The following is a 56,840-nucleotide window of genomic DNA, read 5'->3' as shown; positions in this document are numbered from 1 at the left end:
CATCATCATTAGCTCTTATAAAGCATGACATTACAGGCCTAATCTGTAAGGATCCTATTAAGAGTCACTGACAAAAATGAGTCCCGCTGGGCTGAAGCCATGAATGTGACAAAGCACTTTAAGTTAATTAGTGCTCAGTTTGTTGCAAATAAACTGCGACTAAGAAATATATGTGTCCTGCTTAGCTATTTAGACAGTTTTGGTTTGTTTGGGAGTTATGAATAAAATACAATTATTTTTTAAAAATGTAACACAAAAGCAGATGCTGAGCAGATTGTCCATTATATTTTACGTTATTATTTAAGTCGCACAGTAGAATTATGCATTTAACAAACCCTATGAAATTTCATAGTTAATTTACAAAAAATCTATATAAGGATTTGTCGTAAATACTAGTTTCCAAGGTAAAACATGCACATGAACACCCTCTGATGTTGTGTTTACCTCTGTTAAGTACGGAAATAATTTTGATACTCAAATTCCAGAGATTGGCAGGCCTCAAACTTTAAAAATGGCAGATAGGAGAAGGATTTCTGCTGTGGCAATTATGCTTTTATTTGATTTTATCTGCAACAGTTTCATTGCATTGTCTTGTCATTAAAGTAGTACACATTTACATATATGAATAATCATTTGATGCATATTGTATGTTTTCTTGTTTAAATAATATATTCCCATTCATGCAAGTATGATAGCGTTCTCTATTCTTTCCGACAACAAAGCACATGAACACAACAAGCTCGTTAACACAGACGTGGGAATTGTAACATTTTCAAAAATAACTTTGCACCTTGTCTAATTTACTTAAATAAAACAAGTTAATACAACCCCATTTTTATTTTTTTGTCTCAACCTAATTTTATTATGTTCAATGCACTTAAATTTTAAAAAATTACATTAACTTCGTGTTGGGACCACATTTTTGTTGATATTAACTGGGCTGTTGATCTGTATTTCCCAACATTGCATGCAAGACGTAATAGTGTTTATCTTATTGATTTCGAAGGGTTTGTGTTATATGTTTTAAATTGTTTGGTTACCATCATGCAGAAGGGTGTCGCTTGTAATTAAGTTGTGCATGTGAGGTACTTCTCTCAAAAAGCACTAACTGTGTTAATGCCTGTCTGGATATCAGTCTCTTCTCACATGTTCATCCTGTGATATTTTTATGACCAAAATATGTAAATTAAGTTGATGCAATAAAAGATATTTGTTTAACCTCCTAAGACCTGGATGTCCACGTATGTAACTGTCTAACTGGAATCTGTTGTACACAATTACACTGCTTCATGTTCAACGAAAAATATTTGGTTATTTTATTTATTGGTTCTTTCTAACCCCAAAATAGCCGGAAGAAGTCTGAAAAAAAGACAAACCAAAGTCCAATTTTAGGAGGTTAAATGAACTCATTCTATTCTTGTTGTGCAAACTCATTTCGTGGAAAAGTTAAATTTACTTAATTAAATTAAGTTGATTGAAAAAAAAATTTTGAGTGTAGGCAGCATTACTTTTGTGTTCACTAAAAATAAAAAAGTAAAATATGTTTGGAAAGAAATTAGAGTAAATAAATTATGAATTTTCATTTTGGAGTGTACTGTCTCTTTAAGATGATTGTAGCAATTTAAAGATATATATCGCTTTTTTTACAGACAGGCCGAATCGAAGGAACAGTAAGGAACGGTTAAAGTTCATCCTTTATAACATATTTGCTTTTATATTGCATACCGTCCGTAAACTTGTTACCAAGGCAAGATTGACGCGTTTACATTACATCCCAAAGGGCGCTATTATCAGCTCCACAGTGGAAAATGAAACCATATTCATACCGTCTCATTCGACCGTCAAATTCTCAACAAAAACAGTTTGGCAGCGGTGGAAAAGCATCATGTCCAAAGCTATCTCATGGCAATTTGTACGTATTTTACGAGGTGGGTAATTCATATTAATTCTGACATTTTTGTACCATTTGCCTTTGCCCCTGTGACATTGGGGTTAGGGGCAGGGTTTCTTTATAGATTTTTTATAATAATCGTACATTTTGCATGATTAACTTTGTACAAATTCATACGAATTAGCCAACTCGTAAAATATGTACAAATTGTTGTGAGATCAGGCTGTCATGTCTTGTAGAAAGTGAACTAAAACTTCACTTTGGCTCACCTTGCTTGCCCCTCAGTCTGCCTAATATAAGAGCACTGATTAGATTTTTAACTTATAGGAATGTAGCAAGTAAAACACCCCTAAAATCCTCCTGAGATATATGAGAAATGCTCTTTCATTCCGAAAAAAAAAATGTTTTTTAATGCTCACTCCTGCCACTTGCACTAATATTTAATCTGCTGGTATGCCAATATTTTCCCTCACTCATCTCACTCACTTTCAAACACCATCATTCACTGTTTTAATTTCAAGTATGAATATGTGATTTATTTTCCAATGGCATGGACATCAATCTACTTTGCAGTGTGATAACAGAGGTGATGTCCCCTATATCGATCCCGAGCTTAATGGTGTTTGTTCTTTATAGCTGATCTCAGGAAATAAGGGAAATACAGTTTTGAATGAGCGCTCTCATTGTATCCACTACAGGGATGAATCTACTGGAAGAATAAACCCCCCGCCCCCCAACATACCCCTTATTTTTATATGATGGATCAGCATAGGAACATTTAAAGATGTGACGTTGGTTCATGATTTATTGTTTTTATTTATATAGCGCTTTTTTGCAATGTTGCTTTGTTTTAAAGCAGCTTAGCATAAAAAAATAAAACATACATAGCCGGACCTTTTGACTAAAGAGTATTCAACGTATCGGTCTGGTACGTTATAAACAAAACTTTGTTTTCAGGCTGACTTGCAAAAATCTCACGTTGAAGTTGCGTCAGTCAGTCAGCCAATCAAATCACACCTAGCAGATCAAAATGATACTTTTCTAGTTTGTGTGCAAAATGCAGCAACTGTGGTAAGTTAAAAATTTCCCATGTTTGCTACTTTATGTCTACATTTTATGTCTTTGAAAAATACTTTATTTCGGCGGGAATATCTGCTCCACTGAACATTGTATCTATCACTGTAATGCTATACCATCATGCATTTGATAAATGGATGATGTAGTTTTGTGCCATCGGCCAACAAGCTCCCAAACTTTCCTAATTATTTTTCTCAATGTTTGTTGCGTCCGCTTTATTGCCTGAAATCCTGCTTGTTGAGCAGATAAAATGTGCGAGGCCATCATTCTGTCACTGTTCCCCATGCCAGTGTTTCAGCCTCGAGGCTTTGTCAGATCAATAAGAGAAATCAAATAGTGATTCTCACACTCGTGGCGCAGACAAGCTTGTAAGGAATAGAAATGTTACAGATGTCCCAGTACATCAGCATCACATATGAAACCTGTGTGGTGTGCCTTAAAGGTGATGGGATGGGATTTTTCAATGTTAAAATACTTTATTCTGTGCACTAAAGATAAGATAAAATAAAAGTAGTGCACAGAGATACATGTACAAGGAGGAATAGTAGGCTACCATTCTTAAAAGTGAATAATGTTTTTATAAATAAATCTTTAGCAATGTTAGAAAATGTTCAAGTTAAAGGAGATGTATCATAAAAATCTGACTTTTGTTTAAGTGCTATAATTGGGTCTCCAGTGCTTTTATCAACCTAGAAAATGTGAAAAATATCAACCCAGTAACTTAGTTTTGGTAAACTATTCTGTGCAAGAAAAAAATAGGCTATTAAATCTGTCTCCCCTGGTGATGTCAGAAGGGGATAATACCATCCCTTAATCTGCACTATCCAACCATGTCACTGCCATTTAGTGCAGAGATCAGCTCATTTGCATGTTAAAGGACACACCCAAAAACAGCACACTTTTGCTTACACCAAAGTGGCAATTTTAACATGTTATAATAAATGATCTATATGGTATTTTGAGCTAAAACTTCACATACGTATTCTGGGGACACCAAAGATCTATGTGACATCTTTTAAAAGTCTTGTGAAATGTCCCCTTTAAGGGTTGCTAACAGTGGAAAGTCTATGATTAACTCTTAAACTGGCGCAGCCCTTTTTGAGTGGGTGGGTGGTGAAAAGGTGATGTACACCTTCAAATTAATATAACTCTGGCATCTTTTTGGTCAAGAAACCCAATTTTGGTCTTGTTTTAAAGAAGACACTTTAACGTTTTTTACCCAAGTGTCTGGAGGTGAAAATATTTTTTTTTATAGCAGTTTACATTTATTTGTAATGCAAAATAGTATTATTTTTAATACATAAAATTATCAAAAAACTGAGGTTTGTGTTGGTTTGCTGTGAGGTTTGCTGCATACTCTTGTCACAAATGAATAAATTACAGTTATTGCATTATTATTATTATGCATTATTATTCCAACAACATATAGTTTGTCGTGATAGATTAACATTGCATGAAAAATATTAAAGTAAATGTAGGTGTCCCGCTCACGGGACAGCGCCAGTTAATTAATTATTGTCTGTTGAGATTACTTAAACGAATTTAAGTAAATTAAAAGTAAATCTATCATTTCAATTTTTTGAGTGTATGTAGGTTTATGATTGCAGTTTTGAAGCCTGTTTAAAATTACACGTATTTCCGTATACACCCAACTGATCCTCAGTAGTGTCAACAAACAACAATTAAGTTAATTGTACATGAAAAATTTACTTAATGATGACAAAAATTTAAATTGGTGCTTCACTTCTGCAAGATGGTCCCAGAACAACAATCACCCATAATACACTGCAACATCATCAGCCAATAAGATGCCAGTCTGTATTGGTTTTATCAATCAAACAGATATTGCCTGAACAAAGAAGTTTTAAGTTAAGCTGACAAGACACATTTCTTGTTAAATTAAATCAATTAAATTGAGTTACATTGTTGATTTGATTTAAGTAATGTTAACATGAAGGGATTAAGTAGAAATGGTAAAAGTTAAAGGGGCGGTTTCCCGGACATGGATTAGTTTAAGCCAGGACTACCTGAGTTTAATTGGGAAATATAACAAGTGTTAACAATCATGACTTACTAAAAACATTACTTATGTGCATTTTGAGGCAAAACAAAGGGCACTGATGTATTTTAAGATATGTCAGTGCAAGTTGTTTTGAGTTTGGACAGCTCTTACATTTGTTTTAGTCTAGGACTAGTCTAATCCCTGTACGGGAAACCACCCCAAAGTTTTTTTAGTGTAAAACTGTAGCTTCCCAATAATTTTCATAAAATATATTTAATGGCCTTAAAGGCGGAGTGCACGATTTTTGAAAATACTTTGCAGAAGGGAGTCTGGCTGACTACCAAAACACACCTTTAGCCAATCACCATTAAGATCTACTAAACATGCACCTCACTTGCGTGGGTTGCGTATGTGTGGGGCGGGTCTATTAAGAGAAGCTCCAGTTTTTTATGGGGGTAGGGGTGTGTGTTTAAGTGATTTCAAATGTCAACATTGGCTTTTAGAGATCATGGACTCTGCCTTTAATCCAGTAGTTCTTAAACTTTTTGGTTTGCGCTCCTTGTGTAGGATGCATCTCTTCACAGCCCCTCCCAAAATAAAACTCATGACATAAAACATTTACATACTTAGAATTTTAATTAAACAAAACATATTAAAAACAACACAATGTAGTGTTGTTAGGTGGTAGCTTTATTTTTCTTGAGGTTTCATTACACAAAATTTGAGGAATTAATGTATTTTAAAATGTCATAAAACTGGGGTCTTTCTGTCAACACCCAGTTTGTGAAACACTGCCTTAATAAATAAAAAAAACAATTGGTGCACAAACCCTGGGATAACTTGTTGGTAATGCTGATCAATTTTAGGCTCGTGCATTGAGGTCCGAGGCTATTGGGCCCATGGTTGATGAGCTGACTTGGGCTATCGCAATATAGTGGAAAAGTTGTTTGGTGTTTGGCACAATAATTAAAGGATTTACAGAATAAAAGAAATGCTCAGTGTAAATATTTAAACAGAAGATCAGCTTGTACACAGATACATCTGCCCGAATACATGCAAGGAGCCGTACTAATGTATATCCGCCTTTAGCTAAACCAAACATAACTTGCTGTGTTTAGACAAAGCGTGCTGTCAGCATCTGCTAAATAACTTTCTAGCGTGTCGCCTCTCTACTGAAGCCCGCAAATTAATTTCCGATCGATTTGGAGAGGTCTAGAAGAGGAAGAGGTGAGATGATGTCCATCTCCGGTGAAAGGGGAGTGCGGTGAAGTAGCAGGCGGCACATCTGAATGGATACCAGAGGCTGTGAAGTTTGGAGGAGGGAAACCATGACAATGATAAATCATAGCAATCTTTGCCTTTCACAGAAGATGAGTAGAAAAGCGAAAAGGGCTTTGTACAGTAGATTCTACATACATAGAGCTCAATGGTTGCCCAGGACTGTTAGACAGCTTCTACATTAAAACACGATGTATATAATCATATATTCTAACACATTTAAGACTATGAAAGTTATGATCCGCAAAAATGTTTACAAGTATGGTTGAGTTCACAAAGAATCTCTCCAGCCGCAGGGAATTATCAGCATTAGATTTGGATCACGCTTCGCTCTGCCCTACAGTACGTGAACATTCAAACATCGTTACGCCAGCCGTGTGGCCTGCTGTGGAAATTCACTTTGGCTTTAATTTCAGGATTATTGATTTGTGCTGGCTTTAATGCTGTATGATATCCATAATCAGAACAACAGTCTGACAGAAGAGATTAATAAGACAGGAAAAGGAAGGAAGAAAGGAAGGGCGACTAGGGAGAGACGGGAACTTGAGTCCATCTCTCATAACCTCACTGTAATTATGCGTTTCTGTGATCTTGATGGATTCTTCAGCCATTAGCCATCAATTTGCACGCTGCGTGATATCTGTTTGTTTAAGAACACGTTTAAGTACGCCGCAGTTCAAATTAATCAGATGACTGCTTTTAATTATGATTGAAATCATATAATTATTCATAAGTCACCATTAACATGAAGGAATTAGTAAAAATTACAGTGAAGATCCTGGCAATCTAGAATTAGTAGCTGTAACAGAGGCGTTCGCTACGATATTCAGATCGGTGGCGGCCGGTGATTTCTCTTCCAAGATGGGGGGGGGGTCAAAATATATATTCCGAGTGTCGTGTGTTGCTCGTCATGTCAAAATAAGTGTTCGTTGCGTCATGTTAACCATGGGCATCATGTGTCATGTCAAAATACATGTCTGCTGCACACACGTCGAAATGGTTTATGATAAAAGAGACGCTCACGTTCACAAAATACTTGCAGGACACTAATTTAACACTGATCACACATAAGATGAAGTGAGTACCTAGCAAACGTTAGCATCTCTTTTATCATAAACCTTTTCGAAGCGTCTGCAGCATGACACTTTTTTTAACATGACGCTTGATGAACATAAGTTTACATAACACGCCAAACACATATTATGACATGACGAGCCACCAGTTTTGGGGAAAGTTACTTTTAAAAGTAATGCATTACAATGCTAAGTTACTCCCAAAAAAGGAACTAATTGCGTTACTTAGTTACTTTTCATGGAAAGTAATGCTTACATTACTTTTTAGTTACTTTTACGTTACTTTTTCTTGGCTGAGGCTTGATCTCTTCCAGGCTTTGAAGGTGTTTTTTTTACTGAAAAGTTCTGCATTAAGAAATTGCATATTTCATCACAAAATGTCGAGCTCTGGCCGGCCATCTCAGTTTCTGACTCAAACTGTTCCCAAACAGGCGTGTACGCAAAGAGTGCATAATGTGGCTACGTTTAGTTTAATTCAGTACATAATTTTTTTATAAAATTAATTTAAAAAAATTAAAAAGTAACTAAAATATTAATGTGTACATTATAAAGTAATCCGTTACTTTACTCATTACTTTAGAAAAGTAATATTATTACGTAATGCACGTTACTTGTAATGCGTTACCGCCAACACTGCGAGCCACACACATGATGGGCTAAATATGTAATGAGGTTCACATCATGCGCCCTCGAAAAATAAGTTACCGTCCGCCACATATTCAGATTATTAGTGGATTTTTTTTATGGCAGATATTTAAACATTTACATTTAGTGATCCTCAATATTAAACATTTGCAGATTTTTTTTTAGTTTAGTTTCACGTGCGCACGCAAAAGTTTCACGTGAGCACGCGATAGTTTCACAAGAACACGCAAAACTAAATTGTATTTAATTTTTGTTCCATGTCCCCTATAGGGGCTCCGTAATAAAATTTGCCAATGGGGTAAGAATTTTTTTCTTGAATCAAATGTTTAATCAAAAAGTCCTGTTTAATAAGTCCTTTTTTTGTCTAAAACTAGACTTATTTTCTTAGGTCATTTTTCTCATCAAGTAAATGCATCTTATATTAATAATTTTTAGGTATTTGTACTGCAAACAAGACAAAAACACTAAATAAGAAAGTAATTTTTTTGCAATGTCCTGTGTCTATAATCTGCAAAGAAGCATTAAAGAAAGTTTATTAATTGTACATGGCATTTGATACCATAAGTTATATTATGGTCGCTTTATGTTTGTGTTGATTCAAAGACCAAAGTCTGGCTACACGACAACAGGTGAAATTGTACGATTCACCTTTAAATTCAAGGACGGTAAGATTCAGTTCCTGTACTCTTCCTATAAGAGAAGCTGTTAAAATGAAAGAGTAAACTTGTTGTTTTTTCACAGCTCTCTGCTCACATTTAACTGTAGGGGTGATGAAGTTTGCACACTGTGTAGTCAGTATGCAGCGAGTATAGGCAGCAGGAAGCCATGTGTCACTTTGCTCGGTGCTTGCATCCAGGTAGGCTTATCGATGCCGAAGATGAATAGAGACACAGGGCCGGGGTGCTTTATCTTGGTCAGGCGGGCACGGTTATCTTTACAGGTTTAAAGATGCAGCATTCTCATCTAAAAACATTTTCTAGCTTAGGTTGCAAGAGCATTACTTATTTACTTTTAAAAACGACAGTCTTCTAAAAACAGGGATGACGGCCTGCCTTTTCTGTTTTAGCAAGCATGAGTCATTTAATGACTATGCAGAAGGATTATGGTTTAATTTAGTACACTACCAACACCCAAAATTGCTTATCCACAATAGATATATTGAATTATTTTGCAATAGCTCTTGGGTAATTATTTAGAGTTAATGGGAAAAACTGTATTTATTAATGCATTATTGGGTCATTCTTTATGCAAAGCATTATTACTGGATATTAACTTTACTCAGGTCAGTCCATCCTGGCAATTATAAAACAGATACACAATTATAGCTCTTATGTACAAATGCATGGGGTAAGAATGAAATATCATCATCATTCACTTACCTTATGTTGTTGCAAATGTTTAGCATTTTTGTCCACTGTGAAGTGCAAGAAAATTATGCTGCTGTTTTGTCTCATATGCTGTCAGAGATAAAAGTTCAGATGCAAAACCCTCTAAGTGCGTTTGTTTTCTTGTAAATTAGCAATTTTTCATCAGGCTCTTATGTTTAGTTTCACTTTTTTTACTTTAATGGCAATTAAAAGCCTTATTTTAACAAATGTCACTTTAACAAATTTGACTGTTTTGTTTTATTTAACAAATTTGATCATTTTGTTCATGCAAAAATCTGCACTTCTAAATAAAAGTCTCCAGTCACTGTTCACTTTCTAAATAAAGGTAAAGGCTCACAAATGCGTACAATATCCTAAAGTAAACCTCATTTAACCAGGTCAAAACTCATGACATACACTCACCTAAAGGATTATTAGGCACATCTGTTCAATTTCTCATTAATGCAATTATCTAATCAACCAATCACATGGCAGTTGCTTCAATGCATTTATGGGTGTGGTCCTGGTCAAGACAATATCCTGAACTTCAAACTGAATATCAGAATGGGAAAGAGAGGTGATTTAAGCAATTTTGAGCGTGGCATGTTTGTTGGTACCAGACGGGCCGGTCTGAGTATTTCACAATCTGCTCACTCACTGGGATTTTCACAAGCAACCATTTCTAGGGTTTACAAAGAATGGTGTGAAAAGGGAAAAACCCTTGTTGATGCTAGAGGTCAGAGGAGAATGAGCCGACTGATTCAAGCTGATAGAAGAGCAACTTTGACTGAAATAACCACTCGTTACAACGAGGTATGCAGCAAAGCATTTGTGAAGCCACAACACGCACAATCTTGAGGTGGATGGGCTACAACAGCAGAAGACCCCACCGGGTACCACTCATCTCCACTACAAATAGGAAAAGAGGCTACAATTTGCACAAGCTCACCAAAATTGGACAGTTGAAGACTGGAAAAATGTTGTCCGGTCCGATGAGTCTCGATTTCTGTTGAGACATTCAGATGGTAGAGTCAGAATTTGGCGTAAACAGAATGAGAACATGGATCCATTATGCCTTGTTACCACTGTGCAGGCTGCTGGTGGTGGTGTAATGGTGTGGAGGATGTTTGTTTGGCACACTTTAGGCCCCTTAGTGGCAATTGGCTATTGTTTCTGACCTGAGCATTGTTTCTGACCATGTCAATCACTTTATGACCACCATGTACTCATCCTCTGATGGCTACTTCCAGCAGGATAATGCACCATGTCACAAAGCTTGAATCATTACAAATTGGTTTCTTGAACATGACAATGAGTTCACTGTACTAAAATGGCCCCCACAGTCACCAGATTTCAACCCAATAGAGCATCTTTGTGATGTGGTGGAACGGGAGCTTCGTGCGCTGGATGTGCAAATCTCCATCAACTGCAAGATGCTATCCTATCAATATGGGCCAACATTTCTAAAGAATGCTTTCTGCACCTTGTTGAAGCAATTCCATGTAGAATTAAGGCAGTTCTGAAGGCGAAAGGGGGCCAAACACAGTATTAGTATGGTGTTCCTAATAATCCTTTAGGTGAGTGTATGTGTGCTGTTGTTCATCCAATAAAGGACTCTGCTGATAAAGTGTCATGTAAAGTATTTAATGAATGTATAATATATGCAGATAGCATTTGATCAATCGAATTTTTGCTGCTTTTTGCAGCATCAGAGCTCTTTAAGTAAAAAGCTGTCATGGTACCCTTTATGTACATTTGAGGTGCTAATTTGCTTTGGGGGGGTGCCTTTTTTATTGATAGTAAGTAATGAAGAGGCGACAGGAAAGTACAGGGTGAAGAGTGGGGTATGGGATCGGCAAAGGACTTCAAGCCGGGATTCGAAATTGGGTCGCCATTTGCACCATGTGTTGTAGCACTGTCCACTACACCATCGGCTCCGACGACATTTGAGGTACTATTTTCTGAGAGCGTACCATGAAAGTGCTATCAGTGACATTGATATTTGACACATCTTTTGTGTTTTACAGAAGAAAAAAGATTGAACCAGCATAAGAGGTTTTTCAGGTGAACTGTCTCTTTAAGCCTTGCTACTTTTTGCAACTTTACCGTGTTGTCGTAATAATGAAACCTATATGCAGTTATGGTAATTGGAATATGTTTGGGTTGGCGGACAGATGCAGATTTATGAATCTAAATAAACTCAGCAGGAGTGAACCAACGCAGGTGGAAGCTGTTTGTCAATAAAATATCTGAGGTTTGGTAAGGATGGAGGGTTTTAATGCGGTCCAATACAAAGGTTTAGTGGGAGAGGTCAGCAGGACAAAACACAACACAGTGTGTGGAGGAGATGAAAACTATAATCTGTCATATTGATTCATTTTAATATGGACATAACCTCATCGGCCTTAAACTCATCACATATTGTGTCGCAGGTAATTGAGTCATCAGTGTCCCAATGTTTAGTAGATCAAGGCCCTCGCTGGTGTCCGAATTTGTGTTTGTAATATACGGATTCACGTCACAGGGAACTGGGGAGTGGAACGAGATACAGCTTCAGAGGTCAGTTTATCAATCTGAAACCAAATCATACCAGGATATTATGCAAGGCAATAACAATAAATTATATACTTACATAACTTTCCTGCACGGCTTTTTGGTCATTTAAAGCTATTTCTATTTTCTATTTTAGGTTCTCTTCAGGGGATCATCACATCTGAGGTGATGTGTGTAATTTCTGTGCCACTAATGTCACGAAGCGGAATTGCAAAAATAATCACTGTCTTCAGTCACTGTCCTGACCCAAACCTATACTCTTAAAAATAAAGGATCCTATAACGTCGTTTGTGAAGCTGTACACACACAAACCAGCGTTGGGTCAAAAAGGGGCGAACCCAACCCGTAGGTTAAAAATAACCAAAAAAAAAAATGTTTATGCACTCTAAATCCTTAGTTTTTTAACCTATAGTTGGGTCAAATATAGACTGTTGTGTTATAATCCCATTATGGGTTGTTGTTACCCAACTAAAGTTGAAACAACCCAGCATTTGGGTCAAAATTAGCATAAACACCATACGGCAAATAAATACATTTCTCTGACTAAAACTGTTTTAAATATATGCTAAATACATTTTGTAGAAAGTAGAGCTTAATTAAATATTTTTTTGAATTTGAAAATATATTTAGTTTTAACCTCCATATATATCAACATATATTTCAAAATGTAAGCAATTACTACAGAGCCCCTAAGGTGACATTGGAGTAAAAAAAATCTAGTTTAGTTAGAAACTATCGCGTGCGCACACAAAACTAAACTTTATTTTTATTTTTTTATATTAAATTACAACCCATGTGGCAAGAAATTGATTTTTGGCCAAAATATATTTTAAATATGCTAAATTCAAGTTTATTAAATTTTATAAAGTATATTTTTGAAATTCAAAATATTTTTATTTAAGCCTTTTTCAAATTATTATGTTGACAGGTTTGTAACATAAACAAAAAACTATTTTCTTCCAATGGGACATAAATATTTCCTTGGTTTGAAATATGGAGGGCTAAATGCTTTATATATTTATTTTTAAAATTAATCATCAAAATATACAAAAATGGCCAAAAATATATTTTTGTAAACATATTTCAAAATAAATTTCAGCAAATGTATTTTCTGGCCATTTTTTGTATATTTTAAAATATATTTTCTGCCATATGGGACAACCCAACACTTTTCAGAGTGTTCCTATTTGCATACTAAGCTAGTATCAAGTTTTAAATATTAATACACTTTAACAGCAAGTTTTAAATTGAGTAGACGCTCCCCTCTTTTTTTTTTTTTTATTTAAATAAATCTGCCCTTGATACAATTTGCCATTGATATGCCATCTTGGCTATATCTTCATGCATAGGCACATTCAATTATGCAAACCAGCGGAGGGAGACAAAGTGTGACGTTTCCAAAGTTTAAACCGAGCCTATACAAAACCTGTTCCCACAGGACCCTACAGTGAACAGTTTCACACTTGAGAGATGGTTAAAGGGGAAATCTTTCCACCCCTGCCACTTCCATTAACTTTAGCTGGGTGAAGTGTAAAGACATGTGGGTTATGAGCTGAGACCTTCAGAGGCCTGTGAGAAAGAACATGTCATTTAATGTAGTAGTGACACATTCAACCTGACGGAGCGTGATTTTGAGGGGAGACCACCTCATGTTCCCATCACAATTGGGTATTTGAATGTTTCTGTGATCGTGTTGACATTTGTCCTTAGGCAACCAATCGTGTTGTACTTTGCATGAAAGCACCATAAACATTTTCTTCAGTTACACTCTTAAAAACTAAGGTGGTTCTCGATGAAAAACCAAGTTTGGCTAAACGGTTCCATAAAGAACCTTTAACATCTGATGAACCTTTCTGTTTCAGAAATAAATGTTTCAAAGGTTCTTGTTGAAATGATGAACTTTTTATTGAAAATATATAACAAGTAAAATCTTCCCAGACAGATCTTATCCTAGTCCCAGAATAAAATGCATGTTTGAGCTGCCTTCATTTATAAACCTAATGCACTGATGTAATGCTGTAATTATGCAGCTGGTTGCCAATAACTTAGAAGATAAAGACTGAAAATGTTTCATGTTCATTTAACTTTAAACAAACTGTTGCCAGTAAATAACATAAATGTAAAATCTACAGTAAGTTACTGGCAGCTATTTGCTAGTATTACCCAGTAATACTGTAATTTCTACAGACATTTTTTACAGTGCAGTGCATTGTTTTGTCTCAAAATGTACACCAATATTGTTTTTTGTAAAAACTACTTTAACATCCTGATATAACTAAGGCCAAGTCCTGGATTAATTTAAACCCTGCCACTAAATAACTATTAAATAAATGTTTAATCTTTGTTTGCTAGCAGGTGCTGTTCAAACTTGAATATTGAATGCATGACCACTAGGTGGAGACACATTTATAATAACTGTAGTTTAGGTTTAAACAGGAAAGCAGTCTTTGTTTAAGGAAATAGCTCTATGAAGTTTTGCATCGTAAGAAACAAACCTAGAACTTTAAAGTAGAGTGTGGTAAAGATAAACTAAATGAAGAGCAACACAAAAAATGTCTGGACTTGAGATGTAAACCCTGTATGATACGGGCCTCTGATACTTTAATCTAAATCAGCTTTCACTATACACTCAAAAAATTGGCCCAGGCTGTCACTGTGGCTTTAAAAGGTCCTACTATGTTCAATGTAGATACACATTATTAAAATTGATTTTGCATGCACTCTTTGGTACCAATTTGTACCCTTTGGGGCAGTGGCGAGGGCAGAAATTTTAAACTGAGGGTACCTCAATGTTTACTCTTAATTTACATAATTTTACAATATTGTGGATTATGTTTTTTGAGTCATGGATCGAATCATTTTCGGATCAGAAATAAGGAAAATAAAATAAGAACTTATAAGCATGTGAATAAAGAAAAGAACAAAGTTACAAATAAAGTACTGTATAGTATTTAGGAACAGAATACAATAAAATAAATAATAACACTGCTTTCTTTATTTTATACATTAAATATAATTAATATTTTTAAAGCTACAGAAGTGATTTTCCTTTTGTCTTCTGTTGTTTTATTTACATAATGACACAAACATAAACAGATTTTTTTTAGGGTACTGCCACTTTAAGACCGAATAAGCACGGATCCATATACTGACACACAACTGAACTGTTTGCTTTTACTTTAAGACATAATTTACTTTTTAATGAGAATACTTGTCAAGACTGAGTGAGGTATGTTGAGATAATTTTGTGTGTATGTTTCCTGTCAAGCGCAGAGAGATTTAGTGTTTGTGTGCTTTTTGAAACGTGCGTCTCCGTGCGTGCACATACAGTATGAGCGTGTGTCCATTTGAGTATGTCTGTGCGCACAGAAATCAGATCACTTTAACATCTTCTTGCGCTGAAATTGTTTAAAGGGAACATTTCACAAGCCTATTTTAAGATCTAAAATAAATCGTTGTTGTCACCAGAGTACGCATGGGAAGTTCTAGTTCAAAATACCATATAAATAATTTATTATAACATGTTAACATCGTCACTTATAGGTGTGAGCATTAAAGTGTGTGCCGTTTTTTTGTGTGTGTCCTTTAAAATGCAAATGAGCTGATCTCTGCACTAAATGACAGTGCCGTGGTTGGATAGTGCAGATTAAGCGGTGGTATTATTATAATAAGATCCCCTTCTGACATCACAAGGGGAGTAAAATTTCAATTACCTACTTTTTCACGTTTGCAGAGAATGGTTGATAGAAGCACTGGGAACCCAATTATAGCACTTAATCATGGAAAAAGTCTGATTTTCATGATACGCCCCCTTTTAAAATGGCTTGAAAGTTAACATTTGCAAGGTTTAGGAACTCATGCACATGTATACACTGTTATTTATTTCTGAATGATGGTATTTGAGCAATTATTATTAAAGAGATCATTAAAATGTATGCTTGATTTCTTCTGCTTTTCCACAAAAAAATTTGTGTCTCTTCTGACTGGGTGGGCCAGCTGTTAATCTGAGTGGGCCAATGCCCTTATGTAGCCTCACCACTGCTTTGAAGTACTAATATGAACTCTTTAGGTGCATTGTTGTACTTTTTAAAGCGTACCGCCCCAGTGACAAGCAGGGGCCATTTTTTCTGACAGTGCATAAGTTTGGTCACTCTTGAATAACCTGAGGTTAAGTGTCTGGCTCTTGGAGATGATGATAGCTCTTGAATAGTTACTTCTCCACATCTGCATACTGTACATTACACACGTCACCTTATAATAAAGTATAGGATAATTTCAGCTTTAGTTTTATTTTACCTAAAGAAATCTACTGTATAGCAGCCCCTACATTAAATCAATCTTCTGATGATGTATGTAAACACACACTCTTACTGTAGCTGTAATGACCCTTAAAAGTACTGTGGATGTTAAAGGCTTGTGATTTAGTTTATGGCACAAACTGAAAAAATGGGAGGGGTATGCAATTACCAATAGGTGTCATTATAAAATAAATACTTTTATTACACGCACCTGTGTAGTTTTCTGCTCCGTCATGCCCCTTACGGAAACAATGAAAATGGCAGATTTGCTCAGCTATATTAACAATGTTAAGTCAATAGTGTAGTCTTTGCACATACAGTAGTTTCCCACAAGCCTTTGCACCGTGTGGGTTTGTATAGAGCTTTAAGAGAAAGCTTCCTGGCTCTTCTTTGTGGCATGGGCAGAAAAAAGCAAAAAGCAGCTCTGTCCCGATCCACCCTATAATCAGCAATTTTAACAGCTCTCATTTTCTGCTGTATATATAACTGTAATTGTCAGGCAATACTCCCATGGCAATGCATATGTTCTGATGTTTGCTATAAATTTTAATGTGGAACTGTAAGAAGCCAGTGAAGTTTACTCACAAACACATTACACAAAACCTGTGTGTGAATGAATCAACTCACTTGAATGTGTTTTCAAAGATCTGAAGGTGCAAGTATTTATTTATATATTTATTTCTTTTTGATTAATCAGAATAAATGAATGTAATTTTATTTTAAATATTAAAAATAGTTCAAAATTACAGAGCCCCTAAGGTGACATTGGAGTAAAAAAAATAAAGTTTAGTTTCATGTGCTCACGCGAAACCTTCATGTGCAGATTTTTTTTAAGTTTAATTTTACGTGCTCACGTGAAACTATCGCATGCTCATATAAAAGTTTTGCGCGCACGCGAAACTACCACGTTTAGTTTCGAAACCATCATGTGCAGATTTTTTTTAGTTCAATTTTGCGTGCTCAAGTGAAACTTTTGTGCGTGCATGATAGTTTCACATGTGCACGCGAAACTAAACGTAGTAGTTTCACGTGAGCACGCGAAACTAAACGTAGTAGTTTCACGTGCGCACGTGATAGTTTCATGTGCACGCATGAAAGTTTTACATGAACATGCAATAGTTTCACGTGCGCACGCAAAACTAAACTTTTTTTAATTTTTGCTCCATGTCCCCTTAGGGGCTCTGTAATTAACAGCTATGGACTATTTGAATATTTTTTTTCTGACAGCATATGAATGAGAATTATCCAAAATAAAAATAGTTGTTTCTGTTCATAAAGATTGTGGTGTTGATTTTTACCTCTGAGCAATCACATTGGATTTTTATGTCATGGTGTTTTTTTGTTTTAAATTGTTCACATTACTAAAACATTCACTTCATTTGAATCCCAGATTATCAATATGATCTCAGGCCTTTGGATCCCACTGTGTCTCAATTTTCCATGATTAAAATTTGTTTTGCTTGGTTGTGTCAGCATGAACCAATAAAAATCCATATACAGTATAATCCATATGTTCCTATACTTCTCCTGACACTTATGATAACTGAGTGATGTTAAATGATGTGGTCTTTAAGAGTGCATTGTATTTTTGACCTTAGCTTCTTGTTTTATTGCTTTCCACTGCCGTATAGCGTGTCCCAGTGAACATCATAAAGCAGTACAAAAGATGACGATAGAGCTGTCATACAATCTCATGTAAGTATTGATCAAATAAAACACACAATGCAATAGACCCACGCTCTGACTCATGAGGGTGCAATGCTTTAGTGGGACAGACATCATGTTAAATGTGTATTATGACCTTCAGCTGGCGCCTGCAGAATTGAACAATCATTTTCTAGTTTAGTATCAGGACAGCAGTATATACATTTTCTTTATGTAGTGGGTCATATATAACGAAATGCTTATGAGACGGCATTGTATTTCTTGAGCTCGCCATCTTCAGCAAGATGAAGAGAATATGGGACGGCAACTAAAATAACAATGTTGGGAGTCGGAGAGAAATTGTTTGCCTCTCAATTGTCTGATGCATGCAGGTTAAAGCATAGAAAGAGTCCAGCTGCTCCCAAAAGAAAACCTTACAACTAAGAGTGGTTTCAGGTGCATATACGCTCTAAAATAGGTAGGTTGTGGTTCGGTAAATGTGGACAAACCCAACTAGCTAAAAATTTTCCTAAATATCTGTATCATACCAACCAGCCTGATCTCACCGGAATTTGTTTGTATGTTACAAGTTGGCTAATTTATATGAATTCGTAGTGGCTCATACAAAAGCGTAGGATTAAAAATTTGACGACGTCAAATGGGCAAAAGCAAATTGTACAAAATCAAACAAATTAATATCAACTTACCTCCTCATAAAAATACTTACAAATTGCGTTGCAACAACCAAAGTTATTTTTGTAAACTTTAATTCTTTCTGTTAAAATGAAAACAACTTTCACAACTAGTACATTATTTTTTTTTGTTCCACAAAAAATTAAACACAGTCAACAACCTTTCACAAACACACATTTATTGATAATAAAGTCTAGTCAATGTGCAATGGATCATGTGACACATCAAGCAGAGAAACTGAGTATAGACAGCTTAATGAAACCTGATGAGCATTATATATATTCACATTTACTGTAAGGTCAGCTGTTTGACTTATTAATGTAACATTTATCACAAAACAAAAGTTTTATATCACACAGCACTTTCAGGAAATAATATACACTCACCTAAAGGATTATTAGGAACACCTGTTCAATTTCTCATTAATGCAATGTGGTGGGGGATGTTTTCTTGGCACACTTTAGGCCCCTTAGTGCCAATTGGGCATCGTTTAAATGCCACAGCCTACCTGAGCATTGTTTCTGAGCATGTCCATCCACCATTTACTCATCCTCTGATGGCTACTTCCAGCAGGATAATGCACCATGTCACAAAGCTTGAATCATTTCAAATTGGTTTCTTGAACATGACAATGAGTTCACTGTACTAAAATGGCCCCCACAGTCACCAGATCTCAACCCAATAGAGCATCTTTGGGATGTGGTGGAACGGGAGCTTCGTGCCCTGGATGTGCATCCCACAAATCTCCATCAACTGCAAGATGCTATCCTATCAATATGTGCCAACATTTCTAAAGAATGCTTTCAGCACCTTGATGAATCAATGCCACGTAGAATTAAGGTAGGGGGTCAAACACAGTATTAGTATGGTGTTCCTAATAATCCTTTAGGTGAGCGTATACTAGTCAACATTTGAATTAGATCAAAAAAGTTCACCAAAGTTGTCCAATAGGTGGTTTTTGATCCACTTCAAATGTTGATTAGTGTAGTTGGGTGCCCAGGTTATGTTGAAAGACCGGAGAAGAGCTTTAATGTCATGTCTGCTCCTTAAAAGTCTCCCGAGACAGTTCACAAGTAGCACCAAACATTTACTTGAAATTATGTAACTCATTTATGCAACATAAATACTAAGAACATACTGTAACATGATGTCATAAATCATAAATAAAAGCACCTGTAAAATGACAGATCCACAAGAGTACACAAGAGTAACATGGTAAGAGTAACTGCACACAAAATAAGTTAACTTGAAAATGGCAAACAACTGTATATTATAAAGAAAAAATAAGAGTATGGACATAGCAAGAGATGTGTTGTGCTACACACAGAAATAAAATGTAATACAAATGATCTACACTCTTAAAAATAAATTTGCTCACAGTGATGCCATAGAAAAACCATTCATTCAAAAGGTCCTAAAATAACAATTCTTTCACTACAAAGAACCTTTCGTCAAACAAAAACCATTCAGGTGCCAAAATGGTTCTTCTATGACATCATTAAGCACCTTTATTTTAAGGAGGGTGCTCAGAAGATTCACCTAAAATTCACAAGTCTTTAAGACCATTATAGCCAAAATGGTTTATGAAATCAAGCATTACAGTATAAATATGTGTATAGATGACAAACTTTGAAATAAACAGTAGGAATATCAGTTTATAACATGCACAATACCTGCTGTTATTTATATAAGTTATGAAGGCTACTATTAATAATAATTTCTCTTATACAGTACAAGTGAGATGTTATTTCCTTACCTTAATGTTTTTTTTTTTACTTTAAAAATATATAAGATCACCGCTTTACACTAAAAAAGTAAGATTTGTCTTTACAACTGTTTGCATCTTTGTAACAACTGCATCCTCAATGTTAAGTGTTTTTCTAGATCTAAAGTATGCACTAGACTAAAACCCAATTTATACTTTTGCGTCGATTGTACATCTCTCCAAAAATGTAACAATCCGTCAGTTCTACCCAGGCCTCCAATCAGAACAAAATCTGCATTTTCTCATACACATTTCCGCTTGCAATGGTATAAACAATGATGGAGCAAGTTGAGGAGCGATATTTAGCAACAAAAATCGCTGTCTATTTACCTCCATCATCGCTGATGCTTCTCCAACAACGTACACAACAAGCTAAGTCTTTTACGGCTGTTGCCTTGATACGGTAACATACCTGTGGACATTGCCTACTAGTGATCTGCATGTGTAATTGCACGTCAACGCGTACAATGACGCAGAAATGAAAACTAAGAAGTATAAATCGCATTTAAGGCAACATATTTCATCACAAATCAAATCATCATCTATCTTAAAGCACTCAACCATTTAGCAAGCGTTTAATAAAACTCTCACCTAGAAAATTAAGATATTAAATAAATTAATCCTCAGCATATACAACGTCCTTTGTTCTCCTTTAAGATTTAGGAAAGTCATTGGCAAGTGATTATAAAGAAAAGGGAGGTATGGATACCTAAACATTGAACAAACAAACATACAAACAGAAGTGTGTTGATATATGTTAGTGACTGGCCCATTTATACCAGAATACTGACGGTCAAATAAAGTGCATAACCCCCCAAAAATGAACTAAATTAAATAAAAAAGTTACAATAAGCATATCGAAAATACTTATCGTCTCTAAAGGCCCTAAATTCACACTTCAACAACAAGTTTTTATTTTTGGTGTAGCGTGAATCAGCCATAACTCTTAACCAATGGATACTAATAACAGTATATTGTTTCAGTTGTTTTCCAAACATTGTAGGTTCAATACCGTAGATACAACAGTTTAGCTATGAAGATCTTTTCCACTCAGTGGTGCTATTGGTAGACTGTCCTAAGATCAGTGAAGATGATCTCTTTATCACCCAGTTTATTTTCCAATGAGTCGCTTACTGGGAGCCCTGGAAGATCATTTTCTCCTCTCACCTCTCTCAGATGAAGTTATTGGTGATCTGACGCTGATGCTCAAATAAATCCTCAATTTCAGCGCTGTAGGCATCACCTGTAAATGCAAAGTGAATTAAACACTCAATCCAGTTGAAATGTTCACTGTAAAAAAAATCAGTAGAAATTTCAATGTTATTGCAGCTGGGTTGCCGGTAATTTACAGTAGATTTAAATTTATGTTATTTACTGGCAAGAGTTTGTTCAAAGTATTTTTTTTTATATTTACAAGTCTTTATCTTTACAGAATAAAACGATACAATAACAGCCTCATGCAAAGCATTCTGGGAACCAGAAATCATCATCAACCTTTTTCTGTTTTTTTGCTTCAGATTTTGTTTTCCAGAATGTTTTGCTTGATGCTGTTTTTTTAGTTAAACTCTGTAAAGACAAAGACTTGTAAATGTTAAATGTTCATTTAACTTTGAACAAAATGTTGCCAGCAAATAACATACATTTAAATCTACGGTAAGTTACCGGCAACCCAGCCGCAATTTCTACGGATTTCTTTTACAGTGTTGTTTTTGAACCACTTTCAAAACCATAAAAAGTGCTCTACATAAAATCCTACCCAGTCTCACAAAATTATGTACCTAAAGTCATGTAATTTTTTATTATTTTTCGTGATACGATCATGAAAAAACGCAGAAATTCTGGACAGTATCACAAATTTCTGTTTATGTGTCATTGTCATGTATTTACAGAGCTCCTAAGGGGACATGGAGAAAAAATTAAATAAAGTTTAGTTTCGCGTGCACACGTGAAACTTTCACGCGCGCACGTGAAACTATCGCCTGGGCACGTGAAACTATCGCCTGCGCACGTGAAAAAGAAAGTTTCACGTGCGTACACGAAACTAAACTTTAAAAAAAAATCTGCACATGAAGGTTTCGCGTGAGCACATGAAATTAATTTTTTTTACTCCAATGTCACCTTAGGGGCTCGGTACTTATTTGTTATACTCAACTGCTTTTTCCTATTTTCAAACCATTTTCGCTTCGGTTAGATTTGGTGTTTGCGTTAGGATGTCACATTAAAGGTGCAGTGTGTAATTTTTAGAAGGATCTCTTGACAGAAATGCAAAATAATATATAAAACTATATTATCAGTGGTGTATAAAGACCTTTCATAATGAAGCGTTATGTGTTTATTACCTTAGAATGATAAGTTTTTATCTAACATACACAAGGGGTCCCCTTACATGGAAGCCGCCATTTTGTCCAACCATGTTCATACATAAGCCCTTAAAGAGTAACTAAACCCTAATCCAACTTTTTTTAGTTACTGGTCTGTAAGAATGATGGTATATTAGTGCTTTTCATTGATTTTAGTAAGTTTTTTGACATTTGGATATAAAGTGTTTCAATACTACAATATATGGTGTAAAAACGTCTGAGTGCTGCCCTCTTCAGGTTGAACGGTGGCTACTGCAGTTGAATTTTCCTATTGGATGTTGGGTCCAAAAAATGACTCGTGACGTAAGCAGTTTCAAGCTTACCATGCCCTTGTTACGATCTCATCACACACTTGGTACGAGCTTAGGTCGTCCCCTATCTCTGTTGGGATCTGCCCACTTTTCTCGCATTTTTCAAATATTGCCAGTGGGTGGAGTCAGGCTCTGACCAGGGGTTTAGTTACGCTTTAATGGACAAACTTTTTTACTAAGTTGTCTCCAACGATGACATGTTTGTCCGGTGGCGGCTACCGTAGCTTATGTGTTTCAAAAGCGATAGATGAGCAGTGGACTTAGCTGTTGGTTGCAGTTCGCAACCTCACCACTAGATGTCACTAAAATGTACACACTGCACCTTTAAGTATTGGCTTATACTATTTTTTCAAATGTTTTAAATATTTTCTAAATTTTTAACCATTGTTGCCTGGCATTAGGGTTAGAGTTGGGTTTGGGTAAGGATGTAATTTTATGTAAATCTAACCCTAAACCGAAGCGACGATTGTAGCAGTTGACAAAACAGTTGAGTAACCAATACGTGACAATGACACAAACAGAAATTTGTGACATTAACACAAAAAAGAATCAAAAAATTACGTTACTATAGGTATGTAATTTCGTGTGACTGGAATGAAATATCAAACTTTAAAAGTCATTGCAAACTGAAAATAGCAACAAGGCTTAAATCATGCATCATACAGAGCTATTCAAACGCAAGCGGAAATTAAAAAGTGTCCAAACCTGATCAAGATTTAATAGTTAAAGTCAAATTATAAAAACATGTATGTCCATGTCACCCGGTCATTGTTAAGTGGGTCATACCTGCATGGCAGCCATACATAAAAACTCTGTGCCCATCATATCGGCATCGACAGCGCATGACGTTGTTCATAAAGTCCGATTCGGCCATGTCCAGGGATGGATTGACCTCGATCTGGCAAAACAAACAAAAGATGTATGAAGAGCTCAGGTGCAAAAGCCACAGCCACCTCCATTGAAAGTTAGATAATGATATAAACCAAATGTTCTTGGCACGTATTATACGTTCATCAAATACTTTTGCTTAAAACTCGCTTAATCCCAGCCTCAGGTCTTTCAGAAATACAGATTTAGTCCTCTAAGTGCACAGAAGACACATAGGATGAATGACGATATGTATGTCGGATTTCAGGATTCATTACTTTACACAGTTAACGGAGGTTCACAGAATATATTAGGATAATGACAGAAATGTTGAGCCACCTTCAGACAGTGAAGAGTGACTGAAGACTTTTTTTAAAAGGGCAGATTTTTGCATGCACATAAACGGTTAAATTTGTTAAATGACTTAAGTGAACGTTGTAAAAAAACATTTTAATTACTGACTAATAACATTTTTATTAGCATTAAAGTAACATGACTAAACTTAAACACTTAAGATAAAAAATAAATCAAAAAATTAGACGCACTTAGAGGGTTTTGCGTCTAAACTCTTCATATAGTGGTCTAAAAATGAGATATTATTTACATTTTAGGGCAAAACAGCTTACAACATCCTAAATTTGTTAATTTTTATTAACTTCTTCTTGTACTGATGTAATATTTGCTTTAATCCTGGAACTTGGATAAACTGTGTCATTTTTACTATGCCAAAATAAAACAAAACTGTTATTTTATCAGAGCATTGTAAAACTTTAACAGTTTCACACAAGAATGTGGAGTCTATAAGGAAATGTTATACAATCGGTTTGCTCATCAAACCAAACTAGATCCTCCTAACAAGCTTTTCATTTTCCAGTTATACAATAGCAATATACTCATTTACTAGTAGAAGAAGTTGCTGTTTAGCCGTGCATGGGCTCAAAAGAGTCTTAAACTATTCTACATAAATGTACAAAAATCATTGAAGCAGATGTGATCGTGCCTGTTAGGCTTAAGAAGTTTTAAAGCGCTGACGGAAACACAGAAACGCTGAGTCGACGGTTCAGTTGTTTTATTTTTGCCACAAAACAATGGAAACATTTTTCTCAGTAGCTGCTCTTAAATTATTTTCTGAGCACATTTAAATGTGAAAATGTTAGTTTCTTATCTTTTGTTGCTTTATGTTTTTAATGAGAATGTACTCTGGACTACTTCTGGGTCTGTTCGACCATATGCCTGAGCGAAAAGTGCCTGTACAGCAGGCGGGTGTAAATTCCTCTGAATCTAATTGACCGTGTTTAATGGTGGTACATAGCACGCTTTGCTCTTCCAGCGGGGAATGCTTACACTTTAAAAAATAAAGATGCTTAAAAGGGATGCCATAAGAATCATTTTGGTTCCACAAAGAACCTTTCAGTTACTATGGCATCATAAAGCATTAAGCCACCAGCGCAAACCATCATTTTGGCATTAAATAACGACTGTCGGAATTTACTAAAGATACGCAGTGAATCATTAGCGCTGAAAATTTGTGATCCAGTTATTTTTGCGACTGACCCTAATTGCATATGCATTTCTAGGAGTTTCACTTTCAGATGGCAAATTTATGGAAGGAGATTTTTTAAACGCTAAAAAAAGCATAAAATGGCAGCAATTGTAGTTGATAGAAGAGGTCATAACAGTTTATTTGGAATGCCAGAGGAACATATTATTCAAAAATGTTGTTTGCCAAGCCATGATTTTTTTTTGCTAGATGAAGTAAAAAGGAGTCACTAGGAGAAATCCCACAATACCAGATTAAACTGCTTGTAAACCTTCATTATTTTGTAATCCAGTTCTTTACTATTGTTTGGATTTTACACCCCAAATTTCAGCTGAGATGTCCGTGGTGCTGAACTCAAGCGCATCAGGTGTTAGTAGATCACCCCGCACCTCATCAGCTCTGCTTATTTGTGACCCTGAACTAATTTGCGCTGCTCTTAATAGATTGTGTTGGAAATTAGCTGTTGTGCTTTTGTTATTTAATTTGTGCCTTTTTAATAAATAACCCGCAGATATTACCACTCCCATCAGCCGCTTTTTTTGGAATTGCACTCTCGCGCTAATTTGCCTCGTTTAGTAAATCTGGCCCTAAGAGTGTAATATCAAGTTATTTCTGGTCATTAAAGACAAGTAGCGTAAAGAAAAGACTACAGATTATGAATTAAAGATGGATCATTTACACAAACTCTTTCCTTTATTCCAAAAACTACACTACACAACTCGACTACAGATGGATTGGGATCAGATAGCTGGCACGTTGGCATTGCTTTATATGGAGACTAGGAGACCATAGAGCATCACTACAGCTCTCTTGCATGCCATTTATCCACAGCCTGATGCCGGTTTGTAATTTGCATCTGCCAAACATTCCTAAAATACATGCAAATCTGTCACAGAGAGTTTGAGCAAATAAATCTTCAGAACGGTCAAGGCGAATGGTGAAGGTACACTGTAATTAAAACAAAGCTTTGCATCAACCTATATTTTAAAACTGGGATGTATAAAAGACCTCTTGATTGGCCTATAAGCAGTTTTGAAATGGTTGGCTCTGCATGCAACATTCAACAGGGAATAGGGCCCTGAAATTGTGGTGCCCACAGTGATTTGGGTGATTAAGATGTTTTGAAGTTAATGACAGAGCAAAACGGGCATAAACAGCATCCTGAAATCTACTCTAAAAGAGTATCCCACCATTATTTGATGTTATTTGTGGAATTGTGAGAAAAAGTAACATCTAGTTCAGATCACACACCTGCATGATGTAGTCTCCAGGATTCACATCCGTGATGTCGATCCACTGACAGTCGATATCGTGGCGGTAGGTGTCCCAGCAACCCACCGTAATCCCTTGATCTCCATAATTGTAACATGAATATCGTTTGTGAAGTCCTGATGTAAAAACAAAAACAGCTTTGTGCGTTTGATCTATTTAACCAAATCATGGACATTTAAGTTTTTTTTACGTCGTTGTTGTTTTACCTTCGGGGCAGAAGGTGTCCTCCAAACAGAAACTGGCTTTGTGTCCTTCAGCCACACGACTTCCATTAAGCGTTAAGAGGTCGTAGTGAGTGAAGACTTCAATGCTATGATAATGCCTGAATAAACAAGATTATAATCAATTTATGCTTATGAATCCCATTTTATTTAGTATTGTCATGTAAATCCTGTAAAGATAAATAAACCACTGGTTTAAATTAATCTCGAAAATCTGACTCTGTTTGTAAAATCCAGGAGCATCTAAGTTTGATTTCAATCCCTGACATGACCTTACTCAGTCAATATATCAAGATTAGGAGAGAGCGGGGCACAACCTAACGCTTTTTGGGTTTGGCTCAATCATGATTTTTTTTTTTTTTTAGTTTGATTAATTATATTTTTACACAAGCAACACACACATCTCTGCTACAAATGACCATTTGAAGTTTCTATTACTTACCATTCTTGAACAATTACACCAAACATGACAGAAGTGCAAACGTTACAACTTACCCCATAGGTGGGGTTCATTGTAAAAGGCAGGGGGTTAGTTGTAACACTTGCTAAAACTAAAAATTACGTTTGCAGGCAAATATTTCAATACTATTTTGTCTATATACTTGAAGTGGATATTGTTTATAGACAGGTATCCATACTGTATCCATTCATCCAGCCATTTCTAACAATAATTAAATTATAAATGGATACAAATGTCTAAATATGTGAGAAAAGCAGCACAATTATGACAAAAAATTTTTTTTATATGTGACCAGTCTGTAAAAACCATACTTAAGTCTCAAAATATAATGAAAATTAAAGTCTGATTTTAGCCATTAAATTCATTATGATTTTAATCTTTGACATCACCTTATTCAATCAATATTAAAGATATGAACAAAAATACATTTTGACAAACCATTTTTGATAAGACAGGCACGTTTAATTTGTTGGCCAGCAATCATTTGTGTGTAGCCTATTTAAAACAACAGCAAGAATTATGCTATCGTTAGCCGTTTTCTAGCGCCGCTGGGTGAAAATATTTTCAAGCCTACCAAAAGAGCTGCAGACATATTTCAAAACGATGCTATGTTTTAGTCAACAAGACACTGATTAAGATGAAATAACATTGGTTTTGGTATCTTACACACCCAACTCAGAAACCAAAAAACAAACAAACATATGATTAAAAAATGTACTTACATGCCACCAAAACACTCTTTCATGAATAACTTTATGGAAAAACATCATACCTTTCTATAAATTTGTGGGAGACCGTCTTTTGGCAGCGTGAAAACAATTTGAGAAAAACAAATCGCTCAACCCCGTGCAACAATGTAAACGGTCCGTGTTACAACTAAACCTGCATGGTTTTTGCCCCGTGCACCCCTATATTTTACATTATGTAGGATGATTTTAAGTAGAAAACAGTAAATCATAAAACATGGTTTTAAAGGCCCACTGAAGTGCCTTGGAATGTGCAGCATTATTTGATGTTGTGTTGTCATTTTAACTAAAACAGGAAGTCAGAACAGAATTATCGAGAAGACCCTCCCCCTTTTTTTAAATAACCAATAGGGTTTCATTGATGGCACAATCCACTAAAGACATACTGCATATAAAGAGCATTTAATTGGACAGGAAAATTGATGAGAAGTTAAAGTGTATGTCATAAAAATTTGAGACTTTTTAGCGCACATGCGCACATGCCGAATTGTAGGTTTTGAATGCTTTTATCTTCTGTATGAGATTTTTTTTGTCCGTGTTTTGGACCATACCAGTTTATATATATTCTTAAGGCTAACTTATTTAGTAGTGTACTAAAAGGAAAAAAGTTTAGTTTTAATTTCATGGGGGCTTTAACTGTGATGTCACAAATAACCATATCTGACCCAACCATGTGTTTAAACGACCCAGCACAGGTTAATTTAAACCCAGTGGTTGGGTTTATGTAGGACTGGGAGTGCAAAAATATAAATAAATAAATACATGTACAAATAAATATATAAAACAAACATAAATAAATAAATAAATACAAAAATAAATATGCAGAGAAATATAAAAAAACCAACATGAATGAGTATTGCAACTTTTATTTCTTTATTTTTGTATTAAAATATTTTTAAAACATTTATTTATTTCTATATTTAATTATATTATTTTATTAATTTCCACATTTATGTATTTATTTATGTATTAATGTTAACATTTAATTATTTTTTTTACATTTATTTATTGATACATTTATTTATTTCCACGTTTATTTATTTCCACGTTTATTTATCCATACATTAATTTATTTCCACATGTATTTATTTAAACATTTATTTTTTCCACACATATTTATTTGTACATATCCGTGTCTAAATTTTTCACTGCACATTTATTTTTGTATTTATTTATGTTTGTTTTATATGTTTATTTGTACATGTATTTATTTATTTATTTATAATTAGTTTATATAGTCCTCCATATGGGTTGTCTATATTTTACCCAACCATGGGATAAATCAATCCATTAAAGAGTTTACAGGAAAGCATCACTTTAGCCTTTTTATACTGTATAGATTTCGATTGGAAACAACATTATTGAACTGACAATTTTAATGCTTTACAGCAATAGCCTACAACATCCTATTAACCTCACAGAACACCAAATGTTAAACATCCTGACTGACTTAAAAGCAGGTTGTGGATTTGATTTCCATACTGATAAAAACTTTATAATGCACCATAAGTGTGAATAACAATATTATAGCAACCACCCGAAACACCACAGAGTTTTGCACCTTTCACATGTTTAAGATCTCATCTATATTTCCATCTGGCTGGTGAATATGAGAACAAAAGGTGACTGTGGACCGCTGCCTAATGACCTCACTGCTCCTACATGAAGGTGTCGGCCGCCACAGTGACGCCCATTACAGGAAATTGTTGTTATGCGTTTACAGGTCTGTTTACTCAGTTCGGCTGAATGGACGGCTTTCAAACGCCATGCTCGCTTGTGTTGTTTTAGTAGATTAATGAAAGGGGTTTGCCCCACGACCCACAACAGCTCCCCTTGTTCCCACAGAATGGCTTTGCGATCATTATAAAAAACACGCAGAGGGAGTGGAGGCAGCTAATGAATTTATACAGAGACCTTGTTATGTGGTGAGATGACAAAACTGTGCTATGTTGAGCAAAGCCTCACCTGTGGCACTGGTGCCAGGTCCAGGATTCGCGTGACGCACGGGGACGGAAGTCGGCTCTGCCCAAGTTCATGATTCGTGAAGAGAAGCGCAGAAGTCGCCGGTGACCGTACGGCCAGTTCATGCGGCTGGCAGAAGAGGAAAGGCAGTTCTCCTCGTGGGCACAGGTGAGCAGGTGCAGAGGTCTGTCCTCCAGGTAAGCGCTCTCCTGCACAAGCTGGGCATCCAAAACCAAATCAGGTGCCGCTAAACAAAGATATTGATTTATTAGTGTGGATCTATTTGGTTTGGTTAAAATAATTATGAAGATTTAAATAGCTTACTTTCAGAACAGGTGACGCCGGCTGCTTTAGCCCCGCCTCCACGCGGGCAGTGAATGTGACTATTACGACGACACTGCTGGATGGAAAGTTCGGTTCCTACGCAGTGAGTCCCACTCAACACCACTTCCTCCGCTGCAGGATCACCTGGCCAATAATAGGTGTCCTATACATTGAAGAACACATTTTATTTCTCTATGTATTTAGTTACTAAATATGTTTAAACTTTTATACATAATGGTGCAGTTTTTTCATTGATGATTTTATGTAATGTTACCCCGACTGTAAACCCATGTATGGCTTAATAGATTAACACTGGGATTGACTATATGAAAGCAAAATTCAAAATAGTGCAAATGTATAGTTTTAATAAACTTTGAAACAAATGTTTCACTCGTAGGCCGCCATTTGGTTTCATTCTATTAATGCTACAGCGTGATAAGCATGATAAACAAGTCTTTAATCAGTAAAAATGTAAAATGATGAGAAGATGAGAGTTATACATGCACACAGACAGTAGGTGGCGTTATGTGGTCTTGACACCTGCATGCCATTAAAAATACAAGACCATCAACATCTTCTGTTCAGTACGGAGATACCATAGTATTTACTATAGTGAACTGTAGCAATATTCCACGACAATCATTAAATGCCATCGACCAACAGTCAGTCCCTCCAGAAAAACGCCATTATGCGATCACATGATTCAATGTATAATCAGTCAAAGTCTGCATATTTATTTTTGCAAAATATGCAGGCCTTGCATGATTTCATAATCCCCACATTTTCGTAGCAAGTCGTCATATATATCTTAGCAGAAAGTAAAAAAATTTTGCATTTACTTCACACATGTGCAACCATGTCCCCTGTTGTCATGGGAATGTTAGGAAGTGACATAATTATGCGAAATGAACATAAATGAAAAGCTGCAACAGCTTTTGCTAGTTCACGCAATTTCATTGCATAAAATTGCATAAATATCCCGCATCACATTTATAAAGAAAATGTGCTGCAAGATCAAGGATTTTTGCCCGCAACAATCACAACAAAAACTCTGCGTTATTCTGGAAGGACTGCACAGTATGCACGAAACATAATGGCGGCCTCCACAACTTAAAATGAGTATAACATGTTGGGATTTTAGTAATAAAAATATTGAATGTGTTTCTATCAATAGATTTTAGTAGTAGAAGGCAAATAAAAAGTTTTTATAGTCGAGGTATCCTTTAAAGCTGCAAAACTTTTGCCTCTATATCGCCGTCTCTGTTTGAAACATAAAAGTACAGGTTACTCGTGTACTGTATTTATCTTCAGTGTTGGGGGTAACGCATTACAAGTAACGCGCATTATGTAATAGTATTACTTTTCTGAAGAAACGAGTAACACATTACTTTATAATTGTACACATATTGTTTTATGTAATGTGAGTTACTTTTCAGTTTAATTAATTCAATTTAAAAATAAAATAATGTACTTAATTAAACTGAACACATGGTAGGCCAGAGCTTGACATTTTTGCGATTATAAAAAAACACCTGCAAGGCCTGAAAGAGATCCAAGTAAGAAAAAGTTACGCAAAAGTAACTGAAAATTAAGGTAAGCATTACTTTCCATGACAAGTAACTAAGTAACACAATTAGTTACTTTTTTGGAGAGTAACTTAATATTGCAATGCATTACTTTAACTTTCCCCAACACTGTTTATCTTTATGTGTAGTTTACATTGTAAATTGTTATTATAAGCTTATTTGGGTAAGAGAAAGAGACAGTTTTGATCATAATTTTTTTATGCACTTGATCAGTAACTGATATTTGTTTATTTTTAACCAAAAAGTAAAAAAAAACATTGTCAGGTTCAGACCAGACACTTCCTTGCATTACAGTCACTGATCTATATAAATGACTGGATTGCGCATGACGTCACAACTGTGAAGCCACCGCGCCGCCATGTTGGTATACCCAAACATTCCATTAAATCAATGGACGCGATCAGATTTTAATGATAAAACATCACTTTACTAGTCTTCGTTTTTATATCTGAAGTTATCCTGTACATTATTACAACAGAAACGTCCTAAGCATGTACATAGTTATTTACTGAAAGTTGTACATTTTAGTTTTTAATCAGTTATTATACATTAATCTTCATTACAGTATTAGATCAGCAGACAGACCGCAGCATATTTAGTATTAATGACAAACGTGCTCATTCTGAAATCTAAATAAATAATCATACTTTGCACTGCATGCAATAATTTGCTGGTTTTATGTTATCTAAACTTACAAGTTACCTAAACTTATTTAGAGAAATAACGCTGACCGTGTAGCTGAATGTCAAAAAAACTTTATTTATACCCGTGTCATTAACAAAATGCAGCACACACACTCACCTTAACGGTTTTTTATAAATCCATTTTCCTGCCCGATTAAAACATAAACATTGCAAATAACACCAGAATTAACAGTTAATTTACGTACACATATCCTAAAAGTAATCTTGCGTGACTGATACGCTGTAAAGCGGGGGAATTTAAAACATGATTTTGAAGTCAATGACGCTCTCTGCCGGTTGGGTATACCAAGATGGCGGCTCGAACTCTGCGCTGGCTTCACCTCACACTGTTACGTTAAGCGTTCTATGCGCAATCCAGTTATTTATATAGATCAGTGATTACAGTAATGAAAATCGAAAGGCTAAAGGGCATCACACACCGGACGTGCAGCTCAGCGCCGTGTCAAGTCGCGTCTAGGACAACTCGGAGGTGTTGTACACCAGAAGTGCACATTAAATAGCGTGAGCTTAGTCAGATAGTGTTTACTTCAAAATGCAAAATATACGTTAGCAGCCAATGTTAATCGTTAATGATTTGAGACAAATATGATGTTATTTAATGTTAAACTATGTGAGTGGCGCTCTGTGGCACGACACGGATTTGAACGAATTCCTGAGTCGTAGCTGGGCGCCGCGGACAGGCGCCACCTGTCGGCGCCGGTGTGTGTATACTCATAGAAAACAATGTGTTTGATTTTTTTTAGAACGGCGTACCGTTCAACAATTTTAGAAACAGAAATATTTGATCATCTTTAGTGTAGTCACCCTAGGACTAGAGTTTGCAGTAATGTACTCTTGTCATTTTATCAAGCAGCTTCTTGAGGTCTCACCCCAGGTTTATTAAAAAGATCTATTCCAGACTCATACTGACTCTTGTTTCTCCATTATTTAGTCCAAGTCGATTTAAAATAATTTGTTGTCACATTTATATTTTTGTTTACAAAAGTCTAAAAACACATAGTTTACTGCTAACCTGTCCCACCCCATCACCTTTACAAAACAACTTCTGTATAAAACTACAGTAATGTTCCCCAGAAATATCCCACCCTTAAAACATGCACAGCAAGCTCTCAAATACACACCGACCGAGGCAACCAAAGCAAATAAAAACAAGAAACATTCAGGTGATATTACTGGAAAACACAACATGGCGTCTCACCTGATGGGCACGTGCGGCGAAGCCGTAGCCCAGCTGTCTGCACACCACCATGGCTTCATTTATTCCCCAGTTCTCACTGCAAACCGTTCCCCATCGCTTTCTGCCCCCGACCTCCACGAGCACCTCCACACGACCCTCGCCCGTGTCCCTGCCTCCTGCCAGCCGCACCTGAAACGCAAACACAAAAGAGAAAAACATATATGAGCATGACTGATATGAGCCATGGCAAAATAACTTAGCGTTATAAATGGGGCAGAATCTTTTCTGGATCATTCTGAATGTATTTATTTTTGCACAAGGGTGAAAAACTCTTGACTCTATTATTTATGGGTCACATGCATAAACTACTGCTAGTTGCTTACTGTGGTTTCCAATCCTGTCTTAGGAACATTGCATTTGACCGAAGCGTCCCGGTTATGTTTAAACGTCCAGGGAGGGACTTCCTGGAAGAAACAGTCCAGAATTGAACGTTCTGTGCCTGTGCACTTCACAGAGTTTATATGGATCGGCCCCGTTCCTGTAAAACAAACAAACAGTAAATGTCACTGGAGCTTTGCAAGTTCAAAGTTACAAATATAAAACAAAACAAAAAACAAACCCGTTTGGGTACTTTCCCTCATAGAGACCCTTTGCTAAACCTTGTCTTAAAAAAATGATGACAAATCCCACCCTAGCAACTGTTGCCAACCACCATATTATCATTTGGTTCAAAATTTGTTTTAGGACAATCTTGTATGCTTGAAAACACAAATTACCAAAGTACAGTACGTATGTGTATTTTATTTATTTTCCAAACACATGCAGTGGATCAAACTCAAATCTCAGCAAGATTTGAATTATTTCAGTGCACATTTTTACTCCTTATGAAACATAAAAGATCAAAGAGAGAGCTGGCGACTGGCCGTTTAGTGCTTTCTACAAAAACAAATAGTATACATACTGTAGTATAAAGGACTTGCACACCTGTGAGGGCCATGCGTGAGTCAAATGCAAATCAAAGGTCTACGTTTGCTCCTTAACATTGTCTTTACGTTGTATGGAGATGTATGGAAAGCACTTTCAAACAGCTGACACACTTCATTTCCTTCCTTGAAAACATTACTCGCCTCACTTGTGACCCTGCATGTAAAATCCAGCCTAACGTCTCAGTTTAAGATTATAAGCATCAACGTTTAATTTCAACCACTGATTTCACAATGATTTCAATCTTTGACATGATCTTACTCAGTCAGTTTTAAAGATATCAAGTTTATATTTAATGTAGAAAATGGCTGTTTCTCAAGATGAGTTCTTCAGCGATCTTGCGTTCTTGTGTCCTCGCTCTACATCATCATTAACCGTCGAGGTTCAATTTCAATTCTCAAGAACGCAATTACAGAGGACGCATAAAAATACCGGATGTGTTCTTGATATCGAGGATGCATCGAGTGCAGACTTGGGCCCTGTCCCAAATGGCACACTCCGGACTTGTGGTCCTCCTCAGATTCCACACTTTGATGACATCACGTAGTCCAGACTTTAGAGACCCTTGATTCGAGTCCACGTGGGTGCACCGGAGTTGTATTTTGGGACAGAGGTCCTGTCCCAAATGGCACACTCCGGACTTGTGGTCCTCCTCAGAGTCCACACTTTGATGACATCACGTAGTCTAGACTTTAGGGACCCTTAATGCGAGTCCACGTAAGTGCAACAAAGTCGTATTTTGGGACCGACTCGAGCGTCACACCGGAAATAGGTAGAGAAGTTGCCCGTCAGTGTGAGCTCCTCCCTTCCGTTGTCTGATTGGTCTGATTGCTCTTTCGCAAAGACTTCTGGGTTGGTAAAGTGCATCAAGGGGGCAAAGGAGGCGCTGATGAGCACACTTCAAAGCGTAAAAATGACAGATGGGACACCCTATGGACTCGTGGACTAAGTGAGCACGCGCAATTTAAGGCCACGAGACCGAAAGTCTACATGAAGTGCGCCATTTGGGACAGGGCCAGACTCGAGCATCACACCGGAAATAGGTAGAGAAGTTGCCCGTCAGTGTGAACTCCTCCCTTCCGTCGCCTGATTGGTCTGATTGCCCTTTCGCAAGGACTTCTGGGTTGGCAAAGAAGACCGCATCAAGGGGGCAAAGGAGGCGCTGATGAGCACACTTCAAAGCGTAAAAATGACAGATGGGACACCCTACGGACTCGTAGACTAAGCGAGAACGCGCAATTTAAGGCCACAAGACCGAAAGTCCACATGAAGTGCGCCATTTGGGACAGGGCCATACACGCTGAAAACGCTTTACGCCCCAGAAGTCATTGTGGCAAAACAATGGCGGAGGTCAGGTGACCAACAGGAACATTGCACACATCTCAAATCCCACATGTGCGTTCTGTGTTCTCGCGACCTTCTGCGTTCGTTCTTCCAAGGTCCCCTGGCAAGACCGATCTCCATGAGAATGCAAGTCTGTTCTTTGCATTTCTGGAATTTAGAAACAGCCAAGTGAAAGTGAACGAGACGCTGTGTCACCGTAGTGACGCTTAGGGAGACGCAGCGCGAGTTCCCTCATAAGGGAACAGTTAAAATGACTTTAGCCACTTTGAGCTCAGTTCTGCGAAGCCAGTCACAAAAGATTGGCTGATGTCCAAACAGTGAATGTATATTTTTCTTCAAAGAGAAAATTACATATAATCAAAGACGTAACCAAATATCCAAGATAGGCGTTTACCAGAAGTAAAAATGCAAGTCATCTACCACAAACCTGAATATTGTGGGTGACACATCCAGATCAAAAGTGGCTATAGCCCTACATTTAATAGATACAGTACAGAATAAAAAGACCAAAATACAGGCTGTACCAATAATCTTAGAAATATTGATATTAACCATACATCTAAACAGTTATAAAGACCAAAGGATTATCACATGTCAAAAAAAGGCCAGAAGAGTGAGTGGAAAATTAAAGCAAAGATTAAGTAGTCCAGAAGTGACCGATGGAAAGGGAGTGACTGTACAAAAGCGTTTCACTAGACTGTGGTTTATGGAAAATGGACATTTTCTTTTCCCTAAAATTAAACGACATATATATTTGGCAATAATGGTGTTTTTCTTTCATGCGATGGCTATAATCCCTATTTTAAGAGCAGATTAAATGACTATACAAGAAATATTTCGGTCAGCATCTGTTTAAAGTCAGTGGAAGAAACGCATGTTCTGCATAAACAATATAATATACATTTCTCTATATATATTGTGCGTTGATGGATGTCTGCTTAAAGTGTGTGTGTGTGTGTGTGTGTGTGTGTGTGTGTGTGTGTGTGTGTGTGTGTGTGTGTGTGTGTGTGTGTGTGTGTGTAAAGTACATGTGAGAAAAATGATCCTTAAAAAAATCTTTGTCTATTCGTCTTCAAAGAGATAGATTTAGTAATAGATACTGTAGATTTACTTTCATCTAACTAGGTCAGGGTTAGATTATGCTTCAGCAGATTTTGTTGATTAACGCTACATTGTCTATCAAAAAGGAGTGACTTGAGCTAGTTTTATGATCAGTTTGGATAAAACTCATTTTAAGATTTTGTTACGGAAAATTTAAAGCATTGAAAGCTACAGGCCATTCTTTAGAAAATCAACCACAGTCAAGTACGTGTAGCAAAATGCGTTCTTCTGCAAAATGCTCATTTCTGTCTCTTTTTTACTCTGTGTATGTTTTTGTGGCCTCGGCTTTGCTTGGGAAATGACACACGACTATAAAGTCCCTAAAGACTTCTGCTCAATGTAAGGGCTTTGATCTCGGTTCTCCCGCCTCTGTTGGATCAGAAACTTAGCTAATAACTTGCTAATAAACTGAATGGTATTTACAGCAGAATGCAGTTAATCTATCTGACAACTGAAGATTTATTGATTAACAACCACCAAACCAATATATGAGGAACAAAGTCACGTCATGTCTTCACATTTTTCCAGAGAAGCAAAGATTGGCATATTTCAAGTGACACAACCACAAGAATACTTTCACTATCATAAAGTCAAATCTAGTTTCATGGCTTGTAGAAAAATTTCTCACCATTTGCAAAATGTTTCCATTTTTAACTTTGCTTCTGGTACAGTTCAGTCCATTTACTTTAATAACAGTCTGTTGCAACAGTGCTGAAGGTTTTTAGGGCAGCCCTTACTGTACCTTCTGTTCTTTACATCAAAATCTTCGCAAATCATCATTAACCACAAATTACCACTGCGCTCTTTCACTCCTTTGTATGTTGGCACCTGATAAAACATAAATTTTGAGTTACACCTTATTTCACATCCTTAGTTGACTAAAGTCATTTTGGTTATTTACTGGCTGCTTTCTACATAAAATGATCCTACGTAATGTAAAGAACATTTTGTAAAATTCAACCTTGATATCTTTAATATTGACTGAGTAAGGTCATGTCAAAGAAACTTTGATGCAAACTTTGATGTTCCTGATCTCATGACTTGAATACAGCCTGGAGCTCTTAAATTGTTTAAAAAAAACAATTCACTTAAAAATAAAGAGTAACATGCCATGTCTGTTTTTCAGGAAGTCTCGAGTAAATTGCTACTGTCATTTTTGTCTTTGGCAGTGAAATATCCTGTCAGACTGGAGCTCTGATGGGCAGCGAGTCTCGTCTCTCAGCCAAACTAAACTCACATCCACATCAGATCTGAACTCAACTGAGAATAACAAAAGGTTCAGGGAAAGTTTCTCATCATTGTCAATGCTATGCAATGCATGTTTTGCACCTGACAATTATGTTATTGCATAATAAACACATCGCCTTGTGCTTCACATAGTCAGCCGGTATGTTCAGGTGCAGACACTCATAATCCTTAAATAAGCAAAGCTTACAATCTTCCTCTGAAACTTTAACTGTGTCAAACTCAGCGCAAATATAATCCCTTAGTCATGATTCACCTTCTTCCCAAAACACTAGATTATCTCAAAGCTGACTACAGGAAAAATTATGTCATTATGTCATTTCAGTCTGTTCCTCAGAATGTTCAACTTTCTTTTACCTTGGCCCATGTACGCTCCAGTGAGAGCCTCTTTGGCTGTGCCGAAGCCCAGCTCTCTGCACACAACGCTGGCTGAGATACGGTCCCATAGGTGGTCAACCACAGTTCCCCACTTCCCTTCTCGCAGAACCTCAACTCGACCTTCTCCCAGACGTGGCCCTGCCTTTAGACGCACTGGCAGCTATATGAGGAGACAAAAACACAACGGGTCACAGCAAGGTATTGCTAAATTAAATATTGTTGAGTAGGTATGTACAGTAATAGATTTGTTTAGATGGCCAGTGTCAGTTTTTTGTTTTTATTACGGGGGTTTACCTCCACCGGGTGAGGGGCCTGAGGTCTCCCAGAAGACATGCGGGCGAATTGAGGTCCTGGTACGCAGCGGGCCACAGCATGCCGACCGTTCTTACATGGACCCGAGCTTCTGGGGATTGAGAGCTGAGCGTGGCAATCTGCTAAACTCTGTTCTGTGCCCAGACAATGCAATTTTTCAACCCAGAATCCCTTCTTTTTAGCCATTTGACTTAATCTGGAAGATAAAGAGAGTCAGCAGGTGTCAGTGTACAAAGGTCAAGAGTTTTGGGTGATCAAGGTTAGGCGATGTGACATCTTATAAGTCATGAACCAGACTGCACTCACCTAAAGGATTATTAGGAACACCATACTAATACTGTGTTTGACCCCCTACCTTAATTCTACGTGGCATTGATTCATCAAGGTGCTGAAAGCATTCTTTAGAAATGTTGGCCCATATTGATAGGATAGCATCTTGCAGTTGATGGAGATTTGTGGGATGCACATCCAGGGCATGAAGCTCCCGTTTCACCACATCCCAAAGATGCTCTATTGGGTTGAGATCTGGTGACTGTGGGGGCCATTTTAGTACAGTGAACTCATTGTCATGTTCAAAAAACCAATTTAAAATGATTCGAGCTTTGTGACATGGTGCATTATGCTGCTGAAAGTAGCCATCAGAGGATGGGTACATGGTGGTCATAAAGGAATGGACATGGTCAGAAACAATGCTCAGGTAGGCCGTGGCATTTAAACAATGCCCAATTGGCACTAATATCCCCTACACCATTACACCACCACCATCAGGCTGCACAGTGGTAACAAGGCATTGTGCAAATGTAGCCTCTTTTTCCTATTTGTAGTGGAGATGAGTGGTACCCGGTGGGGTCTTCTGCTGTTGTAGCCCATCCGCCTTAAGGTTGTGCGTGTTGTGGCTTCACAAATGCTTTGCTGCATACCTCGGTTGTAACGAGTGGTTATTTACACTCACAGACTGCCGCATACTGGATGTTTTTCCCTTTTCACATCATTCTTTGTAAACCCTAGAAATTGTTGTGTGTGAAAATCCCAGTAACTGAGCAGATTGTGAAATAAACAGATTTCGTATTGTGATGGGTTGCCACTTTATACCCTAAAGCAGGGGTCTCAAACGTTTTTGTGAGAAAGGGATACCACAATGATGGATAAAACAATCTGGAGGGCTACTTTTTAAAAATAGTCTTTCACTTGTTGACATGCTTTATCATTGTTTAAAATGTTAACATACATAACAGAAGCCAAGCTAATATTAAAATAAATGTATATTAAAATTGAGGCTATTAGGAGAATGTGGGTTGGCGGGCACCTCACAGTGTTTGTGCGAGCACCATGTTGGAGACCACAGCACTAAAGCACATCTGTATTATTGTTGTTATTACATAAAAAAGTGAACGTGATTTTACCTGGTTGATGAATCCTTGACTTTCTTATCCCATATTTTTCTGCAAAAAAAAAAAGGATTTAAGAAAAGGTAAAAATGGTGTTATTCACGGCAGCATGACAAACATACAGAAAATAAGTTACAGACCACTTGAGGTTTGGTCATAAGCAGCAGCTACAATAAATCCTCAAAAACTCAAGGCCTTGAGCAGTTCATTAGGAAATTAGGAAAATGTAAAAGACTAAATCTGTGTGTATATACTGTAAAAACATCAACACATTATGTTTAAACCTTATTTATACTCCAAACTAAAGCTTCATCTGTCTCTATAATACGACAATAATAATAGATGGCACACAGACGTAGACGACTAAACACTCACTCGTATGTTTTAACTTAATCTACCACTAAATGAGCTTTCAAAAATGTTGATCCTATAAACAGATATTTCCACTGGCAGAAGAACGAGAACAGCAAGACTTCCCAAAAACAAACTGAGAGAGAGAGAGAGAGAGAGAGAGATCCATCTGTCTGTGTGAACATCTACTGTTAATGCACTTGTAAACACAGCGAGACATTATATCATTACCATCACTGTCATCAACACCATTATCATCTAAGTAAATGTGTCTCGTTTTGTGATGTTAAAATACTTTTTTCCTACCACAGCTCAATATACAGAAACAACTATAAGTACAACATATTTTCCTGGAAAGTGTAAACACTGTGGTCCTGTGGTGCTTTCAACATTGTTCTGTTTCTTTAAACTTCCCATCAAGACCGATATTTCACCACTAACTCAACCAATGCTGGAAGTTTGTGACAGATAGACAAACTGAACAAAACTTAAAGATCAATCCATCATATTCCCTATACTGTGTGTCATGTAGATTGCTGGAGACAATCCGATCCTATTCTTTCCTAGATGGACCAAAGGTATACAGTACAGGACAGTAAGATTTGTGACCCTGCCTGTGAAAACCCAACTAATGTCTTTTTTGTAATTTACTGTTCCTAGATGATGTAAAGAACATTCAGTGAAAATATTATCTTGATATTTTTCATATTGACTGAGTAAGATCATTTTAAAGATTGAAATCAAACTTTGATGCTCGTAATCTCATAAAACTTTATCCTGTATTTCACAGACAAGGTCACATTTCAGTGTTTAATTGTAGTTCTAAACGTAGTTTCGAGAGGAGCCTAAACATTCAGGTCTGTCAATCATCATTATGGGCGTATATAAGGCAGCCTTCCGGCCTCCGGGTCCAGCTTCAGTTTTTCCGGCATCCCTCCTCCTCCCCATCTCCTCCTTCACTGCTCTCTTTCTTCCTCTGTGCATTTCTGTTGCAAGGGGGGGTTGAACTTGGGGCTCGAGCCCCGGCCTCAGGTTTGCTCTCTCTGAAAGTTCAGAGCTCAGCTGTAGAGCTCCCTTCGAAGACAGCAAGCCAAGTTTGTTTACCATTAATCATTAAGATCTGAATGCGCAGGCAAACTATTGAAAAGTGGTACAAAAATTACACACTTCACTTTTTAAATGAGGACTTAAAGGGACAGTATGTAGGATTGTGGCCAAAACTGGTATTGCAATCACACAACTGGTGGCCAATACACAAAATGACAACATAAACATCAGTTGAGGGCTGCAACTCCACTTTTTAAATGACAATATCCTGGCCGGACCACTGTTGTTAGTGATATAAGTATTTAAATTGAAAATGATTTCTTAAAGGGAAACCAGGCAAGTCTGCGTAATATTTCTCTACGAGCTCCCCCTAGTGTCTGAAAGTAAATGCTTTCAAACACACTGTTGTAAAAACGAAGTGTTGTCCCTCACCCCTCGGAACCAAGTTTATCAGCTTATTTTCAATCCAGTTAGGTTTCTCTTCCGTCAAAGGTTTTCGATGCTTCTCTGCCATTTGCAACAATCGCTAGCCGTGTTTAGCTCGCCTGCCTCTGTGTTGTTTGCTGTAAAGTGATACTGCTTCTCGCGATATCTGAGACTTTGCGAGACTGAAGGACACCGGGTCGGATACAGCGAAGTTGCAAGTGGGGTATTCTTCCTACAGACGGTAGGGGCGGGCGAGAGAGACTTTATTCGTTCGGTAAGGAGTCATTTAACCATATACCGACTTACGAAGATGATTTATTAACATAAAAATGCTGCCTTGTGTCCCTTTAATGTCTAGTGACATATCAGGGATATTTTATCATTAATTGATATAAATTTCTTACATACTGTTCCTTTAATATCATATCATAATATGTATATTTCTCTTACAAAATCACTTTGATTACTCTTAAAAGGCCTTTATTTATCCCCCGGAGCCGTGTGGATTTACTTTTGTGAATGGATGGATGAACATTTTTTGGACTTGAAGGAGCTGGACCCTATATTCATTTATAATAAAGATTGGAAAAGCTAGGACATTTTCAAAAATATCTGATCGCTATGTGTTCGTATGAAAAAGGCAGCCCAGTCCCAAGAAATTTCGTGCTATATTGATGTAAATTTTAATTGAATTTTTTCGTAATATTGTCACACATTTTTGTGTTTTTTCGTGATCGTATCACGAATTTCTATCACGTATTGGTTGCTCAACTGTTTTGTACTATTTTCTTACCATTGGCGCTTCGGTTTGGAGTTAGATTTACTTAAAATGAAATCCTTACCCAAACCCAACTCTAATCCTAACACCAGATGACAATGGTTTAAAATCAGAAAATGTAAAAAATAAATCAGAATTTTTTTTATAAACCAATACTTAAAATGACATCATAATGCAAACACCAAATCTAACCCTAAACCAAAGCGACACTAGTGTGAAAATATGGAAAAAGCAGTTGAGTAACCAATACGTGACAATGACACGTAAACAGAAATTCGTGATACGGTCACGGAAAAACGTGGAAATTCGTGACAATATCACAAAAAAAGAATCAAAAATTTACATTACTATATCACAAAATTTCGTGAGACTGGGTTGGAAAAAGTAACATATGTATCTCAGGTCGCTTCCGGTCGAGTAAATCATGGGGTCATTTAAATTTTTGGCTAAACTAACCATTTAAATACAGTTGTTTAATTCTGATCCATCCAAATGAAATTAAAGTGAAAATATCAACCAATAAAAAATAAATTAAAGTTAAATTCTGTGTGGGATTTTCAATTTAATGAACTCATAAAATAATCTGGATCCTTCTACCACATGTCACTCTGTAGTAACTTTGTAGTAACTCACTATATAAAATATGTCACTAAGATTTATTCTCATGTTGTTACAAACCTGTATAAACTTCTGTTCTGATGACCACAAAAGAAACCAAACCGATCAGAGGCCCCATTGACTTCCATAGTAAAAAAAAGAATACTATGGAAGTGAATAGGGCTCATGATCAGTTTGGTTTCAAACATATTTTCCTTTTGTGGTCATCAGCACAAAGAAATGTATACAGGTTTGTAACAACATGTATACATTCATTTAACGTACATCCTTGTTATATATTCTGGGATATTTATGTGCCTTTAGGACAGGACAGAAAAGTACAGGGTGGAGAGAGGAGAACAAAACTGAACTGAACTCAGGTCACCGAATGTGCACATGAGCCACATGTTGTAGCTCTGCCTTTCATCAGCACCAGGGTTGACTTAGTGTAAACTGAATATTAAAAGATTTGTGGTTTAGTCTGAAGAGGTGACGAGAGGAGATAACGTCAGTTTAACATACATCTCTTCAGACAACAACAGTCTGTTGTTTCTTTCATTTGTTCTGACAGACGTTGGCACTGAAAGACCTGCTCATGTAATTAGTCTGAGAGTTCCACCCTCACTTTACTGCTGAACCAAGATAACTTAATGATAGATAGAGAGAGAGAACAATCATGCTACTGTTTTAAGCATTAGTCTACACACACAGTTTTACTTTCTCACTAGCTGTCAGGAAACATGCTGGTTAAGCATTTAAGAAACAACACCTGCTATATTGTGAACAGTGTTGTGGGTAACGCATTACAAGTAACTTGCATTATGTAATAAGATTACTTTCTGAAGTTACGTGTAAAGTAAAACATTACACATTGTACACATTAATATTTGAGTTACATTTTTTTAAAGTAATGCAAGTTACTTTTCAGTGTACTCAGACAAGTAACAAAAAGTAACTTAAAAGTAACGTAAGTATTACTTTCCATGAAACGCAATTAGTTACTTTTTTGGGGAGTAACTTAATATTGTAATGCAATCATTTTAAAAGTAACTTACTCCAACACTGATTGTGAAAATTTCAAAATCCATGGTAGCCCTTTGTGCAGGCACTCTTTGATTTTTGGTAGCCCGAAATGAATGCAGGTAGCCCAAATAAAAAATACATTATTTTTAATGTAGAATATTGATCATTCCTGGATTTCCATGCAATCTAATTGTACCTGCTCATCTCCACACTGTACCTACTCTTTATTTAATAGTTCAATGGGTCACAAAACTCACACTTTGGATCATTATTTTGGATAATGAATTATTAGATAATAATTTGGATAATGTTTCCAATCAGAAAATAGGAGCTACTGCCGCTTTAAGAGTGAACCACATAGGCCTATAGCCACAATAATCACAAATTAGATTTTTTTCTTAACTGATTATGTTCCCTTTAGAGCATAAATAATAGTTTATACAGGAATACATGTCGAGATTGTTTTGTGTTTATGTGTCTGGTAAAAACATGAGAATGAATTTTGTATGCAAGCATCTGAATGTTGCTTTAGGGTGTTTTCACACCTAGTTCGTTTGAGCCCTCCAAACGCTCTCAGATCAGTTCAGGGTGTATATGTGAACAAACCAAGTGATCTCAGACCCCCCTAAAAGGACCCAAAAGCGAACCGAACTCAGACCACATCCAGAGGTGGTCTGAGTACGGTTCGCTTTTGGGTTCTTTTGTGGTTCGATTTCTTTTTGATATGTGAAATCAATGAGGTCCCGGTCCGCTTTACATGTCGTTTTGACATTGTATCAAAATCAGCTGCTGCACAGAAAGCTGGCATCTAAGTTCTTATGAAGTTGTGATGTGAACAAGAAAGGGTCTGAGATCACTTCAGTTCTGAAGAGGACCAAAAAAAGAACTGGGTCCTCTTTTGAGTCCACTATATTGTGAACACCAAAAGGACTGAGGTCACATCCGGCTAGTTCCTTTTCTGGTTCACTTTAAGTGAACTGGGTTTGGTTCTTTTAAAATGAACTATAATCAAAAACACCCTTAATTTCAGTCCACACTTGTAATGTTTGGTCTATATTTTGTCATAGCAATCCTTGACAATGATATTTGAGTTACCATGAGCTACAGAGCATAGCATCTTCATCAGCTTACTCCTCCTGTCTCCACTGTGCTCTTGACTGGGATTTATGACATATGTCAGCAATTTTGCAATTCTATTCACTGTATATGCAATCTATATCATGTTTAAGCTCGCTGTGGGACATTTCACTCGTTATGTGATGATAGTAATGACTGACAAGATGACGAAGGAAATTATGTGCATCAAATCCAGAGCATTAACGACAAATCAATACTGCAGCTCTCAGTACAGTCTGAGCCATCGCAAATGGAAAGTGAAACTAAAAAGCGAGCGTGCATTCAAATGCAATTTCATTATCTAATGCCAAATTATATAAAACATAATAACCCAACCAAATTTGTAAGCGAATAAAAGCATAAAAATCTATTTTCGATAGACCGACGGGCAGGGCAGAGATACATTTTGGTAGGCCGACTGGAAGGCAGCAATTTTGCGAGCTCTGCATTCTTGGGTCAAATATGGACAAACCCAACAGCATTTGGCTTGAAACTAAGACAATTTGTCATGATTCTGTCAGCTTTGTATGTCTTTTGCCTTGTTTCATGTGACAGGATCATGGCAGCCCTTATTGTTGTCTTGTTTTGAGAGTCACATGGCCTGTGTTTTGTGTTTGTGTACATTGTGCACCTTATTTCCTTGGTAATTATCAGTTTTGTCTGTCCTCGTTCCCTAGTTTAGTTTTCCTCTATTTAATGCCATTGTGTCTGATGTCTTGTCCTGATGTCCTGGATCATTGTGTGTCATGTGCCACACCATCAGGAGTTCTGTCTTGTTTTGCCCTGTCATGTTGTTATTTGTATTCTTGACTTGTTTACCTCCTCCAGGGAGTTTTTGTTACTTAATAAAAGTCTGTTTGGTTAAGACCTGTCTGCAATTGGGTTCTGCCCTCCCCATTCCTGACAGTTGTTGAGTTTGTCCATATTTGACTTTTTTGAGTATTATAACACGCATCTAATCCAAATAATGACACAAATCTTCACTCTTCTCCAAAGGTCTTTTTTAGGACCCCTGGGACTCCTAGTACAGGTACTAATTAGACTGGATTTACATACTCTTTTACGATGGTTACATTTTTTTGCATACTACACTCTAAAAATGGCTGGGTTGTTTTTGACCCAGGGTAAGTATTGGACGGAACACATTCTGGGTTAAAAATGACCCAATGTTGGGTTGTTGTTATGCAACCATGGGGTATAATAACCCAGCAGCTGGGTTAAAATAATCCAGCATTGGGTCAATTTTAACCCCGCAGTGTGTTCTGTGTAGTATTTACCCATTATGGGTAAAAAAATAACCCATCCATTTTTAAAGTGTACTATTTTATTTTGGGAACATTATGCTCTTCATTTTAATATTTCATTTATATGTAATTATTATTAGCCTAGTTTAACTCATTCACCGCCAGCCTTTTTGAGAAAAGTTGCCCACCTGCATTTTTGTGATTTTAACAAAAGTTTCACAAAATTCCTTGAAGGAAAAATTATCTTCTAAATATAAACATACAAATTATATCAAATTAAAGAACACACCCTTTGCTTTCAAACAAACAATAAACAAACAAACAAACAAACAAAATGGGGAAAAAACGTTTCATTATATATTTACTTTTTCTACTTAATTTAACCACTGAAATATGGATATTTCTCTTCAAAAATACAACATTTTGAGCAAAAAGCTTAAAAAAATGCGTTTTTGTAAACAAATTTATGTTAGATATCAGACTCAGAATGACTATCAAACATAAAGGCAGTTAAAATAAATCTTGAAATCTTTTTAACTTCCGTTTTTGATAAATTCGGTTTTGGCGCCATGCAGTGGATAAAAGCGGTATTACACTTTCACTTTGAAATTCGTCCAGAAAGGCATATTATTAGTTAAATATTAACTCATAATTGACGAGATAACTCGTCAATGGCGGGGAATGAGTTAATGCCTAATTTTATTTTTCAAAAACAATTATTATGAAATTTAAACAATACTTGGAGGACTCCGGTAATTCCACCATGGACCCCCGATGGTCCCCAAAGGTGCAATGAGCCAAAAATAGTCCCCTAAGTAACTTTCAATCGCAGGGGACTATTTCCGAGCAGTGCGTAATATCATTGCGCCTCCTGCAGTCATGATTTTTATGCCAGAATGAGAATATAGTTCCTAGCCACATCGGCCTAGAAAATCACGACTTTTAATTTTCTGTCAGTCTTAGTACACCGTGTAACTACAGAAGGGTCAAGTTTTAAATAGGAAAAATATCGAAACTCTTTGGTTAGTTTTTTTAGCTTCATGCTAATGGTGTAATCAGATTCAATGGATTATACTAAGCTATGCTAAAAGTGCAAGCGCCAGATCTGGAGATCAGCGGAATGGATTCCAAAACGGTAAAAATCAAATTAATTAACTCTAGGAGAGCTGGAAAATGAGCATATTTAAAAAAAAAAGTGGAGTGTCTCTTTAATATTGACTGAGTAAGATCATGTCAAAGATGGGAATTGATGATTGAAATCAAACTTTGATGCACATAATCTCATCATTAGATTATGAGACTTTAGCATGGATTTCACAGGCATTGAATCTGATTAGACAATTTAGCATCGTGCTCAAAAATAACCAGAGTATACATATTTTTTCTATTTAAAACTGGACTGTACTGCTAAAATACACCCTGTTTTACTCAGTTTTTTTCTGTACAATATATTTGATATAATCGTCCAGATCAATGAACAAGACCAACTTTGTTGGACCCTAAACTTTAGCAGATTCACTGATTATAATGCTTCATTTCTATTATTTTATACGTTTTTTTAAAACCAGCAATCCTAAATGCAATTAAAAGCTTTTTAAATTAGCAAGTGTCTACCAAAGCATCATAAATTGACTTTAAACTAGACCCGAATAAGTTTTCTTAGAAGATAAAATATTGCGCTCGATTTAGAAGTTAGTCGAAGGATAATTGAGTCTGAACTGTGGCTTAAAGTCCTTAAATTTTCATGATGACAGAAGGAGAGTGCGTCTCGCTGACACAGCAGCCAAAGGGCACGGCTATAATTGTAATCCGTCTTCCCTTACTCGCCAGAAACGTGGAAATCTTTGGAGCTGCCCAACGTTTAATTACAGCATCTTCAGTGGAGAATCCAGAGGCAGCGCGTAAGGGCGGGACGACTCGCGATCTCCGAGACGCTGAGTGGGTGCGTGAGGAACTCTTCAGTACATCTGCCAAGTCTGGAGTCTGTACCAAATGCACGTACTACATGGTGAGGTCAGGTGCTCGGCCCGCTCAGCCAAATGCAGATTCCCTGGAAAGCCCCTGGACGCTCTGTACGGTACGCTTTAAAGCAACACCAAAGAGGTTTTTTTTACCTTAAAATAACGTTTCCAAAAAAGTTTCAGTGGTTCATCCACTCAAAACAGGGTGAATGGCACTTTCACATTCGCTTTGCAGCCCTAAAGAAGTTTCCAACGGTCCAACCCAGTCTCACCCCATGGCGTCAATATTTGACGACACTTGACCATGCGTCAATATGTTGACGCGGAGGGTATACCTTTCGCGTCATTTTTTGACGAACTGGGGACTTCAATACTATTAAGTCCGTTGCATTCTCTTTCCTATTTTCTTACCATTTTCTACCATTTTCGCGTCGGTTTAGGGTTAGATTTACATAATGACATCCCTACCCAAACCTTACACTAAACCCAATGACAGGCGACAACTGTTTAATTTCGCGTACCTAATAGTATTGAAGTCCCCAGTTCGCCAAAAAATGACGCGAAAGGCACACCCTCCTCGTCAACACACCGACGCACGGTCAAGTGTCGCCAAACACTGACGCCATGGGTGTGAGACCGTGTTAAACGGTCGGGTAGTGGTCCTGTAGTTCGAGTGAAAACTACAAAAACTTGCTTTACGGCAGACCTACAATCCAATCAGAGCCAGCTATGCTGCAGTATTTACGACAGTGGTAATGAACAATTACGCTTCTAACCTGTAGGGGGACCAAAGAGCAATAAGTCTTTAGTGTTGCTTTAATTTATGATTAAACAGCATCTTGGACTGCCCAACATGTCTTTGAGTCATGCATAAATGAAAGTTTGCATAGGGGCTCCTGTGACTTGAAGATAAGTAGCATATGAGCTCAGATAACTTAAACCTGTTGGCAGTCTTTTCTGCAATCTTTGTGGCTCCCAAAGCAAACTCTGCATCTAAAGGGCAATAGGATGACATTGACCGGACAGCATTTCACACCCAAAAATGAAAATGTTGACATTATTTACACAACCTCATGTCGTTTGAACCCCCCATTGTCTTTCTTTGTTCTTCAGAAGCCAAATTCAGATTGCAATATCCACAAGAAAGTACGGGACACTTAAAATATATTATGTCGAGTGCAGTTATTTATTTAACACTAAATTATCATTTTGATGCTTGAAGGGTTTTCTTTGTTTTTTCTTGTTTTCAGTAAAAATATCAAAAAATTCTTAAATTAAGATGCTTTTTCTTGATGAGCAAAATGACCCAAGAAAATAAGTCTAGTTTTTAGACCAAAAATATCAAATGTAAGAGATTTTGTGCATAAAACAAGCAGAAAAAAATCTGCCAATGGGGTAGGCAAATTTTTCTTGATTTTTTTCTTGAATTTAGTGTTTAAGAAAAATGTTCAAGATTTTTGCTTACCCCATTGGCAGATTCTTTGCTTGTTTTATGCACAAATTCACTTAAATTTTATATTTTGTCTAAAAGCTAGACATATTTTCTTAGGTCATGTTGCTTATCAAGAAAATGTACCTTTTTTTGAGAAATTTTAGACATTTGTAGTGAAAACAAAAAAAAATATGTAAGAAAGCCATTTTTTTTTTTTTTTTTTTTTTTTGCTGTGTACTACCTAGGTCACCATCCACTCCTATAGTAACCAGAAAACCCAAAACGAAGAATAACAAAATACAGTTGGAGTTCAAATGACATGATGGGGAATACATTTCTCAATTTTTTGCTATGTTTATACCATTTGTCACTTGTCAACTTTTTGTTATATAAAATGTCATCCCAAACCCCAATTCTAACCCCAACTCAAAGCGACCAAGGCTTAAAAATAGACAAAGACATGGAAAAACCTATATATTAAATAACCTCCTTAAGCAAATCTCAAATCGAACCCTAAACCCAAGCGAAAATGGTTTAAAAAACAAAAAATTTGAGAAACCAATAAATAAAACGACAAATATGTATTGTATTGTATTGTATATGTATGTATTGCACGATTTTCACACTTTGTGTGCTATTTATACGCATCTACATGAAACTGGGTAGCAACAGACAAAGATAAAGACTCATCTGCAGGCAGCACGTATGGCACGTATAGCAAACCTATGACTTTAAAAAGCTTGGGGACCACAGAGCTATAAGATTAAAGTGCTGCTTTTTATAACAAGCTCAACATACCCAAACCTCATTCATATGATGGGAATGAAATAGTTGTGCTGTACGTGTGGTTACTAAACCACACTGGCCTCCAATGGGCCAAGATGAAGAGAAAATGACACATAAAAGAGAAATCCATGCATTTCAAACTAAATGATCAATCCCATCAGTCAGACATCGACAGATATACAGTATATGAAAATAAAAATAAACATATTCTATACAGTACGTCCTGGCCATGCGTAACCATAAGAAGAAGCTTCAGGCATCAAACAGTGCATTTAGGTATTTTACATATTTAATATTACATATGCGGCTGTTGAATATTTTAGCTTAGCAAACTATGCAATGAATATACAAACAGTTCTTGGAGTTCAGAAAAAACATACAAGAAAAGGTCAATGGTGTCAATGAAACCGTTAAGCAAACCTGAAACTCTCTAAAAACAGACACTTTAAAGGTTTTAAATGGATGCCTCTTTACAATAACAATCAGCTGAGACATTAGACCTACTCGTTTAGACCTAAACTCTGTTCATTTTGGAAAAGCTGAAGATGGTATCAGTAGGTTTGAAAGATCTTTTAATCATTGCTTAAGTACTTAGGTTTGTGAAAGGTGCCTGGTGAATAGAGATAAGAGAAACAGAAGTGATATTCCAGCAAGCAGACGAGGTCAATCTTTTTTTACTTCCACCTACATTCACAAATAAACATCTTTTTGTGCGTACACATGAACTCTCCATATACTGCACTGAATAACTCAATATATAAACATCTAGAAACCCTTCCTAAATAAAAATCTATAGGAACCATTTGGTTCTTTTTCAAAAATGTTATGGAGTATTTTTAGATCACTCCTATTAAAACATATGATGACTTGGTATCTGTTTAAACTGGTTTCCTCTAATGGTTACAAATTAAATGTTGCAAGGGTTTGACTCTGGATTCACAAGTTGTCATGTTTATGGTTGGTTTATGGCTTCAATTAAAATTTAGTTTAAAGTATTTAAGAGAAAGCCAATTGGATATTCAAGAGAGTAGAGCTGTAAATTCTGTTTTTTGGCCGTGAAATAGTACATATTTTAAAGGCCCACTGAAGTGCCTTGAAATGTGCAGCATTATTTGATGAGGTGAACTGAAACAGGAAGTCAGAACGGAACTACCGAGAAGACCCGCCCCCTTTTTTTAAATAACCAATAGCGTTTCATATATGGCACAGTCCAGCAAAGATGTACCATAACAAAATATAAAGGTCAGGATGCTTCAGCATCTAAAGAGCATTTGATTGGACAAGAAATGTGATGAGAAGTTGAAGTGTATGGTGATGTCATAAAAATGCAAACATTTTTTAGGTTTTGAATGCTTATATCTTCTATATGAGAATTTTGTCAGTGTTTTGGAGCATACCAGTTTATATTGATTCTTAAGCCTAACGTATTTATACTAAAAGAAAAAAAGTTGAATTTTAATTTCATGGGGGCTTTAAGATGGACAGAAATTATGATCGCATTTTCTACTCATTTCCTCGGTGTTCACCAGTGTTCTTCATTGTGCAGCTTAGCAAGGTTTCATTTGTGGCTCGCATGGCAGTAAATAATACAGTGATATGATCATGCAGGCATGCACTTTTTCTGTTTTTCTGCCCCGGACGCTAACTTTGTTAGAAAACCATACCTATTAGATCAAGATGCATGTCGACAAGCATGTTCAATCGCATGCAGGCTTGCACAGAGTGAACGTCATATAGCATCAAAGTACCCTGAGATCAGACTGCTTTCGAATTGCTCTCGCGGCACAGTAATGTCACTCGCCAAACGTTCTGTGCAGCGCCGCATGAAATTACGAGAAAGGTGGCCCCCTGGTGGTTTGGGGGGCACTGCATAAGCATATTATAAGAATGCTTACCATTAAAATCCTGTTTTTGTCATTAAGGGATCATAATCATCTTGTCTCAGTTACAAATTTGACTGGTAAATGATAAAGAATGATTTGCCCTTGAATTTATTGCATTGCAACAGATTGATAAGCAGACATTTATGACTGGATGTGACTTTTGATACTTTGCGGTAAAGGTGGCTCTCCTATTGACCCTGACCTATCAGTGTGGCTCTCACGAAAAAACGGCTTCTCTATATTTGAAATTATTTCGTTTCATGCTGCTCTATAATTGTGATATTAAATTTCAGATTTACCCGCCTCTAAATGGCATGCAAAGGAAACAAACTGTGGTTGGTCTTCTTACATGACTCTCAGGATTTCTATGTCTGTCTTTGGGTGGTTCTTTGCCAAAAAAAGCTCTGGTCTGGACTGGAACTGGTGCGAAATGTTGGGCTTAATATAACAGGAATTACCTCAGAGTCACATGGACGAATGTTGTTTACTATTGAGTGAAGAGAACAAAGCTTACTTGTAAGTGTTGATGTTGGGCTTCTCAGCGTCAGGAAAGCCCAGCATTCCACATACGACTCTGCTGCTGTTAAGACTCCAGCCTTTATCACACACCTGTCTCCATCTCCCAGCGTGCTTCACTTCAACCACGCCCTCGGTGATAAGCGCACGCCTCTTTGTAGCCATCAAAACCGGCCGCAGGCGCACTTCTTCGATCCTCACCTTGCGGGCAGACTAGAGGAAGATGAACAGCAATGTTAATGAATATTAATTAGAGTAATTGTCATTTGCATCTCATTTGATTGGCTCTAAACATAATTGGAAATGCATGATAGCGCAGCTAGCTCTCCAGTACCATCTTGGTACTGGGCAGGTGACAGATGTACTACAAATAAATCTCACCGGATTTTGAAACTGCTGTCTGGAGAGCTGATCCCATCCCGTGTTATCCTCCGAATGCCCATTGCCTTGTCTCAGATGCGCAGGTGTCCTTGAACTGGAGTAAATGTCCTGCCAACGGTTCGATGTGACTGCATTTGGTCGGAGAGCAATGGTGTGCCCCCTTCTGGACGTTCCTGGATGCACTTGGTCCAGCCGTCTCTCTGGACTACAGACCACCCCGAGGTCCTCAGAGTGCTTACAGTCGTTCACACCCCACCCGTTCGATTTGCAGTCTTTCAGAGTTTTCTCTGTCCCATCACACCTCACGTTATCCATCCAAATTGGGCCTGTTGGAGATGTGTTTGTGTCATGGCTATACTATTATATTTACAATAGGCATAAAGCAAAAGTCTACATACAGACGACTCATTATGAGTTAACGGGAAAGAGCTGTCACCCCGTCACAAGCATTACAACAGAGCTCTAGTGAAGCTGTCTGAAAGGCTTGTTTTAGGTTTAATGACAGTGTTGTCCTGCCAACTAAGTGTTATACATGCTTTGGGTTAGTGGCTGTCTTTATAGCTGCCTTAAAGTGAAATTACAGGGAGTGATTTTGGGCGATGTAAAGACCAGTAGCTCTGTGCACTTGCACTGCTGAGAAAGTTATTTAAACAGCAATGCATCTTCATAGACAAGTGCACTCAAGTCTTTCACATAATACACACCCTACTAAAAACTAAAGCTGGGATTTTGGCCAATTTCTTATCTGGTCAAACTGGGAGACCAGCTGAGCCACCAGCTTAACCAGGATGGTGAGTCAGCATGTCTTCGTGCCTAAAAGGTGTCCAAAACCAGCCAGCTTACCCAGATAAACCAGGCTGGGAGACCAGCTAAAACCAGATAACCCATAGGCTTGTTTTAGCTTGTTTTTTCAGTATAAAAATATCTTAACCTTAAGAAATATTTTAATTTGTAGTCGTTTAAGCTTTGATATGTTCAGTCATTTTGAAGTTTTTAGAGGCGCCCTTAGTGGACCTTGGTTGAGAAACTGCTCCAGGCCTTCTGTCGTCTACTGTCTCTTTCCAAAAATGTCTTTGTCAAGCTGTCTGGTTTAAAAAACCTTCAGCATTCACAGAATATTTCTGTTGCACAAATGTTTCTTTAAAAAATTTACAGACTTTAATGTTCTTTGAAGAATTTTTTTTTCTTTGAGGTTCTGGCTAATATTAACCTTTATTCCTGACGGAAGAAACTTCACGTAAATATCATTTTTAGGTGAACTGTCACTTTAAGAAGTTCATAACCCAAGGTTTAAGGGCCAGTGTGCTGTTTGAATTTAACGAGGAACTTTACTTACCCTCTCCTTCTCCATACTTGGCACTGTGCGCCCATGTTATGCCACTTTGGAAACCCAGTTCCCTACAAACCACATTGGCGAGTTTAATATCGACCTCGTCGTCACACACGGTACCCCACGTTCCGTTGTGCAAGACCTCTACGCGGCCCTCGCTTTCGCTGTGGCCGTTACCTGCCAGGCGCACTTTGGCAGCGGGAGCGCGCGCTGACCTGCCCGACGACTCTGGAAGCGAGTCAGAGCAAGCGAACAGGAGCGCGAGGAGGAGCGCGCACGCAGAGCAGACGGACAGATTCATGACTGCGCACAGGTGAGGCTTCTGTAACATAAGAGAAGAGTGCACAATGTAGCTAACATTAACTTTAATTATACAGCAGTGCTCAGAATTACGCAGTGATGCTTTACATTATCCTTTTAAAACCAGATGATATAAACCATGTGTGTGCAGTTTATTGATGGATCATGTGATATTTTTAATATAAAATTTACTTTTACAGAAACACTTAAGACAATAATCATTATTATCATCATTATTATTATTATTAAAGTAATATGCAATTAAACAAACAAATATATCATTTCATATTTTATGCATTATAACATATACATGGTTTGACAAGTTATGTAAAAAAACTTATAATAATAAAAAATAATATAATAAATTTGGGAAATGATTTTAAAATAGACAAACCAAAAAACTTTCAGATAAAGACAAACTTGAGCAAATTATGAAGGTGTAGGTGGACAAAAATAACAATGTGAAAATCCTTTCAAATATTGTGTGTCAAATACCCAAACAACAAAGCGAGAACTAAAGCTATTATTTGCCCAACTCTTCTCATATAATTACAAATACAACAAGTCTTCTCATGCTAAACTAATTCATCCAGCAAGCAGCCTTGTCTGGTTTAAATCACAAATCAGTCAATTAAACCCACTAATACACAGATCTGTGACCCCAGAGACAAAAAGTGAGGAATCCAAGCAGATGCAATAAAGAGCTAAAAGTCAAAATTTTACTCACCTGGCAGCCACACGTAAGACAAGTCAGTCACAGGCTGGAGGAAAATGAATGAAAGAGTTGAACCTACATTCTCTCTCTCTCTCTCTCTCTCTCTCTCTCTCTCTCTCTCTCTCTCTCTCTCTCTCTCTTCATCACTTCTACATCCCTCCCACAGGCATCCGTCTTTATTGCGGTGTTTCATATCAATGCCTTTAATTATTTTTCAGGGAATGATAAGCCAGAACAGAAAGCAACAATATTCAATCTTATTAAAATGTAATACACAAAAAATCATTATATTGTGCACTTGCTGTATCACATCAATCTTGGTTGTTTAGGAACAAGATTTACACTTTGAAAATGATCTCAGTTATTACATGCCTGTTTTAAGTAAG

At 36.9% G+C, this 56,840-nt stretch overlaps 1 protein-coding gene across 1 annotated transcript; it reads right to left on the bottom strand.

Moving 5' to 3' along the window:
- Positions 1-18,682: 18,682 nt before the first annotated feature.
- loxl4 (lysyl oxidase-like 4) lies at positions 18,683-56,576 on the bottom strand. The gene is made up of 15 exons (XM_055170923.2): positions 56,467-56,576; positions 55,446-55,761; positions 54,110-54,435; positions 53,727-53,941; positions 40,584-40,622; positions 39,163-39,376; positions 38,848-39,028; positions 34,200-34,354; positions 33,838-34,005; positions 30,350-30,512; positions 30,029-30,272; positions 26,843-26,958; positions 26,616-26,752; positions 23,744-23,855; positions 18,683-21,529 (listed from the first exon to the last, which is right to left on the bottom strand). Exons 2-15 carry the CDS (start codon positions 55,738-55,740, stop codon positions 21,459-21,461), a joined length of 2,436 nt encoding a protein of 811 aa, XP_055026898.1. The 5' UTR covers positions 55,741-55,761; positions 56,467-56,576; the 3' UTR covers positions 18,683-21,458.
- Positions 56,577-56,840: the final 264 nt, after the last annotated feature.

This window comes from Misgurnus anguillicaudatus, chromosome 11 (genome assembly GCF_027580225.2).
Source record: "Misgurnus anguillicaudatus chromosome 11, ASM2758022v2, whole genome shotgun sequence".
Classification (NCBI taxonomy): domain Eukaryota; kingdom Metazoa; phylum Chordata; class Actinopteri; order Cypriniformes; family Cobitidae; genus Misgurnus; species Misgurnus anguillicaudatus.
The sequence above is the reverse complement of the archived record's forward strand: the minus strand, read 5'-3'. Positions and strand labels throughout refer to the sequence as shown.

Excerpts from the sequence above, each read along its gene's own strand:
- loxl4 (XM_055170923.2), bottom strand. The coding sequence starts at position 55,740 with ATGAATCTGTCCGTCTGCTCTGCGTGCGCGCTCCTCCTCGCGCTCCTG. Across the intron at positions 53,942-54,109 it reads GACAGCAGTTTCAAAATCCG|TCTGCCCGCAAGGTGAGGAT; the intron begins GTGAGATTTATT and ends ATCTTCCTCTAG. Across the intron at positions 30,513-33,837 it reads TCGCCGCACGTGCCCATCAG|GACACCTATTATTGGCCAGG; the intron begins GTGAGACGCCAT and ends TTCAATGTATAG.